This window comes from Erigeron canadensis, chromosome 9 (genome assembly GCF_010389155.1).
Source record: "Erigeron canadensis isolate Cc75 chromosome 9, C_canadensis_v1, whole genome shotgun sequence".
NCBI lineage: Eukaryota > Viridiplantae > Streptophyta > Magnoliopsida > Asterales > Asteraceae > Erigeron > Erigeron canadensis.
Genome location: NC_057769.1, coordinates 14,323,890 through 14,389,200, shown reverse-complemented (window position 1 = coordinate 14,389,200; position 65,311 = coordinate 14,323,890). Strand labels below are relative to the sequence as shown.

At 36.3% G+C, this 65,311-nt stretch overlaps 2 protein-coding genes across 2 annotated transcripts; both read left to right on the top strand.

Annotated features, from left to right (window-relative positions):
- Positions 1 to 21,433: 21,433 nt before the first annotated feature.
- On the top strand, positions 21,434 to 22,825 carry LOC122583258 (zinc finger BED domain-containing protein RICESLEEPER 2-like). Its single transcript, XM_043755681.1, has 4 exons — positions 21,434 to 21,441; positions 21,516 to 21,761; positions 21,849 to 21,942; positions 22,019 to 22,825. The coding sequence occupies exons 1-4, from the start codon at positions 21,434 to 21,436 to the stop codon at positions 22,823 to 22,825; spliced, it is 1,155 nt and encodes a 384-aa protein (XP_043611616.1).
- Positions 22,826 to 29,211: 6,386 nt separating this feature from the next.
- On the top strand, positions 29,212 to 39,045 carry LOC122583041. Its single transcript, XM_043755484.1, has 4 exons — positions 29,212 to 29,666; positions 33,316 to 33,378; positions 38,176 to 38,355; positions 38,740 to 39,045. Exons 1-3 carry the CDS (start codon positions 29,262 to 29,264, stop codon positions 38,353 to 38,355), a joined length of 648 nt encoding a protein of 215 aa, XP_043611419.1. The 5' UTR covers positions 29,212 to 29,261; the 3' UTR covers positions 38,740 to 39,045.
- The last annotated feature ends 26,266 nt before the right edge of the window (positions 39,046 to 65,311 follow it).

Sequence of the window (65,311 nt, the reverse complement as noted above, 5' to 3'; positions counted from 1 at the left end):
CATAATAAAGATTCAGATTCGTTTGCTTTCAATAATAAGCAAACAGACTCCTCTGGATTATCAACACCTAACAAAAGGCCATAGATGTCTCTCTTCCTAGGAGCTTTTAGCAGGATCCGGTCTTCAGGAATAACATATCCTGGTTTCAATATAAGTGCTTCTTTCTCATTAAAATGGACAGTGTTACCCTTGTCACAAATCTGAGAAACACTTAATAAATTATGTGATAACTGTTCCACATAATTGACTTTCTCCAGTGTAATCTTCTCATTGACAACATCACCTTGGCCCGAGATGTTGCCGTCCTTGGGACCAGTGAAACTAACATACGAACCATTTACATCTTCATAATTCGACAAAACATTCTTGTCCCCTGTTATGTGTCGAGAGCATCCACTGTCAACATACCAAAGACTGATAGGCTTCCTTGGTTCTCCCTGCACATCAGATAATAAGATGGTTAGTTTCTGAAGGAAACCCAAACCTTTTGAGGTTTAGGTTTGCCGAATTCATCTCTAATGATCAATTCGGTCCAATATCCATCGCTCTGTAATGGAGCCTTGGATGAAGATGGTGTCACAGACTGTTTCTTAGGTGAAGTGAAACGAGTCTTAGGAGGTGAATTCCTTGGTGAGTGAGTACCAAATCTAGGTTGACTCCCTAATCGATCATAGAATTTAGACGAACTATTAATTCTAACAGGAGGAGATTGATTTTGTTGAGTCATCTTCCTAGGTGAATTACTCCTTTGAGGTGTATGAGAACGACTCGAACTTACACTACTAGAAGTAGTATTCTGTGAAGGTCCTTGTCGTTTCGGAGTCTTAGATCTATTGACATTAATCCTTTGATCTGCAACAGTAGACTCTCCATTTGACACATTTCTAAGTAACTTAACATAATTCTGTGTATTTTTATTATCAGGATGTCTTTTTGCATACTCCTCATAATAATCCCTTTTATATGCACTCATAAATTTTGGTGAAGCTACTTGTTCAACTAGTTTACCCTTCCCATTAGGAATATCATTAACATCCTTTGACTTGACTTGACTGTCATTCTTAGGATTCTTGACCTTCCTATTTGGACATTGAATAGCTATATGGCCTTTCTCACGACAAGTATAGCACTTCTTTACTTGTTGTTTTCTAGATTGACCATTCTCTATTTCAGGGATTGGTATACCATACTCCTTCATTTCATTTATGGTATCAAGCGTCTGTATTGCTTCTTCCATAGTTTTTACTGGTTTAAAAGGAGCATAATGTCTATCCTTATATGGAATTTGTTCAGCTAACCATTCTTCTTTATTTTCCACACACCAAACTTTATCAATTCTTGATTTAGGTTCAATCCTATTTATAGATACCTCCTTATCATAGAAAACTGTATCACAGTCTTTCAATGTGTAGTATACTACTTCATCTGGATTAAAACTTAATTCAGTTTGTTGGTGATCTCTTTGTAGAAATAAATCAGAATCTTTAGACACGTTACTTTCCTTCTTAAGAATAACATTTTCAGCAGTTAAACTAGTTAAATTTTCTTTTAGTTTCAATATTTCTAATTTTAAATCTGACACCATTTTACACACGTCAATTATAGAAGATAAAGAACAAGATACCTTCTGATCTGCAGCTTTGCAATCTGCCATGTATGCAACAAAGTCTTCAGTTGTCATACCTTCAGGTATCACGAAGTTCTTCATCTGTTCTTCAATGCTCTTCATGGAAATGTCATCAACATGACTTGATGACTCTTCCTTTTCTTCAGATGCTTTTACTGCTGTCATTTGTTCACTCTCAAATCTTACGGTCTCAGAAACATTACATATATTCTTCTGAACTATCTCAGATGCACTTTCTTCACTTGAGTACACAGAATAATCAATCGTTGCAGCTACCTCATCATATAATTCTACCATGTAGGCATGATTCAAGGTATCATCAGATTGTGTATCCCATTGATAAGTACCATCTGGATTTTGAACAACAACAGCCTTTGACTCCGAAAATGGTGACGAAACTGGCTGTTGTGGAGTAGCAGGATATGTAATCATTGCTTGTGTCTTATGATTACTCGGAGTAATACCGCCTTGATTGTAATTTTGACGACCAGCAACGGTATTATCAATCCTCTTAGGTCGTTGACACTCTCTTGCAAAGTGACCAAATCCATCGCAGTTATAACATTTCACCTTGGATTTGTCAAAGCCTTTAGTGCCATTACCTATAGGTCTCCCAGTTCTCTGAGTGAATCTTCTGACCTTAATAGTGAGCATAGCTAGCTGCCATTGTAGATCCATTTCTTCCAAATCATCAGGATCTATCTGATTGTAATCCTCATCAATTACTGCAGGATCAGTGATCTTTCCTCCGATAAATGCTTCATAAGCATTACAAAAGGCTGAGTAAACACTCATTTTTCCTTCTGCAGAACTCATACTCATTGGCATAGAATGAAAAGATTGTACATTTCTCTTGACATTCGTATGTGTATTGTCATAAGCAACATATCCAGCAATACCTTCAACATCTACTATTGGTGTAGCTTCTGCACCACTTAGAAATGCATTGTTTCCTGAGCTGGAACTTGCTAAATGAACAAACTTAGCATGATATAAAGATGGATCTTGTGTAAAATCTGAGTATCTTTAATCCTTCTCTTCATGTCTCTGTTCTTCAGCTTGGAGACTACCTTTTCAAAGTCCCATGTACTGTATTCTTGATCATCTTGAAGTTGATGAACATAATCAGTCCATGTCTTAGGCAGTGAATCCAAAAACTTATCAACTAGCTCAGTTTGAGGATAAACAACTTTAAAATACGACAACTCAGTGGTCAAATGACTGAATCGAATAATAATCTCGTCAAGAGATTCTCCTTTCAGTCCATTAAAGGCTTCATACTGGCGCTTCAGAAGCTTGATACGATTCTTCTTCAAAGTTACATCGCCCTCACAATATCTTTCAAGAGCATCCCATAAATCCTTTGAAGTAGTATACTTTTTAAACAAATGTACATTATCTTGAGGTAAGGCCATAGTAAGAGTGGACAATGCCTTTCCCTCAACAGCGTATCTTTTACGTTATTCAATAGGCATATCAGCATAAGTGTACCTACCGATCACTCCGTTCTTCTCATATGAAGGCCAATCAAAACCTTGAGTTATCACAAGCCACATTTCCAATCAAAACCTTGAGTCTTCAAAACGTGTCTTCCACATCCAATAATTTTCCATAGGGATAAGCTTTGGAGGTGTATTACCCCGACCAACCTCATGATCGTGCATGATCATCTGGCTGATAAGTAGGGCATTGGGTGAGTTTGCGGCAGCTGGTAAAGTCGTCATTTCGAATATTTTGAATTCAAGTAAAACGAAATACTACTTAGTTGTGTGGCACAAAGTACAAAGTCACGTGGCACGACGTACAAAGTCACGTGGCACGAAGTACGAAGTCACGTGGCACGAAGTACGAAGTCACATGGCACGAAGTACGAAGTCACGTGGCACGAAGCTATATGACTTCCACGAAGTACACGTCGCACGAAGTACGAAGTATACGAAACACTAGTCACGACCTAAGTCACGAAGAGTGGTTCGCGCTGACGTGGCACAAAGTTAAAATGAAGTTAACTGATGACGTGAACACGAATACAAAGTTCACTTCGTGCTGACGTATGCACGAAGTAACACGAAGAAGAGCACGAATTTTCAAATTAACACGAACTTCGAACGAAAATTGCAATCAATAGCTAATCAAACGATCTTAAACCTTCTGGTAATCAACCTTAGGGCTCTGATACCACTTGTAAGGTGCCCTATTGTTGCGTGGATCGTAATAAGACGCGATTCGTTATGTCAAGAGTGCGAAATCCTCTTGAGATAACTAGATTGCTATTGCCTTTTGTTAATTAATAAGTAATTAATCAACCCAAGGAGATGCACAAGGCTTGTGGTTTGTGTAGAAGAACACACGAAGGAACAATTAACCTTAGCTCATAAATTCGTGAATAATTAACAAGGATTCGAAAAACGATTAACCAATTCCGTAGATTAGGTCTTGTATTTATACTAGTTAATATTGGGTTGTGTGGACTTCGGCCTTAATCACGTAATTAAGCCCGAATTAACAATTAGTCAATTCACCTCGTGCTGACGTCAGCACGAGGGTAATCCTTCATGCTGATGACGTCAGCACGAGGGACGTGCCTTTGACTCTTTGTTTGACTTCGTTTGGCTTGTACATAATATCCAATTATCGTTTAAGTGTTCTACGACACTTATAAACCTTGATTCTATGTTCTTGTACCTGCAAAACAATATATAACACACAAACACAATACAAAACATAAACAGATATAATATCGAAGTTCAAACGTAATCATTAAATATCAACACAAGTTCTTATTTAAATGATTACACACAAGTTCCTAAAAACATAAACGATAATCAAATCTATGTTGCGATTATCACAACGAATCTGCAGCTACATGGTTCCATCATTCTCATATTCACTTCATTCGGATCAACACAGACACAGTCTTACAAACACACACATGTCGTGATACATTTACAATTACGTTCGCAACCGGAATTGTAACTATATCCTTTCATACGTGTGCCCGGTAACCCTTCTATGCGTCACCTACTTATAATCCTTTAAGTATCCAGCATCAACTCTACTCTTCAAACTTCAATTCCATGTCTTTTAAACTAGTAGACTCAACAACATTGACTACCAATCACTTCATTTAACTTCATTTAACTGTATGTGCATCATAATCATCATAAACATTTAATCCGGCTATCAATTTCCACCAACTTTCACACATTCCCACACACTTGCAGCATCAACATCACTAAAGTTATAACACGGTGTTTACCCTTGACAAACAGGGGTACAATACATAAAAATCTCTCCAACTTCATTACTTTGTGCACCGATCAACACAAGCATGGCCATACAAACACACTCGCGTCGTGATATGCTTACAACTATGTTCCAGACCATAATTGTAATTGTATCCTTTCACATGCGTGTTCGTTCCCACATTTGCGTATCACCCTCTTTTCATCAATTCCTTTCACACGATTTCCAGCACACTAACATGTCATTTTCTTTGTGGTCCTTGTCACTAACCCCAGTGGCTAGACAACATTGATGGAATACCATTTCACCTAATTCCCCACTTCCATTAACCTCATTTACTTCACACATAAGTTATATCACACGGTTATTAATTTCAGTTAGGGAAATGACTTATTACCTCTGGGACCGTCTATCGTAGCAATAAGATAGTTTAGCGACGGAGAAGCGAGAAACGAGATAACAAAGGGTAAAGTACACATTCACATATCAATAAACAATCATCACATAGCCTTAGTCCTACACTCTCACTCATCCTAAATCCGTCCTAAGGCATTTCATCTCAAAGGCTAAGCATACCTACTTAGGCCTAACTTGATCTCTATCAGTTTAAGTCCAATTCCTATGGCAAACCTATAGTCCTTGGTTCACTTAAACCATTTCTCTGATACCAACTTGTAACACCCGTCGTTTAAAAATATGGATTTCCAAAAACTTTCGCCTAACGACGTCAAAAGAAAGCGGAAGTCAACTTTAAAAGTTCAAACCAGCAAAATCTGTTAGGTTTATTCATTAAATGGTTTTACTAGCTAATTGTACACCAGACCGCGACTAGGTTAAGGAAGATGGACGATGGGTGTTTTGTGGTTATTCGTTGGCAATTTCCCGAAGGTAGGGTTCTAGCCTCTTTATGCCAATCGAATAGGATGATGATCTAGGTCTAATCGGGCGTGAAATGTGGTGTATAGTTGTGCGTGATATGCGGCCATATCATGCTTTTTATAGAGGAGTCGTCTGCCCTTATCCTAGGGTTCTTTTCCCCTCTTTACGGGCACCAACTACTTCCCATATTTAGCCGCCCCTATTAAGTGGAACCGAATCTCTTATTAATAAGGAATTGATTTTGTGATTTAATTCCGTTTAGAGCTTTTGTTACGAACAACCCTTCAGGTCATAGGGTGGATACACCATTAACCCCCAGTCCGAGGGGGCGGGTTTTGCAAAATACCCGTTCCCTTGGACTTTTCTTGCCATTTTATATTTGTGAGAGGGAGTTATTTGAAAAATGTCATAATATGTAATTAATTCTGAGAGATATTTAGTTTGTGGTAGATGTGTGCATATCCCGGTGTGTTGGATCGACGGTTTATGTTTTTTCTTCTGATACTATAAAAGGTGCCTCGTGTTGCTCCAATTTTCATTTATTTTCTTTATCACAGGCAAGTTTCTTCCTTTATTCCTCTTTTTTTACCACTGTCGCCAGTTACTGTTCGCCTTTCTGAATTTGTCTGTCTTCTTTTTTCTTCCTTTTTTTTGTTTCAAATTTGCCATGTCTTCAAAGAGGAAGGTCGCTGATATCGGTCCTTCTGGCTCTCCTTTCGACGTTGTTTCTATTGACGTTGCTGTGAAGAAGGGTAAGGGTTTTGATGTGCCTCCTGTTTCCTTTTCTGGTACCACTGCTTGAAAGTTTATGGAGGAAGAGCTGTTATCAAGGAATCTTGGTGACCGAGAAAATCTCTTGATCAACGGCTTGTGTCGGGAGTATGAGTATTCTCAAGATATGTTGAAGGAGTCACAGTGTGTTGTAGAGAATCTGTTTGACAGGATATCGGATATGGAAAAGCGTTTGTCGAAGCAGGATGTGGTGGTTAGGGCTTTACGTAGCGGCCTGGCTAAACGTCATGATCAGTTGCTTCAGAGAGATCTGGAGAATGAGGATCTTTTAAAAAAGGTGGATGGTTTGGTGAATCGAGTGATTCCATATGTTTGTGAGACACTTGTGACAGGTTCTAAGGCGGTGAATTTGGTTGATTTAGTGGTGAATACATCGAAGAAAAAGGGTATGCTATCTGCTACTCATTCTGAGTATGATCCTGGGTACGTGAAGGTGAAGGAGTCTTTTGATCAGGCTATCAAGAATCTTGCCTCTTACCAGAGTAATTTTATTTATGATGTCACCCACTTGTCTCACCCAGATGTTTGTGATTTCTTGTCTGTGAAACCTTGTTTGGATTAGACTTCTTTGTGAATGTACTTTTGAAGACTTATACATGTTTGTTTTTGTTTTTGTTCTTCTCTTTCTCTTTTTATTTTTATTATTGTGTGCATGTTTGTGTGTTGCATGTATTTGCTATATCAGGGGAAATGGGGTGCGTTCCTTTGGGTGGTTGTGCCAGGCGTCCCTATCAGCTTGTTCCCTTTTGGTCGCTAGGTCGTACTGAGGTTGCGACCCTCCAATGTCCTTCGTGGGACTTTAAAAGACAATGAGCCCTTTATATATATATGTATATATATGTAGTCCCTTGGGATGTCATGCTCTTTTGTGAGTTCCTTGTTTTATTAGATGACTTTTGGATGTCATTACATTGCGAAAAATAGAAAGGAAAAAAGAGTTTTAACAATAGAACATATGTAGGTTTGTGTTGTTCCATGTCCTATCAACTGGAGCCCCTTCAGGTGTTTCTAGTTTATACGCACCATTTCCGTAAACCATGAGTACACGATAGGGACCTTCCCATGTCAGACCTAGCTTCCCTATGTATTCTTTTTCACTTGCGCTATTCAACCTTAGCACATAGTCTCCCACTTTGAAGGCTGTTGGGTTGACTCTTTTGTTATAGTAATTTTCTATTTTCTTTTTGTATGCGGCCTCTCCGATGGCTGCAATTTCTCTCTGTTCTTCGAGTAATTCTAGGTCGACCCATAGTTCTTCAGAGTTTCTTTCGGTGTCTAGCATCCTATAAGTTGATACCTGGAATTCGGTAGGGGCCACGGCTTCAGTACCGAAGGCTAGGCTGAATGGGGTTTCGCCGTTGCTTCGTTTTGGAGTTGTCCTGTTTGCCCAAAGGACTAAAGTTAATCGTCAACCCATCCTTTGTGGCTTCATCCAACCTTTTTTCTATTCCTTTGATGATTTCTCTATTAGTCACTTCTACTTGTCCGTTTCCTTGTGGGTGATACACGGATGCTAACGACTGCTTTATTTGGAGTTGCTTGCAGAACTCAGGAAAAATCCCTTTAGCAAATTGGGGTCCATTATCAGATACTATTGTTTGCAGAATCCCGAACCTGCATATTATATGTTCCCATACGAATTTTTTCATTTGGTCTCCATTAGTTGAAGCGTGAGGCTTAGCTTCTATCCACTTGGTGAAGTAATCATGGCCACTACCAAGAATCTCTTTTTATTTGCTGCCTCGGGTAGGGGTCCCACTAAATCGATCCCCCATTGCATGAAGGGCCACGCCGAAATTACCGAGATCATGTCATTCTTAGGTTGTCTAGGTGCATTAGCTCGTAGTTGGCACGCTTCGCAGTTCTTTAGTAACGCAGCGGTATCTTGGTGCATCGTAGGCCAGAAATATCCTAACCGCATGGCTTTCGTGGCAACAGATCTGGCTCCCAAGTGGGATCCGCAGATTCCCTTATGTATTTCCCGAATGATCATTTCTGCTTGTTTGGGTCCTGCGCATCTTAACCATGGCGTCACAAACCCTTTCTTATACAACTTTTTGTCCATGATCTTGTACTATGGCACCTTGATCCTGACCTTTCGCGCTTCGTTTCCATTTCCTGGGAGTATCCCACTAAGCAGGTATTCATAAATGGGGGTCATCCAATTTTTTTCTTCCTCTTCGACCAGATCCAGTACTTGTTTTTCTTCAATTGGCCTTTCTTTCAAAACTTCCACCAACACCTTTTTCCCTAGATGATCGAATGTTAGGGAGGCCAGTTTACTCAATGCGTCTGCTTTCTTGTTTTGGCTCCTTCGAATGTGTTATAACTCGAATCGGCTGAAACATTCCCTTAATTCGTGTACCTTCTGCAGGTACTGCTGTGTAGTTTCTTGCTTTGCTTCGTATTCTCCTTTTACTTGTCGTGCGACCAGTTAAGAGTCGATGTATACCTGGATGTTTCGGATCTTCATGTCTCTTGCCATCCGAATCCATGCCAATAGAGCTTCGTATTCAGCCTCATTGTTTGTTACCACAAATTCGAACTTCAGCGCGTAGGTAAATTCCTTTTCTTCTGGGTTGACAAGCATTAGCCCAGCCCCACAACCATCAGAGCTGGCTGCCCCATCAGTGTATAGCTTCCATGTGTCTTGTTCGACGGTCCCTATTACTTCAAGGGATGCGGAGTGTGTTACCGAGTCCTTGGACTCTTGCACTTCAGTAATGAAATCTGCTAAGACCAGTCCTTTCACCGCGTGTTGGGCTTGGAACTCTCTTTCATGTTCCCCTAACTCAATAGCCCATTTTATGACTCTACCTGATTTCTCCGGCTTTATCAGTATCTGTTTTATTGGTTTATCTGACAGCACAACGATGGGGTGTGCCTGGAAGTAGCGCCTCAACCTTCGTGCTACATGGACCAGAGCTAGCACAAGTTTCTCCAGCTCCGGGTAGTTGGGTTCGGCGCCTTGTAACACCCTGCTCACAAAGTAGATTGGTATTTGCTTTTGGTTTCTTTCGGCTACTAATACAGCACTGACGCATTCAGAGGACGCTTCCAGATATACGAAAAGTGTTTCCTTCGGTTTTGGTGTTGTGAGGGTTGGCAAGTCCGCAATTTATTCCTTCATCTGTTCCAGAGCTTTGTTCGCTTCTTCCGTCCATGCGAAGTTCTTTTGCTTGACGCACCCTTTCAAGGTTTTGAAGAAGGGGAGTTGCCTGTCGGCCCCCCGTGAGAAGAACCGGTTAAGCGCGGCGATCTTTCCATTCAAACTCTGCACCTCCTTGATGGTCTTAGGTGGAGAGACTTGCTTTAACTTGTTTACTTTGGAGGGGTTTGCGTGGATGCCTTTGTTGCTGATGTAGTACCCGAGGAACTTCCCTTCCTCCACCCCGAAGGAGCATTTTTTTGGGTTGAGTTTCATATTTATCCTCCGAAGGTTACTGAAGGTTTCCTGGATGTCTTCTAAGAGTCCTTCTTCACTCATGCTCTTTATAACCATGTCGTCAACATATGCTTCTAAATTCCTTCCTATCTACGAGGCGAAAGCTCTGTCGATTAACCTTTGATATGTAGCTCCAGCATTCTTTAAGCCGAATGGCATCTTCCTGTAGCAGTACGTCCCCTTGCTTGTATAGAATGCAGTCTTAACTTTGTCTTCTTCTGCCATCTGTATCTAGTGGTAGCCCTCGTAGGCGTCCAGGAAACACTTGAATTTGTGCTCTGCAAGCGATTCCACTTTCCAGTCGATCTCGGGTAGGGGATAGCAATCTTTGGGACATGCTTTATTGATGTTCGTGAAGTCAACACACATCCTCCACCCCCCGTCTCCTTTCTTCACCATTACGGGGTTTGCGATCCATATGGGGTAAGTGGATTCTCTAATTATTCCTGCCTTTAGTAGTTCATCTACTTCCTTATGGGCGGCTTCGTCTCTATCGGCTGAAAGGCTACGCTTTTTCTGGTGGACAGGCTCTACATGTTTTTGTTCATTTAGGTGATGTTCCGTTACGAAGGGTTTGCCATCTATGACTAGGTTTCTTGGGACCCCCGTCATGTCTCCGTATTCCCATGCGAAGATATCCATATTGGACTGCAACAGTTTCCTAAGTTTGTATTTGCATGTTTCCGAGAGTCGGGTTCCTATGGAGACCGACTGATCCGGGAACGAAGGGTTGACCACCACTTTCGTTTCGTCCGCCTGTTCCTTGGGTTCCTTCGCGACAGAGGTTCCTTCACCTTTTGGTCTTTTCACGTCAAGGATTTGCTTCATACGTTCGTATGACGAGCGGATCGTGCCTATTCCCGCTTCATACGGAGGGAACCATTTCGAATTGCTGCATCGCCATTCTCCCTGAGAGGATGTTATAAGGTGATGGAGACCGTACGATGGTGAGGTCCAATGTCTCAGTTCTTTCGCGATCCCCATCTCTGATGCAAACGTCGAGATCGATTTCCCCTATAGGCCAGGAATGTTCTCCCGAGAACCCGACTAAAGGACCGCGAGGATCTGACCTCCGGGCCCTTATAGCGTCTAGCAGTTTAAGGAAACAATGCTTGTATATGACGTCACATTCACTTCTGCTATCTATATAGACTCGTCGTACTTCAATATCGAAGATCATGGCCTGGATAATTACAGGGTCATTGGAGGCTTCTCCTTCCAGAGGTGGAAAGTAGTAACCCTCCTGTTCTTTTTTGGTTGATTTTGAAGTGCCAGCCGTCGCTTGACTGATTGCTAAGACTGACCTTCTATTTTTTAGGGTTTCAGGTTTGTTTTTCTTAACCATTGCACGCAGCAAAGATGCACAAAAATGTTTTCTTTTTAAAGATCTAAGAGACCCGTGTAATGTCGAGTCCCACGGATGGCGCCAAATGATTGTACACCAGACCGCAACTAGGTTAAAGAAGATTGGCGATGGGTGTTTTGTGGTTATTCGTTGGCAATTCCCCGAAGGTAGGGTTCTAGCCTCTTTACGCCAATCGAATAGGATGAAGATCTAGGTCTAATCGGGCGTGAAAGTGGTGTATAGTTGTGTGTAATATGCGGCCGTATCATGCTTTTTATAGAGGAGTTGTCTGCCCTCATCCTAGGGTTCTTTTCCCCTCTTTACAGGCTCCAACTACTTCTTCCCATATTTAGCAGCCCCTATTAAGTGGAACCGAATCTCTTATTAATAGGGAATTGATTTTGTGATTTAATTCCGTTTAGAGCTTTTGTTACGAACAACCCTTGAGGTCACAGGGTGGATACACCATTACTAGCCATATCATCAAAATAAGTTCAAATGGAAATCCATCGGTTGCCTAACATTAAACAACCGACCACATTATCAATGCAAGTCATTATTATCTAAACATAAAGCAAAAGTCTAAAGCGAGCAGCCACTATGGGTAAACCATAGCCAGCTTCAAGATCATCTAACCATGCCTCACATCTTCTCACATCAACCTGCTTACTAATGTTGGACCTGAGGAAACAACATATTTCAAAAGAGCAAGTGTTAGCTAACGAAATAGCTAAGTAAGATAACAGACAGCTAATAAAACGTTTGTCCATTTAAAACATTATATAAAAGTCATATTAAGTCGTTAAGGCACATATCATCAAACATATCATGTCACATACATATCATAGCATCAACATCTTTCATATTAGGATAGGTCATCCTAAATGTGCCTAGTCATCTTTTGCATCTCCACATATCACATTTAAATATCTTTATAGTTGTGACATAAGTCACGCAATTCATATAACATGTGCATCTTTATAAGTGTGACATAAGTCACACCCGACTAGATGGACAAACCTTAAGGCTGTACATCATTTTCGTTAAGGAATGGCAAGCCAATTCCGGAGTAATCCCTATCTTCAAGACAAGTGGGGCAGGTTAGACCTTCCGTATTACTCTTCACATCTTTGACCATGTTACAAGGAGCCACCCAAGCAACCACATCTACGCACTTAGCCAGGCAAGGGAAAGTACGGTTTAAGCTTAACACTGTAAGTCCCAACTATTACTAGATGAGTACTGAAGACACCTCTAAGTCGATGGTGAGTTTACTTTGCAACACGTTCACTGTATCTGGACGTGACCAGTTGTAGTGAACAGTGTACCAGGTTAACTGGAGTTATACTTATTAAGGTGACAAAAGTAAATAGTAAATACAATGCAATAAGTAAAGTACAAGTAATGTAAATTGGTGAGACAATATGTAATTTTCAAGTGTATTTTATTTATTGATTGTTAAATAAAATACAAGGTTGTTGCGGAACCAAGATAATACACGAATGTAAATATCCTAACAACCTATGAAATACACTTGATCTAAACTTGGAAATTCTCTTCTACAATCAAAACACTTAAAGTTGTGAAATGTTCCTTTTAGCGATTGAGAGAATATTGCACAAGTTCACCAAAGATATTGCAAGTATGAGTGTTTGCAAAGTTGTTTTAATGCTTGTGCAAGGACCTCTATTTATAGTCGAAGATTGAGCATTGGGATCTCAACTTCGACGTACAAATATGGTTGACAGCACACAAAAGTATTAGTAAACAATTAATTGTGTGTGTGCTAAATAAAGTAAGACAAAAGGTTACTTTATTCAACCATTCTACATCTTTGCACTTTTATCCACAGACAAGATTAATATCTGGGTAAAAGGATGTAGTGTAAAAGGTCCTCCTCGTAATCAGTGTAAAGCTTTGTAAGAGCATTTACACTAAAGGTCTCCAGTTTGTATATCTGATTAGAGTGTCAACTGGGCTTCGCTGGCATTGCCATTCTCTATCTTCCACTTGTTGTCTTCGACTTCAACTGGAATGTCTTCAGATGTTATTCATCAGATCTCAACTGGAGGAAGTCATCAGTTGCATAAACTGTACATTATGACTGGACTTCAAATATTCCGGACAATTCTTCAGTTCTTCATATGCAACTGGAAAGCTCTAGTTTTCAGCGAAACTGGACCTAACAAACACTTTCATCTAAAATTACGAGCTCGATTTCACATCTCATATAGTTTAGGTGTTCATATTACCTAAACATTATCACATGTACATCTTAACGTTTGGACCCTTAAACGTGCACGTGTCATGGCAACTTAATAAGTCTAGTGAACTAGATGAACAAGTCATGTAGTCATGCACATTTTAGATATCATCAACCTATAACACATTTAAGTTCATCTCAAGACGTTACATAACATTTCATAGCATATCATTACATCGCATACATTGTTACATCACGTACATCATCATATATATCATTGCATATCGTATATCATTAGAACATTGCATATCATTTATCATCTTAGATCGTACATCATTTCATATCATCTTTCGTATCATATTATATATATATATCACTTCATATCATCTATCATCTCATGTTATATATCGTTGCAAATCATCTATTATCTCATATCATTTATCTTTTCATATCATATCATCTATTAAGCATACATAGCATCTCATATCAGTACGAATCATTGGGGTAGCATTTCAGGCTTTCATATGCATCTACATAGCCCATATCACCTCCCATATAATCCCAAATACCCATAAGCAAACAAGATACCATTTGGGAATTTATATGAAAACTATGTTTTTGTTGAACCCTAAGTGTGTGAAAGTAGTGTATCTTACCTTGGTACAGCTTACCAATGAGTTAAAGTATCTTATGGTGCTTGCTAAGTGCTCCTGACTACCTATAATGAGTATAAGATCGACATATAAGCTAAACGAAGTGTTTTGTGTAAACTGGGAATCAGGTGCGTCGCACCTCCCAAGTGGTGCATCGCACCAATCATACAGAAAACTCAGATCAGGTATAGGTGCGTCGCACTTGCACTTGGTGCGTCACATATCGGGCTCCCTTCGAAAATGAAAATTCCCAATCTGGGCAGTGGTGCGTCTCACCTTCCACTTGGTGCGTCGCACTTGGGGTGCCGACCAACAAACTCAATTTCAAACTTGCTCTAAACGATTCCCATTCAGTCTCAAACCCTTAGCCCGACCCGGAGACATAAAATTGACCTCTTTGACAACACTTTTGATGACTTTAATCCATCAATCAATCCTTTAATCCTTTACAGCATAAATCAATCATTGAATCGCCCAAATAACATGAAATCGGTAACCGTTTAATCAATTAACCCCACCCTCACCCCATGGCCTGTGTTGAATACTCATCTATGACTCTAGTCATCAGATTTCAAAGAGGAGTGTACCTATATTACCTGTAGATGACTTAGGGGATCCAATATGCTGACAAAACTTGATAAAAACGGCACTAAATGATGAGAGCTTGAAGGAAACTTGCAAGAAGAGGAAGGAAGGAATGGCTGGGGGGTATTTCTCACGTATGACCTGATGTTGTGACAATTAGGGATACCTAATTGCACCTTAACCCCCGACCATCAACTCCTAATCTTACACTTAGGGCCCTTTGTTAGGTCCAGTTTAAGCTATAAACTGGAGCTCTCCAGCGACATCTGGAGAGCATGCAGAATTGTCCGAAATATTAGAAGTCCAGTTGCATTGTACAGTTTTAGTAACTGATGACTTCCTCCAGTTGAGATCTGAAGACTAGAATCTGAAGACCTTCCAGTTGAAGTCAAAGACAACAAATGGAAGACAGAGATTGACAATGGCAGCGAAGCCCAGTTGACAATCTACCAGATCAATCAACTAGAGAATCCTCCAGTGTAAATGCTCTTACAAAGCTTCACACTGATTACGAGGAGGACCTTTTACACTACATCCTTTTAACCGGACAATAATATTGGCTCTGGATAAAAGTGCAAAGATGTAGAGTGGTTGAATAAAGTAACCTTTTGTCTTACTTTATTTAGCACACACAAAGGATTATTTAACAATACTTTTGTGTGTTGTCAACCATATTTGTACGTCGAAGTTGAGATCCCTATGCTCAATCTTCGACTATAAATAGAGGTCCTTGCACAAGCATTTTTCACAACTTTGCAAATACATATATTCTGCAATATTGGTGAACTTGTGCAATATTCTCTCAATCGCAAAAAGGAACATTTCACAACTTTAAGTGTTTCGATTGTTTAGGAGAATTTCCAAGTTTAGATCAATTGTATTTCATGGGTTGTTAGGATATTTACATTCTTGTATTATCTTGGTTCCGTAACAACCTTGTATTTTATTTAAACAATCAATAAATAAAATACACTTGAAAATTACATATTGTCTCACCAATTTATATACTTGTCACTTATATTATTGCATTGTATTAACTTACACATTCTGTCACCTTAATACTTTAACTCCAGTTAACCTGGTACACAATCATTCTAAACTGGTCATATCCAGATTAATTGATTGTGTTGCAAAGTTCACTCACCATCGACATAGAGGTGTCTTCAGCACCCATCTAGTAATAGTTGGGACTAATACCCTTCAACTTCCAAACTTGACTTTCTTAGCTTAATTCATCTACCGAGAGACTTAACGATCTAACAAGCACTTAACTTTCAAAATGTTTCTTTAATTACTTTAATTATACATTATATTGATCGTTTCACATAAAACACATAAGCATGTAATCACATAATCACATATAGGGCATATAAACTTAATGAACCTAACGTTGACTAACGGTCAAGTCAATAAGTCAAACTCGAAAAGTTTGGGATGTTACACTAAAGAAGAAACATATGAAAATTAATTCCATATAAATATTGATTCCAACTTACCTTTTTTTTCAACTTTAGTTAAATAAAAAGAGAAACAAAAAGTGTAGAGTATATAATTTCAAAAATACATACCAATTCATCAACAAAGACCATCTCGAACGTTTTAATTTTCTTCTTTTTGGCCGTAGGTTTTTTCTTAGGGTTGAGAATAATATGTGAGGGTTTAAGAAGTCATAATTAACCTATAATGGACAACAAATTAAATTAAAAGAGATAATAATAACAATAACAATAACATAAAAATTCAATGTTAAATAATAATAATGATGATTAAATATGAACAAAGTATATAAATAAAAAACCTTTTTCATAGTTGATCGGAGTTTCTTTTTTTTTTTTTTTTGGCCGTAGGTTTTTTCTTAAGGTTGAGAACATGTGAGAGTTTTTTTTCTAGGTGGTATAGATAATAATAATAAAGATTTTTTATAAGATTTGTTTTATAAGATTTGTTTTTAACAAATATTAAAAAAAATAGAGGATTAATAAGGAAAGAGTATTAGGCTAAATGAGGGTGATTAGGGGTGCCAACTGTACCCCCAGCCCCCTCTTTTAGTTATATCATAGATAAACCAAAATACACGACAAGAAAAAAGTGGTTATAGCGTCAATTTTTTGATTTGAATGCACTTATAGTGAGAGTTGAAAAATTTTTTACACAAGAAAAAAATGCATTTATAGCGATATATAGAACACAAAATTCAGATAAACACTTAATATATAACAACAAAAACAATAAATTTTTTTACAAGTATTTTTTTTAAATTAAGTTAATTAATTAGTTTTTTAGTTTATGTTTTTTTTCTCAAGAATAACAAGAAATAGAACTTTTTTTACTCAAATTATAACGTCTTTGCAATGTTCAAGAATAGGTAATGTTTCTAAAAGCTTATTTTTAATAGTATTAATTTATTTTTGAAATATTCAAACTCCCACCAAAACAGAAAATCTTGGTCTAACCATAACCATATTCATATCTCACCTAAATACACACAAAAAATCCTGAGATAATTTCTTCCTTTCCTTCGTATTATTAAGAGTTAATCGCAGGATTCGTTCTTGTGGTTTACTCGTTTTCGTGAATTACATCGCTGTTAAAATTTTATAAATAAATGCGTCCAAATATCAAAATTAGTTCCACGTTTCATCCATGTGATTGATGACGTTAAGTTTTTCCCGTTAATTTTAATCACGTACCTTGCATGTGAGACCTATTTCTATAGATATAAATTGGTGAAAGACCTAAATAGGTAAAATATTAAAATTTTGTTTATTGTTAAGTTATATGTTCATTATTTAATTTGGATTTTTTTTTTATATAATTTTTATATATGTATGTAGATGTGTGTATGTGTGTTTGTATAAATTAATAAAGAGAAAATTACATTTTTGGTCCTTAAAGTTGGCAGAATTTTTAGTTATTGTCTTTAAGTGAATTAATTACAGATAATACCCTAAAGTTGTCAAAATAAATTTTTCATTTTTCACTCTGTGACTAACAACCGTCTATTAGGTCCATTAAGTGAGAGGTAGATTCGTCATTTCACCATGATCCCTTATTCTTTTTCTTCCAAACTCAAACACAAACCCAGATTTTAAAAATATCACGGCAGCCAGAAACAAAATGTCAACTGAAAACATACACCAAGGAAACACACACAAACACACACATCTCAGATCAGAAACAAGGGCTTTTGGATTCAGAATTGCTTGGATCGGGATCGGTTTTGGCTAGATTTGGTTGGATTCGATGTACAATTGTTTTGATTTGTCTTTCTTCTCGATTCAAACAAGTTTTTCCGGCGAAGTCTAGATCGGATTTATTTTGGCTAGGGCTCGTGCGCGATTGATTTCTAAGTTTATTGCAACATGTTTCGTGTTCTGATTCGAAGAAACAAGAGATAAATCTAAATTTTAATTTTTCCGACGTGATTTTCAAATTTCAGGTCGTCATGATTCAGTTGACATTTCGTTTTCTACAAAAACCTGACAAATCTGGGTTTGTGTTTTAGTTAGGAAGATTAAGAAGAAAGAATCATAGTGAAATGACGAATCTACCACTCACTTAACGGACCTAATATACGGCTGTTAGTCACAGAGTGAAAAGTGAAAAAATTGACCAACTTCAGGGTTTTTGTAACATCCCAAACATTTTATGTTTGACGATTTGACTTTCCGTTAGTTAACGTTAGGTCCGTTATGTTTATGTGCCCTATAAGGGATTATGTGAATAAATGCATTTGTGTTTATTATGATATGATCAATGTGATGATTAATGAAAGTAATTGAAGTAAAGTTAAATAATTAAGTGCTTGTTAGAATGTTAAGACTCCTGGTAAGAAAGTTAAGCTATGAAAGTAACGTTTATAAGTCGAGGGACCTAAAATAGAATTTTAGGAGTTGATGGCCAGGGGTTAAGTGGCAATTAGGCATCCCTAATTGTCATTCATCTGCACCATTACGTGATTGAGACCCCATAGTCGCCCCCTTCCCTCTTCCATATCAATCCTTCATCGAATTCTTCCGTTTCGTGGTGTTTTGAGCATATTTTGTTAAGATCTTGAATTCCCTAAGTCATCTACAAGTAATATAGGTAATCTTGCCTTTGAAATCTGATCTTATGACTCATATATGAGTATTCAATTCAGGCCATGGGGTTTGGGTTGGGTTAATTGATTAAAGGTTTACCGATTTCATGTTTTTCGGGTGATCAAACGATTGCTATATGTTAGCCAATGATTAAAGGATCAATTTATTGATTTGAGTCATCAAAAATATAATTAAAAAGGTCAATTTTATGTCCCCAGGTCGGGCTAAGGGTTTGAGATCGAATGGAAAACGTTTAGAGCAAGTTTAAAAATTGAGTTGCTGGTCGGCACCCCAGGTGCGATGCACCAAATGGGTGGTGCGACGCACCACAGCCCAGGATGGGAAAAGGGATTTTCAATCGATGCCCGATATGCGACGCACCACTAGGAAGGTGCGACACACCTTTATCTGATCTGAGTATTTTTAGTTGATTGGTGCGTCGCACCACTAGGGAGGTGCGACGCACCTGATACCCAGATTGCACAAAATGCTTCGTTTAGCTTATATGTCGATCCTGTACTCATTCTAGGTAGTCAGGAGCACTTAGCAAGCACTGTAAGTTACTCATAACTGGTTGGTAAGCTGTTATGATGCACCGAAACTTCAAAGAAGTAGCTGTACCCGTTTCGGAAGCTCCATGGAAACGTTTCCACGTACAAAACACGTATGAAACTTTCTTTCAATTTTCAATAGATACCGAAAAGTTTTTTTAAAGTTTTTATACTGTCTATTTAAATTCAGGGTTTTAATTAGGGATGTAAACGAGTCAAGCCTGCTCGATACCTATTCGAATTTGATTCGTAAAAAGCTCGTTTCGAGCCGAGCCTAAACGAGTTCGAGTCGAACTCGAGCTTAATTTTTGACTCGTTTACTAATCGAGCTTGAGCTCGAACTTTATATGTATAATTCGATTAAGCTCGCGAGCCTAAACGAGCTTATATAATATATACTATATATATATAGATTAACAATAATAAATGTGTCCCTTTTTTTTAGACAGTCCGTTTAATTTCCATTTAATGGTTAATATGCTTACAAACCTTTCAATTCCCATTTGCATTTCCCATTTGCACTCCTTTAAGCATTTCCCAGATTTCAATTTAAAATGAGCGGTAGAAAGCTCATTTCTTCCCACATAAATATACAATACCACCCATTTTGTCTTCTCCTCTTCTATTACTTTTATTCCGTCTCCGCCTATTCCTTGAACAAAGTAGCAACTAGCAAAGTACAGGTATGTTTCTTCTCTCTTTTTTTTTATGCTTATATTGATCTATTTCTTTCATGTTGTTAAACTATAATGGAATTGGAAGGATCTCTATTTTCTTCATGCTTGTAAGAATTAAGATTTATAATAGGTTTTCATCCCTATCATATCTGATCGAGAAATCCCTATCATAAAAAAAAGACTACGCTTAAACATAAAAAATGTATTGTCACTATGTTCAGTAGGCACTTGATGTGATTCCTTTTTTGTTTCGAACTCTTGCCCTAAACAAAGTAATAATGCAAAAGCTGGTTGATAACAGTATTATTAATCCAATGTAGGAATCTAAATCAAACCCAATGCAACAACAATCTGTCAATGGCTCGAATAATCATTCATCTCAATCTGCATATATTAATCTTGAGAGCGAGGAGATACCGCAGAGTGATAATGCACCGGATAATACTAGTGAACATGCAGACTTACAAGAGGAAAATGTTGAAACTGGTGACAATGAAGATCGAGTGACATTAAAGCGTAAACGTTCACAAACCTCATCAGTTTGGACCGAATTTGAAAAAGTGACTCTTAGAAATGGTGACCAAAAAGTTGAGTGTAAACACTGCCATAAAATGCTTGCTGTCTCTAAAAGCGGTACTACAACATCATTTAAGCGACACTTGAAGTGTTGCTTAAAACACAAAGAATACCAAAGAACCCAGCAGTTGCTAAACTTTCAACGAGTTGCACCTGATGTAAACATAGAATCTAACAAGTCACGTCTCTTGATTAGACCCGATGCAAAGTATGATGATAACAAGATGAGAGAAGCAGTTACTCTTTGGGTAATGGGTACAGAGCAACCGTTTTCTACTGTGGAAGATGAATTGTTTGTTTTCATGATGCAGACTGCTAATCCTTTGTATGATAAGGTAACTAGGGTAACAACTAGATCAGATTGTTTCAAGGTGTATGAGTATGAAAAGATACAGTTGAAAGACCTTATTGATGTTGCCTCGGCAATCAGTTTGACAACTGATTGTTGGAGATCATCTCATCAGAAAATTGAGTATATGGCCATCACGGGGCACTTCATTGACCATAATTGGAGGTTTGATTTTATATATATATTTAACTCTAATGTTAATGATACTGATCTATTTAATAGTTATCATCATTGGCATGACCCCGATTTCTCTTTTATTCATCTATGCTTGTTTTCACAGATTGCACAAACGTGTGCTAAGTTTTGTTCATGTACCTCCTCCACGTACTGGGCGTGACATTGCAGATGGTATTTACAAATGCTTAAAGGAGTGGAAAATCGATGATAAGGTCTTCTCAATCTCTGTGGATAATGCCGCATATAATGACAAGGTTGTGGATACATTGAAAACCAATATCTCTAGAGTAAGAAAACTTGTATGTGATGGTAAGTTGTTTCACGTTAGATGTTGTGCGCATATTCTTAATCTTGTTGTTAAAGACGGGCTTTCGGAAATTGCTTCCGTTATTGGAGAAGTCCGAGAAGCTGTAAAATATATCAACCATTCAGAGGCAAGACGTCAGTCATTTTCGGAAGTTGCGGATAAACAAAATGTGAAGGATAGAAGATTATTGATCGATTGTCCAACTAGGTGGAACTCCACGTATAAAATGTTGTCCCTTGCTCTTAAGTTTAAAGATGTTATTCCAGAGTACGTTTCTATTTTGATTATATATTGTTTTTTAACTATTGTTTTATATGAGGGTGTACCATAATTAACTGTTGGCTGTTTTCTAAGATATGCTCTCGATGAGACTCACTTCAAGCATGTGCCTAGATATCAAGATTGGGAAAACGTAGAGAAAGTTTGTAAAATTCTGAAAGTTTTTAAGGTATGCACCTCTTATTGTACATTCATCTATATCATTCTCTAGTAATAAAACTTTGATAACTATTTTATATTCTTAGATGTGCACCAATATCATATCAGGAAGTCATTATCCTACTGCTAATTTGTACCTAATAGAGGTGTATAAAGTCAAGGAAACATTAGATGAAGCTTCAGAGTCTGAAGATGATTTTATTCGTAAAATGGTGAAAAAAATGAAAGAAAAATTCGACAAGTATTGGGGTGAGTGTCATCTGCTTATGGCAATAGCTTCTGTCCTCGATCCTAGGTTCAAAAAATGGTTGATTGGACAAGCTTATCCAATATTATATACACCAGTCGAAGCTGCCAACAACATTAAGTCAGTGGAGGACGCACTTGATCGTATATATAAAGAGTATTTGGAGGCACATGATGCATTAGTTAGGGAAGCTGCAACACGAGGAAGTGAATTTTCTGGAGGGGGCACAACTACAAAGTCCAATGAAAACACCTCACATGGATCGGGATGGGATGCGTATATGCAGTTTGTTAAAAATGTGGACATGGAAAAACCACGTGAGTCTGAGCTTAAGATGTACTACCATGAAGGTATATACAAAGTGCAAGGAGGAATGGAGACATTTAGTGCATTGGATTGGTGGAACGTTCACAAGTTTAAGTATCCTGTTTTGTCGAAGATGGCTACCGATGTTCTTGCTGTACCAGTTTCTACAGTTGCATCTGAGGCAACATTTAGTGCCGGAGGCAGAGTTATTGACCCTTATCGGTCTAATTTGGCTCCTGAAACAGTAGAGATGCTTATTTGTGGAGGCGATTGGATTAGGCAACATTACGGATTAAAAAGTAAAACGAAGGTATGCTTTGAGAACTTGAAAAATCTGTGATTTAATTTTCTGTTTCTTCTAACTATTTTTTTTCTTTTATGTAGAAAGAGGACATGCCCATTGAGGTCTTACTACCTACTATGCAACAAGCAAACTAAATGTATGTTTTCCATTGGTAGTTATAATTGCATTATAATTTATACACACCTAAATATGTGTTCTAATATAAATGTACATGTATGCAAATATGGAATGCAGGATACTTATCTGAACTGATGTACTGGTGCATTGCAAGTGAGAGATAATTGTCTACATGGAAATTGAAAGAATGTACTAGCAAGTTTGTATTTGATGTTTAATTTTTACTCATGGAGTTATCAGTTCAAAGATTTTTAGCAGCACCTATTTTTGCCTTTTCTTGTTAAATATATGATTAACGAGCTTTTTTCACGAGCTTTTGATCATCAAGCTTAGATTTAACCACTTAACGAGCTCGAATTCGAGCTAAGCTCGAGTAAAATATTGAACCATATAGTTTATTTTGACATACGAGTCGAGCTCGAGTCGAGCCCGAGCTTTTTTAATACATCACGAGCCGAACTCGATTTTAAATAGTAAGGTTCGACACGAGCTCGAGCTCGAGTTTGAGCACCTCAAATTTGAACGAGTCGAGCTCGAACACTACGAAGCTCGGGCTCGGCTCGGCTCGGCTCGTTTACACCCCTAGTTTTAATGGAGTTTTTTTTAACTCCAAAACCGACTGCCATCTTAGTGATTATACATATTCTCAAACCCAAACATGTTATATTATATACAATTTGATCAACATTAAATTTTTTCTATTCCAAAACCAAGTATTAAACACTAAACATTCAATTTCGATGAGTGATTACTGATCAAGGATATATTATACAATTATACATATACAATAATACATAATCTCTCAAGTCTCTCTCTACAAAATATCAATATAACTAATATTTTTGTATTTTTTATTGCCATACCCGTTTCTTGAATTTTTTAGTTTTGTCGTTCCCCGTTCCCGTATTGTTCCTGTACCCTTTTGTCGTACCCGTTTTGGTGCTACATAGGTAAGCTGTACCGAGGTAAGATAACATCTTTAGTCACCTGACGTACAACAAAACATGTTTTCATAAGTTAAACCTTCCAATTGGATACGTATGTACGTCTTATGTTTATGGGTGATTATGGGAGGTTGCTAAGAGATATAATACTTACCATTTATGATGTATGACATACTTATGCAGGTTGCAAAGGTGTGAGGTAAGTATATATGTTATGAAATGATGAAATGTTTATGTTATGTGACCATGAAAAGATGAAGTGATAATGCTATATGTTTGTATACATGGCTTGAACACCTAGTCACTAGACTTATGACAGGATTGCCATGTCACATGCACGTTAAGGGCCCTAGAGTAAAAGATGATATGTGATTAGCTTAGGTGAAAGTGTAACTTAAACTAATATAAATATTAAAGTTTTGAGCAATATGTAAAGTCTTGTGTTAAGCTTAACCCGTGCTAACTCCTTGGAGTTGGTGCGCACGTGGTCACGTGGTATGGGAATCATGATACCTCCTGTGGCATAGTTATGTTTGAGTATTCAGGGTGGAGTAACTAACCACCATTGCATAAAGGCATAAACGGTTTATTCAGTTGGATTGACTTTGTCATTCCTTAACGACGCCGATGGACCACCTTATGGTTTACCCATCATGTCAGGTGTGAGGACTCCATGTACGGTTTATGACCGCCTACACACAGCCCCACATCCCTATGTAAGTGGCGTAAGTCACTTAGCCTACGTCTTGGCAAAGAAATAAAGAAAGAAAGATAAAAAGAAAAGAAAGTGTAGGCACATTTTAGGACATGATGAACCTAAAGTGTATGTTATGTTGTTATGTATGTATGTGATATTAACTTAAAAGCAGATTTTGTTAATATATTTAATTGGCAAATGTTTTCAAATCTATGTTATCTTACTTAGCTAAATTTATTAGCTAACACTTGTTCTTTAAAAATGTTGTGCCTTCAAGATTGAGCTAGGCGAAGGTTAGCTTGGTGAGACTTGGGTAGAAAGAATAAAGAAGCTTAGCAAAGACCTTTAAGGCATAGACTTCTTTATAGCCTTATGTTTTCGGCTATTTTGATTATGTTTAAGACTTGTAATAATGGACATTTATGTTGGTTCCATACTTGGATTTACTTTTATTGTTTTGATGATGCTTAATAGTAACACCAATTTTAAAGGTATCATCCGTTACGGATGGGGCAAATTTCAAAAGTGATCTTTTCCGCTTATTTTAAACGCCGTTTGACAAAATTTTTCAAATCCAAGTTTTTAAACGACGGGTGTTATAATTTTTTCTGTAATTAATTCATTTAAGGGCAATATATATGGTCAAAAATCATTCAAAGTCTCATCTAGCCAGGGTACACACACATATATCTTTTGATTTGATTTCGATTATTTAGTTTGGATAGCTAGTAGTTTGGTCGAAATTCAAAAATGGTATAATTTATATATGGTGACCTCTCTTATCCCCTTGTATTTAAGTCTGTTAATCTTTTAACTAATCTTTAGTTGATCATAATTATTTAATTTTTAAATTTTACAGAAACTATACACAGATGTAGCACTTCAAAAGGCTGTTTGGCAAGGAGACAAGTTGAGAAAAGTTGTGACGATTCAAGCATCTATAAATTATCCAACTTGTCGATTGGCCGGAATTCTAACTTATATATTACTCCGTATAAAATATATATATTTTTATATGAAAGTATTTGGATCTTTAGTGTAATTTTTATTATGTGTTTTTGTGTAAACCTTGATGTTTAAGAGATTAGGAAGCATGTATGCAAGTCTATTTTCCAGAATAATGATATGTCGTGCAGATTGAGTATACATTTGGTTTTGTTTAATCTCATGTTTATCTAGTATAAATCATCAGATATATAATAATAATAATAATAATAATATATGGAGCTGAATTTATTAAAATGTAGAAATAAATAAATATATAATAAAATGAAACAGTTTACATACTGAAATTTACAACCGTTCCAAAGTGAATCACATATTGACTTTTCCAAACAAATCTGGAACGGTTTATTAGCTAACCGTTACGAAAAGTCCATTATTTTTGAAACCGTTACACGAACCATATTATTTTTTGGAACGCCATTTTAAGGAACGGTTCAAAAAGCGTTTCATAAAACCAAAAAAACCGTTCCAAAACAACTATTTTTGTAGTACGGAATAACTGAAAATCCTGTCAACTTGAGGGACAAAAATGTAATTTTCTCATTAATAAAAGAAAAACTTTAAGTGACAATGAATGATGAGGTCAATTGATGTCTCACATGATTGGAAGTTCTTTTATAAGTTTTGATATGTAACTATTGTGAAATATATAATTACGTGATTTTTTTTAAGAACGACAATATATTAAAATAAACAACGCATCAAGCAAAATACTTGATACGAGAAAATAGTACAATTACAATTACAATATCTAGGAATAATGACAAAATGGCTACGAAAACCTAGATACATCTTGGAACTTGAATTGCGAGGCTAGCAAAAAGGATGAAAAAAGTCATGCCAATTACGACAAACGAGACATGAGAAAAATTCTCACCGATAGAGGCCGAGCCACCGGTTTTCACTCTGAGGTGTTTTTGATGCTAGCCCATATACGTCCCAAGGAACCAACGAAAAAACTATAAAAAAATAAGTGGACTTTTAAACCACTCGTCACGAGACAACCCAAGCTTACGACACCGATTAGTAACCCAAACGTGCGACTGAGACACAATGAAGTCGAATAAAATATCCGAACGTTTTTTACCCGGATCAAAAACCTCCCCATTCCGATATTTCCAAATAGCCCAAGCCGCGCAACACACTATGGCCTCGATAACAACCTTTTTTTTGTTAGTAGTATGCAAATTATCTATCTGATGAAGAATATCTCCAAAATTAGTCAAAGAAAAAGGTGCAATAGAAATCCATTTAGAAATGGACTTCCACACCTTGTCAGCTATGGTTCAAGCCGAGAAAACATGTTGAGCATCCTCAATATAATTCGAGCATAAAGGACACAACAAGGATGAAATGTCGATTCCTTTATCAGAAAGATTCGAACGGGTGGGTAAACGATCAATAAGAATTCTCCAAACAAGAATATTTACCTTTCGCGGCACCAAATTACACCATCTAGTAGAACATGGACTAACCGGAAGAATATAATTGTCAATATGATGCCGAACTTCTTTCACAATGAAACCAAACGAATTTCCAAGATTCCAATTCCATTTATCAACAGTTTCAGTGAGACAAATGTCGTTAAGTACCACAGCGAGCTCATCCCATTCTGAACTTTCCACACCACCTCTTAACGGGCGTCTCCAACTCAAAACAAAACTGCTACCGTTCCATCTATCGGCAAAAAGACAATGGTTGTTGGTTTCTAATCTGAAAAGCCTTGGAAACCGAACACATAAAGGGACTTGACCAGCCCACACGTCGTGCCAAAAAATACATTTAGAACCATTACCAATAGAGAGAGCCAACGAATGAAGTGGGACAACATTTATTTGATCTAACTCACAAGCCACTTTAGAAATAGAAGCCCAAATGCCCGAATTAAATCTGTTATTCGAAGTCCACGACCAAAAAGATATCGGTCTATGAAGATTATTCAAGATCTTGACCCAAAAAGCATCAGGCGAAGTCACGAATCTCCACCTCCATTTAAGGAGGCCTTTGTTGAGAGCATCTAGCGAACCGATCCCAAGTCCTCCATTTTGTTTGCTTGCAATAACACAATCCCATTTAACCCAATGAATCTTTTTTAAGTCGGCATGACTACCCCAAAAAATTTTGCTCGTAATGACTCAAGCCTTTTCCTAACCATGACAGGCATACGAAATAAAGACATATAATATGAGCCCAATGATCCTAGAACCGAAGAAAGAAGCACTTGGCGACCACCGATAGAAAGAAGACTCGCTTTCCATTTAGATAGTCCTTTAGAAAATTTCTGAAAAATAGGATTCCAAGACTCCATTTTGGCCATATTCGCCCCAACAGGAATACCCAAATACGTAAAAGGAAGAGCATCACAAGAACAATTGGCAATGTTGGCAAAATTCTGTATCTCAGTACCATTAACACCAATGCCATAGAGTTTGGATTTGTTAAGGTTGATCTTAAGGCCCGATACCATGTGAAAGCAAGAGAACGCCGCCATAATATTACGAACATTAGTTTCATCCCATTCACCTAGAAAAAGAACATCGTCAGCATAAATTAAATGAGACAAAGAAATATCACCAACCTGTAACCCCCGAATCGAACCAGACGCTTTCAATTTCTCCAGAGCAACGTGAAGGCCTTCCATAGCAAGGATAAACAAAAAAGGAGCCATGGGGTCACCTTGCCGTAAACCTCTCTCGGCAGAAAATTCGGAAGTTGTGTTAAAAATTCCAACGTGATTAGCATTTTGGTGGTTCACAACTTGTGGTTTTTGAATAAATATTTTCTATGCAATAGGGTTGTGTTAAAAAATTATTTGTGTAGTCTTTTCTTGTAACACTATTTAGTTAAGCTGGGTTTGATTACATGATCTTTGGAAGATGATTGTTAACGCTGATTTAGGTGAGAAATATTTTTAATTAGTAACTTTATTGGTAGAGACAGATAAGAGCGAGTTAGGATCAATTTTTTTTATTCATTAAGTGCTGAATGTATTAAGTGGTTGATTGTATCAAAAATGTCATTATGTATTAAATATAAAATAAGTTATTGACGGTTACTTTTGTTTATTAAGTAAAAAAAAAACATAAAATTTGACTGAATGCATTAAGTTCTTAATTATTAAATATATTAAATAAATAAATAAAAAAACATATTGTTAGTCATAAATTTTATTGACACACAATGTTGCGATCCCCCTTTACTGAATGTAGAAAGAAATTAACATGAGATTTATAAATGTACAAGGATTTTTCTCTGTTGTCAAAATAAATTGGTGAGCAAGAAAACATTTTCATAGATAATAAAAATTAAAATTTAAATATTAATACACTTGCAATTTAGAGGAGATATTATAATATTTTCTACTTAATATACCTATAATATTTTTAATAAATTAATTTAGAACATAAATCTTTTAACTTATACAATAAATACATTACCCTCTTTTTAAATAAAAAAAAAATTTACATTGATAATCACCCAACAATCATATACATCATCTAGTTTACAACTAAAAATAATATCAGTTGTTTTTTATTTTTTTTTATTTTAAGGTTACATACATAAAAAGGAAATAAGAAATTCCATCTTTTCTTTTGTTATTCTTTCATTTCCATTTTTACTTTACTTTATGACTAGTATACTTTACTTTTTAACTTTTTTGCCATAATAACTTCTGAGATACGACAGTGCTAGCATACAAACCACCGCCATGGCAATCGGAACCCCAAAACCCTCACCATTACACGTCACATTCCTAACTCTAATCCTACTCACAACCCCATCACCCTCTTCTTCTTTCATCATCCCACCACCACATTCATTCCACACTCTGTTTTATCTATCCCACTCTCTACTCACGCGCGTTGCCAACTTACGCGCCACCCGTGGCGACATTTCTGGGTCAGCCCGTGTCAAAACATTAGCTAATAAAATAGATTTTGGATTTGAAATGTTTCAAGTTGTGTCTGATATTAATGAGTTGATGAAAGGTTTGATTGAGTTGAGTCGTTTGGAATCACGAGCTGACCTGGTTGAATGGGTTCGTCGGAATTATAGGAGTTTGCTTAAGGGTTTTATGTCCTTGTCTCGCTTGCTTAAAGTTTTCCCTCATTCGGTATGCTTTTTATTTTTATTATTGTTTTCTTTTTGTTTAAATAAGCTTAAGTTTTATTATGATATATATATCCATGTAACTAAAATAGAATTGTAGCTTTATTTGATCTAGCATTTGTTCACCGACATATGTTCCTTTAAATTTATTAATAGGAAATTGGTCGGTAATGTAGATTTGTTAAGAAAATCTTCCATGTACCACCGAAACGGGTATGACAAAAGGGTACGGGAACAATACGGGAAAAGGGAGCAAAACTAAAAAATTCAAAAAACGGGTACGATAATAAAAAATACAAAAATATTAGTTATATTAATATTTTGTAGAGAGAGACTTGAGAGATTATGTATTATTGTATATGTATAATTGTATAATATATGCTTGATCAGTGATCACTCATCGAAATCGAATGTTTAGTATTTAATACTTGGTTTTGGAATAGAAAAAATTTAATGTTGATCAAATTGTATATAATATAACATGTTTGGGTTTGAGAATATGTATAATCACTAAAATGGCAGTCGGTTTTGGAGTTAAAAAAAACTCCATTAAAACCCTGAATTTAATTAGACAGTATAAAAACTTTAAAAAAACGTTTCGGTATCTATTGAAAATTAAAAGAAAGTTTCATACGTGTTTTGTATGTACGTGGAAACGTTTCCATGGAGTTTCTGAAACGGATACAGCTACTTCTTTGAAGTTTCGATGCATCATAGAATGTACATACTGAATCCCTAGTACAATATGGATGATATCCCCATTTTTGTCATCGACCATAAAATTTTAATCCAAAAATACATTCACCTATTATTGGAGTTGTCGAATGACTTTTTATATGAGTACATTTTGAGCATAATTTTTTAAAAATTTGTAGGATATATCATTTTTCTTTTTTATATAGTGAGATGAGTCTAAAGTTGCATCTATTCATAAGCTAGCCATATACTTGAATCTTTATGTGGTTTAGATAGAAGTTTTCATAATTTTTGTTTTACTCATTTATTCAAGCTGGCTTCTAAATTTTAAAGAGTTACAGTAATATATTAATCTATCTATTAAAACTAAAATAGAATTAAAACACTTTCTATCCGATTCATAATTCTTTATTTGAACGATATTTCAACCCAAACAAATTAGAATTTTTCATCTATAGTTACCTTATAGTTATTATAAAATAACTAGCTAATCAACCCGGGTTAACTTATAAACGCTTTACAAATAAATGAATTCTATCCGGGTAACTTTAAAATATGTTATCATGTTAAAATGTATAATAACAACGTTAATATATTGAAAAGTTGTGGCAAGTTATTATGTAAATGACGAAACTAAATGGAAACTAAACTTGTATAGATGTGGACACATGGTTAAAACACATACTAGTGGTAAAAACAAAAGAGTAAAACATATCACAAAAGACAACATAGTTTTCGCCCTATTATAACAAAAAATTAATGTGATTAAAATGTTACATATATAATAGTGTGAGTATTTAATAAAAATTTATATTAATGAGATATATTTAAAAATGGAAGGATATTTTAAATATTAAATCAATAAAATATGATGATGTCATTTTTAATTAAAAGGATGCATGAGAGTACACAATTTTAAAAAACTCATATGTCATCACAATTTTCTTTTACCAGAGCATGTTAATTAAAATTTTAAAATTATAAAATATATTAAAAAAAATATATATGATGTTTGTTATTAAAACATTATAACTTGATATAAATCTAATAATTCAACTAACATAATAGTTTATAGTTAATAAATCAACTAACACTATAAAATTTTTATAAAAAATTGACTACTGCATTAAGTAAATAAAAAAAAAAATTATTTGTAATATTAGCTAATCAACCTGGGTTTAACCCGGGACGTTTAATTAAAAATTTAAAACCAAAAAATATATCGAAATATATATGTATGTAATTTGTTGTCAATACATTATAATTTGATACGAAGATAGCAACATACTTGTAAAGATGAACATTAATATATAAACTGATTAGGGTGATGAAAATTTAATAAGTAACTATCATAAATTAATGGTAGATATGAAACTAAAATTAAAGAGTTAGGATACAGTCGATTAAATTTTCATATTATTTAAAAAAATAATATGAAAGAAAATGATATATTGCCTAATATACAAAATAGTTTTTGAAAGAAAAGAAAATCTATAATGACATCATATCTTTTTAAAAATAGTTTAGGAAAAAATGGTGGCATGCCACATAGGTAAAAAGCTTCTAGAAACAATCTTGTTTTATTTATATAAGAGATTATATAAGAGAGATTTTTTTTATTTAAATAAATGATTAATACTTTTATTAAAAATGTAAATGGCTATTTCTATTTTATTTATATATGACATCATCTATTTCTATTATTATATAAATAAAACAAAGTTTTGATGACATATTTATTTTCCAAAAATATCTTACATGACAACCTCACAATTTTTTTTTGATAATTATCTTTTTTTATTTAATTGTTTTATGACATCATCTTCTAACTTTTTATTTATAATCCTTTTACTATGAAGTTTTTCTAAAACCTAACCAAACCTAATGTAAAACATTTTTTTTATCCAACCATATGTCATAGTTTATCAATGACGTCTCACTAATTCTATTATCATTTTCTTTTTAACTTACTCATTACCTGTTACAATTTAAGTATGATTTCAAGAGAACCATTGGTACATTATTGATAGTCAAATGCCTTAACCGTACAGGCTCCGCCCTCGGATTTAAAAATTCGTAGAAAGTATATCGAATGACATCTCTAATGAAAGAGCATGAAATTTTAAGAACACCCATATAATTTTTATAATTTATCGATATATAGTTTTTTGAGATAAAAGATTTTGATTGAATTAGAGGAATAAAATGATTTATGGATGAGAGAGAAAAAAAATGAGTGGTTGAGATTTGAGGAGAGGGAAAAAAATGAGTGGTTGAGATTTAAGGTTATTATAGGTATCTTAGGTAGAGATGTTTAAATTAGTGAATAAAGAATAGGGGTATTTTAGGTAGTTCAAATCATCTTTTCTTAAAAAAAAAGGCAAAATGCTTTATAAAATATTATTAGATATCCAATTTACTTTTGCTTTCATAATTGTGTTTCGTTATTATCATTTATTAGTATGAGTTCAGTAATACAGTTAGACTGTGTATAGTAAACGAAATAATATGTAGAATCACCATCAATCTGGTCAACATTTTTACGTTTTTGTATAAATACAATCGTATGGTTCTTTATTTTTATCGTCACTTTTTATAAAGATGTAAGTAGTGTTGTTTTTTATGTTTATCTTTTTGTGTTTCATACCCTTAATATCTTTAATATGCCCGGGTATCACCCGGGTTTATAAGCTAGTAATTAATAAAAAAAAATATTTAAGGTGAAATATGGATTTGCCACAGCAAAAACTTTCTAAAAATACTTAAAGGAAACAATCTTGTTTTATTATATATTGAGATAGATGTCATTTAATATTTTATTTAATAAATTATGATAAAATAAACTTTAGAAGTACCCATAGTAGGTTGATACATGCAGAGATATGTATTTAATAGTTTATAACATTCTATTATTGAAGTTTGAAGTTTTTAATTCAATGTGTTTGTAATGGTTACAGGTGGACAAATACATGAAAGTGATAAGGTATAATCTAGAGTTTATTCAAGAAATTCAAAATAAGGTAAAAATTCTCTTTCATCATTGTGTATTATTTCTTTTACTTTATGTATCATATTCAAAACTTTTTAACACTTTCTTATTTTTTACTTTAATGGCATTTAATCATAAAACTTAATAATAGGAAAGTATATATAATCATACTCTATATCGTGTATATATATATATAATTGTGTGTGTATGTATGTATTAAATCCATACATCGTATATACATTAATATTAGTATAAGTCATAAAATATGATACATGGATAGTTTAATTTAATTGAATTGTTCATATATTTTTACGGGGATGGGATAAGACTTCAAGATCGAGAATGTATTCAACTTTAGTCTAAAGTCTACTGTATATATCTAATCTCGAATATTTTGTACCGTGTCTATATAATTCTAAAAAAACTTATTGTTAGAATTACATAGTACTACTCCAAACGTGACAACCTAAGATGCTATATGACATCTATCTATACTCCTTTATAAAAATAAAAATTATCACACCCCCCATTTTTAGAAATAGTTACATAATAGTTACATACGAAATTACTAAATTACCCTTAATAAACACCCACTGTGGAAAGAGTTTTTATGAAATATTAAATTTGTCCTTACACTCTAAACCTTTATTTTAATAATTAATACTTTAAGACCTTATCATCCAAAACTTTCCATTATCACAATTACATCAACCTACACCACTTGACACCGCCACTACCATCACCAACACCATTAGACCGTCTTCACCACCGTTGACGCATTGCTGAAAGGACACGACTCGATAAACCGAAAATACAAGAAATTATTTTTTTCTTTTTATATATCCCACTGCGCCGCAGTGGGTCGAGGACTCCCCACTGCGCCGCAGTGGATATCCTCGGCCAGAACTTGAACATGCCCCACTGCGCCGTAGTAGGTTCGACACATCTCCAACTGCGCCGCAGTGGGAAGAACCAAAATTGTTTTCGTGGAATTCCACTGCACCGCAGTGGGCAAAGTCACCCCCACTGCGCCGCAGTGGACCACCTGACAACAACCCTAAAACTCATTTCGACTATGAACAACTTGCAACCTTCACAAATCAACATGAACTTCATAAAACACTTTTCAAAGATGACCAAGAACATTATAGACTCAATTTGAACAAATTTACATCATTAACTAGTTTCACAACCCATGAACACCATCAATGGGTCATTTACCCATTTTGACGCCATTTTCGCCCAACATTCAAAATTACAATTTTTCAAAAGCTTTACACCTGAACTTTTGCAGAATTACAACCAAAACATCACCATAAAACCAAAATGTACCAAGAGCCAAAGGAGGGGGACAACTAGGCATCTACACCAAAATATCGTCATTCATCCAAGAATGACCTAAATACCTTCAAGAGCTTCCAAAGTTACTTCAAGCTCTAATTCAACTTCCTTCAAATAACAACACTAGTTCCTTCTTCCGGAACTACCTATAAAAGTGTAAACAACTAAAATATAAGCAAAGGCTTAGTGAATATACTTGCATACATTTACGAATACGAAGGAGGGCATAGTACAAGGACTTTCACATGTAACCTATGGCATCGTCATGTCACATTTACATATTCACCTTGCACATAAACAACACATATATGGATCCATATAAGCTAAACAATCATGTCTATTGGGATTCTTAGGCCCCGGAGGTTCTTAGGCCTCATATCACATCAACTATCGGGATTCTTAGGCCCCGAAGGTTCTTAGGCCTCATAAACAATGTTCCACATGGGCTTCACGCCAAATCAATTACCATGCTTGGAACATTCACATCTCATGGTAATTGACCCAACGTAGACATAAGGGTATGCAAATATACTCACCTCCTCCGCAACAAAAATAATAACACTAAATGAACAAGCACAAGCAATCTTCAACCTATGATCATATCGTAAAAATGCATAAGCTTACATTCACAACTTGACTAGCTCAATCTAGTCATACTCAATCACTAGCCTTCCTAAACCCAAAACCCAACCCATTTGTCATTGAGCTACTTTCATCTTTAACAACATGGGGTAGTTCAACCTACCATTTTCATCCATATTTCAATACATAGTAAAATTCATCTTTTCTCATTAACTAAGATTTTCACATGAACTCATTAATTTCATAATCAAACACATCACATTGCTCAATGACAACTAGGTTAACTAAGGAATTGAGAAAAATTAACCATAATTCATATTCTTGCAAAAACCCTCAATTTGGTTCATCCATGAACCCTAATTCCAAAAGAAAGACAAAAACTAATTTAAGGGAATTCAATACCTCAAGATTCAATGAGCTAATTCAAGACTTAGATTGAAAATCCTCTTTTCCCTTTTCTTCTTTGAAATTTTCGGCCACCACCACACAAAACCCACAAACCCTAGCTTTTAAATCTCTTGAATGAAGATTATATGATGGTGATGATTATTATGAATGTTCTTGTCCTTCAATTTGAAGGATCTTAGCTTGATTTTGAAAAGAAAGAGAGAAATTGCATGAAAGAAATGATAGAGGAAGAAAGAAATAAGGTGGAAGCATGAATCATAATCAAAAGGGGTAGCTGGCAATTCCTGAAGATGCCACGACCCATCTCTCCAAAAGTGGGTATTTTACCCGCTATCCGCTAAAGTTCCAATTAAATTAACCCCACATCTAAGAATAAAATACCAGGAAATTAATTTAATGTCAAAACTATGAAAATGGTTAATTTCTTTTACCTTAAAATCTTGGGATGTTACAATTGCGCGGGTACCATGCTTGTACTCCTAAATAAAAAATTATCACACCCCTTCCCCCCACCCCCACCCCCACCCCATTTTTTAGAAATAGTTACACAATAGTTACATACGAAATTACTAAATTACCCTTAATAAACACCCACTATGGAAAAAGTTTTTATAAAATACCCAATTTTTACTTAATAAATTAATTTACACTCTAGACCAATATTTATATAATTAACACTTTAAGCCCTTATTTTTCAAAAATTTCCACTATCACAGTTATATCAACGTAGACCACTTGACACCGTCACCACCACCAATAGTACCATCACCGACACCACTAGACCGTCTTCCCCACCACCGCCGCCGCATTGCACAGATACTATGCTCGTCTTCTAAAAATAAATTTAAGCAAAAATGTTATCCAATACATAAAATAAGTAAAAAATTTTGTTTGTGATCAGGTAAATAGCTCTACAAAAAATTAATAGTTGGCATACAATAGAAATATTTAAGTTGGATACATATAATAGACTTAAACTAATGTTATTTACAATTTTAGGCACTTAACCCTTATTTCTTTGTATAACATTCTAGTTAACCTATAAACTATGTTCGTCAACCAAGTTTGTTCCGTGGTCGTAACGTAATTAGTTAGTGGGGAAAAAGCAGGCTAGGACTCAAAAGAATTAGGTGAAGTTTCTGTTCCTGAACGACGGAAGTGGAAAGACACTAAGGGAGAGGGATATACTCCTTTATTTTTGTAATCGCCGAATTTGTACGACAAACCCTCTTGTTCCAAGCGTACTGCCATGATACGTTTTGGTTAAATTACGACGGTTCGCCAGGGCCTCTTTCCTCCTTCCTTTTCTGCTCACTCGTAGGGGTCCGGACCCCACAAAGGGGGAGGGAGTCGACTGAATATCTCAGCCATTGGCAGGAATTTTGCCCGCATCCAATCCCCAATTCTTGTTCACCCCGGATGATCGTGTTGTCTTTTGCTGTTAGTTTAATTGTTCATATTTGTTTTTATGTATAAAATTATGTTCTCTCAATCTAGAGGTCACAAGTTATATGCACAACTACAAATTTGAATAGACGTCATTACATGAAATGTAATACCACAATTACAAATTACATAACAAATACATAAGGAAACTATAAACATAAATAGCTTGATGCAGGATAATAGACTTCAAACCATTCTTTGATATAAAACTCCATGTCCTCAAGATGAAATCCCAAAGCGTATTCCAAAGGAGTTAAGGACTAGTAGCAAAAACATACAGTGAAGAATGCTAATACACCAATGCAATACAGAAGGAGCCCAAAAGTAATTCTAGACCTTAATAGCAAAAAACATGTTTTGACATAATAGGAAAATCAGACATCTTTCAAGAAAAGAAAAAATCTTCACAAAGCATACTAGTAGAAATTCTTAATGCAAAGGATCCATCATATTGATAAAAACACTAGAGAACATGCAAAAACCAAACTATTAGCTAAAAGGAAGTTTTTGTTTTATATATAAAGGGTAGGACGAATGCCTTAAAGACGGGTTACTGCCATCTCCTTTCCTTATATTTTGGGCGTAATGCAGATGGTTTTGGTATGGTTAAACATATCCCTTGTAGTACTTTCTGTGAATAATATATTTGCGGGCACTTAACATCGAGAGTAGTGAGTTCAAGTTCTAGACAGATAATTATGTGTTATTTGATACAGTATAATAATAATCTTGAATTAAGGAATAACTGATGTAGAAGATCTTAAGAAGCATCAAGAAGGTATGGTTTTGTGTCCTTCTGGGATATGAAGAGATTCAGAGAATTAATATTTATTCTAGGGTTAGTAGGTCAACTAACTTTCTATGTATTTCTACTTTTGTTGGACCGCCAAAAATAAAGTTGATTTAGTTATTAATTTGTGACTAGGTTCTCATTTACAGTTAAAGTCAAAGAATGACTGATTGTTTGTTTCCTTACAAAAAGAAAAGTAGTTAGTTTAAATAAGACATTGTTGCTTTCTGTCCCCTTAAAAGTGGCGTCTTGCAAATGCAGGGTGTGTTGCAAATTCAGGGTCCATTGAAGGATGTTGTTGCATTGGTACGAGCTGAAATTGTCTATGGTGGGCTGCTGGAGGACTGTCTTGAGTTGGGTAGCAGTGATATAAAGGGTGTGATTCAGATACTAATAGATGTTGCTCTGCAATACACTTCTAATGGCAAGAGCGAGTTATGAGTAAGTATCACGACTTCTCTGTAAATTGAAGTCACAGCTTCCCATAGTGACAGTGGAATTTTGTTGTGCTTTTATCTTTTTTTTCTTTCATATATAATAATCATCAGTAATTGTGTAAATTTTGGTATGACTAGTAAAAGTGAATATCACCAAACGTCAAAGCGTTACTGACTTGCTACACTAACATATGTATTCACTAGTCATCCTTTCTCATATTATATGAATCCATATATGTGAAGTTATTGTAAGATAGTACAAGGAAATGACATGGGAAATCATGTTATAGGCCTTATACTAATTTGTGTTTAAGTGATGACTAGATTATAAATTATATGCATATGTATTCACCTTTGCTTACCCGTTTAGTTGTTTCCTTTCTTTTAGATGAAACAAGCTCTCGAGATAAAGGTCGTGTTGAAATGGAGCTCCTTGTATTCTTGAAGATCTATGGAGGTAGAATCTAGTCAATGTAGTATGTTACTATGTTTCGAGGTTTAAACGTCCCTTTTATTCTTGGCTCAATACCTTGCCCTCTCTTGTAAGTGTTGGGTCATGTAATTGGTTAGTCATGAGATTGTCTTTTGTTGAAGTAACTCGTAAATCTATGATGTATATATCTTCTTGAATGACATCTAGGAATCATGTATTGCTTAAATGCTATGTCAATGGAAACTTAAGTTTTCAAATGTTTATAAGTCGTGTTTTGGGTTATTCACTCGTTTGACTATTTTGTGATTAGGGGTGGGTTAGATTAGGGATTCCTTAAATTAGGGATCACTAAGGATATGTAACTTACATGTGTGTAAGTCGTGGTGGCGTGGTCGCCGTCGTCGGAGGATCACGGTGGTGGTCGGAGATGATGGTGGTGGTGGTTGTATAACTTACACATGTGTAAGTCGTGGTGACGGTGGTCGTCGTCGCCCGCCGGAGGATCATGATGGTGGTCGGAGATGGTGAAAAATGAATGATTGAGAAGTGTCCTTAATGGTCCCTAAAATAAGGATTCCCTAATTTTATTTTTCTCTTTGTGATTAAGCTTTAAGTAAACAGGTTCAATAGGATCACTATAGTGTAAATTTCGAAATCTGCAGTTTTAATTAGAAGATAATATCGATGTTATTGGAATTTGGAAAGTCCCAAATGAAATTGAAGATTTGATAAATCAGGTGCAATATCCATGTTATTGTCTTATTGCACCGTTCAGTCCACGAAGTGTACTGTGCGTCTGTACGTGATGTTTATTACTTTATTTGGAGGAAAATCTCAAGTTAGGAAACAACTTAAAAGAGGGGTAAGATTAGAAACATCTTAGCCCAGCATTAAAATCAAAGGTTAAACTATTTTTAATTTTACCTTTCAAGTTGAATAACTTAAAAGGGATCTCCATCCTTTTTATTTTTTACTGCCTATATCATATATTGTGTCCACATCTTTATTCGGCTCATTACAATTGTAGATTTCATATATTTGTTAAGTCAATGTCCATGTTTTTAAATATGGACCAGACTGGGCGGGTCTACTGGTTCAATCCTATTAAAAACCTAAACAATCATGCCAGAAAGAGAAATTTGAACATGTTACGTGCAACAACTATGAAAGAACTCTTCCGGCCAGTGTTATGCCCGTGTTAAATTTACTTTCACTTTAAATATATATACTCGTAGTATATACTAATAACTACCTATTCAAGACACTACTTATTGCCCCTCAAAAAACTCGATAATCGCTAGCAACCAAAAGACTTGCGTATGCTTATATGGTATATGTCATCATCATAACTAGCGATCCGTTAGTGAGGATCGTTAAATACCCGTGTGCTCCTCACGTGAAGGGGTCTTATTGTCTATTTGATACAAGAGAAATGTAATTAGAGGAAAAGAGAGAGAATTTGATGAAATGTATATTACTTCATGTATATATACAACGGCTATATCGAGTAACCGCTTCCAACAACCCCACTTTCATTTGTACAGTTTACACCCTCCGACTTTCATTATTTACAACTTCCCCCCTTTATTCATTATTATTGTTATTATTATACAAATTCAGTGTATGATGAGCAGATTTGTTAACTAATGTCCTAACAAGTTTTAAATTTATTTTACAAGGTTAACTTCTTTACTACACTCACTCACGGGCAATGGACCCGTTCGTTTATAGTATAGCAACTTGGTAAGACCAGGATCGTTCTCAGGGACTATGTTCTAAGAATGCAGCTAGGTGTAATTCTAATATTTGTTGGGGGGTTTTGTCACTACTTAATTAACTAAAACTAAAAGCAAAAGTTTCCAACCGCTTGGTCTAGCGAGGAAACACTGAATGATTTGATTTGTAAAACAAAGATAATAATAATAATGGAAAGGATACATCCACTTGGAAACAGTTCACATGCCACATATATCATCTACCAAAATACTTATAACTTTTGAACGACTAATCACGACCAAGTTTCCTATCAAGTCCCTCGGTCTATGTGGTCAAGATTCCTATCAAGTCACCTAACCCTTTAATTAAGTTTCCTATCAATTCTCTTAATTAAGATTATGAGCTAAGCCTGTTTTTATGACCTAACCTTTATAGTTTAACGGATTCCTGTCAAGTCACCTAAGCAGTTTGGATTCCGATCAAAGTCCCCAACCTACTTTAACTATAATTTCATATTCATTCAAGTAATTAAACCTAAACAATTATGGATCAACGGTCAAGCATAAAACAATTCAACAATTATATATAATTAATATCACTATAAAGACATGATCACATTATCCAAGCAAATGCATAATTATTTAGCTACTCATGACAAGACAAATAAACCTAACAATCATAAATAAATCCATAGGAATAACTGTCAAACAATAGTCTTGCAATTGTAACCCTAATAACAATAATAATCAAAGAGTAAAGAAAGATCAAACTAATAATATGGTGAAGTTGGCGGTCCGTAACGTTCTTGGTTGCTCCTTCTATTCAACACCCCTCGAATCCTCCTATTATTTGTTTGATGCTCTGCTGCTCCTTGAATTATTTATGATTGATTTATGAATTGTTGTTGTTATGGATTGATGTTTGATTATCGGATAATTTGGAGGTGTTAGGAGGGTTTAGATCTGGTGAAAATACCCTAGAAACGACCTACAAGTCGCCTGGAGGAAGTGTGTTACGGCCCTAGGGTTTTAGAGGGGTTTTTATAGGTTTTTGGGAAAACCCTAGCTTAACCGACCTTGGGAGCGGCGCTGGTAGAAGTCCCAGCGGCGCTGGTATGCTTCAGGACAACTCCAGCGGCGCTGGTGAGACTCCAGCGGCCGCTAGTGAGCTTCAGGATGAATTCCAGCGGCTCTAGAGAGAAATGAGCGGTGCTGGAGGCTTCAGGTCCAACATGAAAGTTTTAGATCTTTCTCTTGTCTTTCCGTGGATAGCTTAATCGTCAGAAACGGAGTCCGTATGAAGAAGTTATGCCCAAAATACTAACAGGTGGTCGTATGCTTCATGTTGGCCTCGAATTCTTCATCTTCCACTTGCTAGTCTTCGTCCAAAAGTCTTGTGGCTTCGTGTTAAACTGAGTAAAGATGTTTGCCTTCACTTGCATGCCTTGTGAACCTATAATAATATGTCATCCCATTAAATACCAAAGTTCACATTTCTTAACTCATTTAGACATCAAAACACGACCTAAAGATATAGGAAATAATCACAAAATGGACGCTAGTCAGTGTATCAATACTTGAGCCCCCCCCCCCCTTTATAAGGTTTTTTGTCGTAATAAAAGACACAATGAAAAGTGGTAGTTCCCGGAGAGACTGCAGTGCAGGATCAAATCTTGAAATCTGGAAACTTCTACCGTAAATCCTCCATAGATTCCCATGAAGCTTTAGAAATTGGCAGACCTTCCCAATGAACCAAAAGCTTGACCTAAGCTTTGTTTCCTTTCCTGACGAGTTGCCTATCTATAATTGCTATTGGTTGTAGACTGAATCTTGGACCGTGTGGCAAAGGTAAAGTCTCAACCATAGCACCTTCTGCTTTCTTAAGTAAAGAAACATGGAAAGTGTGATGAATTTGAGCATCAGAAGCTAAATCCAACTTGTAAGCCACCTTCCCTACTGGCTGCAACACTTTATAGGGTCCAAAATATTTTGGGGAAAGCTTCCTATTGTGATGTGTCTTCAAGGATTGCTGAGCAAAAGGGTGGAGCTTAACATAAACCCAATCACCACTCTGGAAGGACCTGTCATACCTATGAAGATCAGCATGTTGCTTCATTCTATTTATGGCCACCTCCAAATTTGCTTTCAACTTCTTAATCATGCTTTCTTTATCCGTATGCAACTCTTCTACTGCCATAACCTCAGTAATATAAGGGATGTGTAAATTTGGTTTAATTCCGAATAATGCTTCATTAGGTGACATTTGAATGCTAGAGTGCCAAGTGGTGTTGTACCACCATTAGGCTAGAGGCACCCACTTAACCCACTGTAGAGGAGCATCCATACACATGCTCCTCAAATAGGCTTCAACACATCTATTCAATACTTAAGTTTAACATCCGTGAGTTGACCATGAAAGATTTTTAGTCAAATTACAATTTTAAACTTAAAAATACGACCTCGTAAAGTTAGTCGGCATCGTAATTGTAAAACGACCTCGTATTCGTGTATCGAACTCGTATTTTGTATCAGCGTTGTATTTTTGATTTGGCATCGTATTTGGGTCTGTTATCGTACTTTTGTGTCTGACATCGTATTCTTGAGTTATCATGGCAAGCACCTCTATTTTACCCTACATATAAATACTCATTTTCTTTCACAAACTCTCATTACATCAACTTAGCCTCCAAGAAAAAAACACACACAAGCCCTTACTACCTCACTTTTGTTACCCCAATTTACTACCTCATTTTACTATCCTATTTTTACTACCTTACCATTACTACCCCATTTTACATCAAGTTTTGTGAAAATCAAACCTTTTTTTGTTTAGATTTAGCTTCAATAAGAGTGTTTTTACGTCCTAAACATCATCACAAACATCTATTTTAGTCAGATTTGAAGTAAGAATCAAAACCCACTTTATGTTCTTCTTTTTGGAATTTTTGGTTTTTCTTATAATACACACACTACACACGCCAAGTATCAAACCTTATACGTCCAAAACGTTTAGAAACATATACTACAACTTTTGTCAAAGTTTCGTGTGATTTCGTTAACAAAATCTTGAGATATAAGAATTTTTGTACACTTTTTATAAACTTTGTCCAAATGGGTTTTCGGGTTTAAGTCCGTTTTAGAGTTACCGACTTTAGTATTGTTTTTCTATCATATTTGTGGGTCTAAAAGTACAATCTGATGTTAAAAACACCTTTCAGATCGAAAGAAACGATTAGGGTTTTCTAGAATGAATTTTGGGGGAAAATAATCCAGTTTGCGACCTCGTCGATTTGAGACCTCGCATTTCCATTTGCGACCTCGCATTTTATCTGTGACCTCGTATTTCAAATGTCACCTCGTGTTTCAAATGTGACCTCGCATTTCAATTTGTGACCTCGTAACCTCGTATTTCAAATGTGACCTCATATTTCCAATTGAGACTCCAGATTTACTAGCCTCTCAATTGTAGCCTCTCAAATCTAGCCTCTCAATTTAAGTTTTGTCTTTTAGTGAAATACTACCTCGAGTTCAATTTAAGATCTCAACTTTCAATTGAGACCTCGGATTTCAATTACTACCTCAATTTAGTCAACTTTGGTCGGTTTAGTCAACTTTGGTCAATTTAGTCAACTTTGATCAACTTTAGTCGATTTGATCAACTTAGTCAAACTCGTAATTTGGTCAACTTTGGTCAAACTTGTAGAATGTGGTCAAAGTCAAACTAGTACGCTTTTGGACAACTTAGTCAACACTTGGCGACACGTTATGAGCATGTTTACCTATATTGAATGAATACTTGATTGCGATAACTTGTAACAGATTGATTGCATACCGGTTACTTACTTTTTGATATCTTGTGTAGCTTGATCTTGTTGCTAGCAGACAGGTGAGTGTCGTTGCCCCTCTACCCGTGCCGTTGTGTCTATAATCATTTATGGCTATTTAACTGTACTGTATGATGTGCACTATGAGATTCTTGATACTTGATACTTGTGGTGGAGTTAGAGTGACTAGATACTTGATTCTTGATACTTGGAGTTGGAGATACTAGATACTTGATTCTTGATACTTAGATACTTATGGTGGAGTTGGAAGCACCAGATACTTGATACTTGATACTTATGGTGGAGTTGGAGGCACCAGATAGTTGATACTTGTTACTTATGGTGGAGTTGGAGGCACCAGATACTTGATACTTGTACCTTAGGCCTAGTATACCGTAAGTGCTGGTGGCATATAGATATTTGATTCTTGCTATCGTAAGTAAGTTGATAGCCATATTGCGGTGTGGATCTTGATGATATTTCGACCTACCACATAACCTGATACTTGTTTACAAAACCTACGAACTAACCAACCATTGTGTCGACGCTTTTGAGTTGTTTACAAAACCTACGAACTAACCAACCATTGTGTCGACACTTTTGAGTATCCTTTCAGGTGAGCATGTAAATCGTATTAGAGGTGGCTAAGGAGCATAGCATGGTGACCTGTAGCAAACCAGACTAGGGTTTTGGAGTTGCATTGTCTTATGTTTTGTTATGTTCTGTGTTATCCCCCTGCGTGGGAGTTTATCTATGTTCTATTTGAACCTTGACTCTATGTTGGATGTTTATGTTTGAATTTTATGAAATGCGTGTTATTTACATATTCATGTAGCTACTCTACGTACATCCATGACGCGTCCCAATAATCAAGTATCTGTCGCATCCCGAGTTTTCCGCCTTAGTCGGGGTGTGACATTGAGTTTGTCCATCAGATTGTGGGTGGTAAGCTATAGAGAAATTCAACTCAACCCCTTTCAACTTCATGAATTCCGTCCAAAATGCACTCAGAAAAATGGGATCCCTGTCAGACAATTGTAGCAGGGCATCCATGTAATTTGAAAACCTCATCTAAAAAAACTTTAGCAACTCAAGCAGCAGTGTATGGGTGTCCCAATAACAAGAAATGACCATACTTGGTTAACCTATCAACCACCACCAAAATAGTGTCTTTTCCCTGCACTTTAGGTAAACCTGAAATGAAATCGATTGAAATATCACTGAAAATAGTTTGAGGGACTGGAAATGGCTGCAGTAATCTATGAGAAGCCACCCTCTCATACTTGGCTCTTTGCCAAGTGGAACATTCCTTAATAAATTTCTGCACATCTTTTGAACAACCCCTCCAGTAAAATAAATCTTTAATTTTCTGCAGAGTTGGAGCTATACCAGAATGACCACTAATGGGGGAATCATGAAAATTTGCAATAATATCCTTTCTCAACTGTGGATCTTTTGCAATATACACCTTATTTTTCCTTCTGAGAATGTGACCATCCCAAGTTTTATTTGTAACAAGCTGACCTTGTTCTAATTTCTGGATGATCATCCGGCAGTCTTTATCTTGCTGCCATGCATCCTTAATTCTGCTCCAAAGTAGTCCATAAAAAGAACTAATGCTCATTTCTAATAATTCCAAACTCTGGACTCTGGATAGTGCATCTGCAGCCACATTTTCCATGCCTTGCTTTTAAGAAATCTCATAGTCATACCCCAAAAGTTTTGCTAGCCATTTTTCTAAAGTGGAGTAACTATTTGTTGGTCCAGCAAATACTTAAGACTTTGATGGTCATTTTGGATTATGAAATGGTGGTTTGCCAAATAATGGTGCCAATGCTTCACAGCTAGCAATATTGCTAAGAGTTCCTTCTCATAAATAGAGTTGCATCAATACTGCACCCAGTCCTTTAGAAGAAGCATCGGTTTCAATGGTAAATGGTTTGGTAAAATCTGGTAAACACAAGACTAGAGGAGTGCTTAGAGCCTGTTTCAAGTGTTCAAAAGCAATCTCTGCTGCAAGTGACCATTTGAAAGCATCATTTTTCAATAAGTCAGTCAGAGGTCTTGCAATTTCCCCAAAGTTCTTGGTTCATCTCCTATAATACCCTGCAAGACCTAAAAAACCTCTTAACAGTTGTAGGAATGGGCCAGTTTTTGATAGTCTCTATTTTAGATGGATCAGTAGAAACTTCCTCTTTGGTAATAATATGCCCCAAATACTCTACCTTATTTCTTGCAAATGTACACTTAGACCTTTTGCCTCTTAAACTATTTTCCCTCATAAACTGTAAAACTGATTGCAAATCCAAAAGATGTTGGTTCATATCTCCACTATATACTAAATTATCATCAAAAAAGACATGTGCACATCTCCTAAGCACTGACTGAAAGGTGGAATTCATGAGAGACTGGAAAGTGGCAAGGGCATTAGTTAGCCCAAAAGGAAGCACTAGAAATTCATAGTGTCTCTGGTGTGTTTTGAAGGCAGTTTTATGAATGTCTGGCTCAAACATTCTCACCTGATGATAACCTAACCTAAAATCTAGTTTATGATACACCTCTTTTCCTTGTAATTCATCTAATAAGTCTTCAATCAGTGGTATAGGAAAAACATCCTTCACTGTAGCATCATTCAATCGTCTATAATCAAAACACATACGCCACAAACCATCCTTTATCTTTACAAGAACCACAGGTGTTGGAAAAACACTAGTACTATGCCTAATTACCCCTGTATCCAACAACTCCTTTGTCATTTGCTCAATAATGTCATTTTGAGCTTTTGGATACCTATATGGCTTCAAATTCAAATTAAATTTCTCATCCTTCAAAACTATTTTATGATCTATGGCTCTAGAAGGAGGCAAACCAATTGGCACTTCAAAAATGTCTAAAAAAGTGTCCAACAGAGCATGTAACTCGTTACTCTCAGTTAAGTCATTAATAGTTGGATGATACATCCCATATTGCCCTCCTGCAGGTTGTATTATAAACAATTGTGCCTGCATAACTTGGCTCTCATTCTGAAGAATTGCAGTCATTTTTCGATAGTACAACTAGCCAATTCCTGTCTCCTATTTCCCTTGAGCTCAATATTATTTCCTCCCACGGAAAATTGCATGGTCAGCTCCTTAAAATTCCACACAATAATACCTAGAGTTTCCAACCACTGAACCCCTAAAATAATATCATAATTTGTCAATTTAATAACCAGCATATCAGCTTCAAAATTGTTACCCTGCATCATCTAATCAAACTTCCTACAGAAACTCATACACCCCATATTATTTCCATCAGCCACTTCCACCTTGACATGTGGAATTTGATGAATATAACAAGTCACTTAGATAGTGGCAGATTCACTCATTAAATTGTGAGAAGAACCGCTATCCACTAATATGTGTAACGTTTTGGTGCCCACAAAACCAATGACTTGCATTGTAGATTAGGAAGGAATTCCCATCATAGCATTTAAAGAGATTTTTGGTTCTCCATGTATCAATTGCTATGTATCTACAATTTCCTTCACCATAAGCTCACTTCCTTCTTCTACACTATCATCTATCTCCACCAAAAACAATTGCTTCTTTCCCTTACAATCATCTATCTCCACAAAAAACAATTGCTTCTTTCCCTTACAAACTTTTTGATGTCCAGCCACAAATTTTTCATCACAATAAAAACATTCTCCCTTGGCTCTTTTGTCTTCCAAAAATTTATTGTTAACCTTCCTAGGCACAATTGGGTTTATAGGTATAGAATTTGCAGGAGATGGTAATAGAGGTTGTTTACTAATTCCAGGATACACATAATTCCTATTGGGAGGGAATTTAGATGCTTGCGGTCACAGTTCACACTCCTAAGGTTTTATTTGCCTGATTTTGCATTCTGGCCAATGAATATGCCCCTTTCAAGGTTTTTGGCTTAAACAGTCTAATTGGACATCTAATTTCAGGCTTCAGTCCTTCTATATATTAACTTATAGTATATTCCTCCACTAGAGTCACTTTTGTCAATAATAGGTCAAATGGATCATTATAGTCATCTAATTCCCCTGTTTGAGTCAATGCCTTAAGAGATCCCATAACATCTTCTATTAAATTTTGAGCAAAGCTAGCAGAAATGGCTCTCATATACCCATTCCAACCAATATTCATCATTTTCTAACCACTAGATTGCACATAATTCAAATGCCATGATAAAGCCATACCTTTTAAGTTTAGAGCATCATACCTGGCCTTGTAATTATCTAGTTTTTCATCAAAGGAGAAGTAGTGCTCATACTTATATAGCCATCCTTCTAATATTACAATTCCGGCTAGATTGACCACCATGATTATCACCGCCTGTCACAATCGCCACTCTTTGATTCGCTAACTACTCACATTTGTCTTCCCATTATTTTTGCATATCGATGAACATTTTTTTAAGATCTAGAAGTCCGGTGTGAGTTGTGGATTAAAACTGATCTACCCGAGATAGATCCTTTAGGAGTTTCTCCATTTTCTTGATTTCTCGTCGTCATCTTCTTCGATCTGTACGTTACTATCGCCGTCGGCAATAATGACAGAAATCGTTCGTTGTAAGATGGAGAATTCTGCGAAAAATCGTCGGAATCTATGATTCCAATTGTCGCCGGTGATGAATTAGGTCACAGGAGATAGAGAGTTGGCCACCAGGAGTGTTGCCGGAGAAGAAGGCCGATGGTTGGCTCTGATACCAATGATATAAGAGAAATGTAATTGGAGGAAAAGATAGAGAATTTGATTAATATCTGAAGTTATATTCCAAAATGTATATTACATCATGTATATATACACTGGCTCCCAACAATCCCATTTTCATTTGTACAGTTTACACCCTCCGACTTCCATTCTTTACAACTTTCCCCCTTTATTCATTATTATTGTTATTAGAGAAAAATCCATAAGAAGGTAACCTATTTACACAAATTTTCTATTAAAGGTAACCTATTTTGTTTTCGTCTATTTAAAGGACCCTATTTCCAAATATTTCCTAATAAAGGGTATCTCGTTACTTTTTGACAGATGACGTTCATTAAGTGCCATGTCACCGATGCTACGTCATCAGTTTTGCTGACGTGGCAATTGACTTTACTATACATATTTATCGGTTTTGGGTATAAAACACACAAAACCCCTTATTGTCGGATCCAAATGGGATTTCTTTGAATAGCAAAATACAAAGATTAATCAAAGAAAGAACTCCAGCCATTGAGGGATTTGTTGAAACAACTATTTATGAGCTGACATCTGATCGATCGTAACCACCACCGTCTAAGTCATTGAGTCGCTAGCGCCGGCGAGAGTCGCCGGTAAAAATGGTTAATTGACCACCAACGACTAATTGTCTATATTTGGTAACTACCACCGTCGATGACGAATCATCGGAAAAAATGGATGTTGCGATATATATTGTTTGTTCTTGCAAAAGGTATTTAACTATGTAATAAATTCTGGGTTTTAGGACTGCTTTTACAGCCTACAAGCTATCGTAATACATAAAATAAAAGAAAGGATGGAGGAGTTCTTGTAAATACAATAATTATATACACTCGTGGAATGAATTCTGCTTATTATTATTAGGTTTGCTTTGTTTAATTATTACTGAACGCCTGAACCACCAAGCAAACTTTTAATTTTTTTCAATTATGCTTGAGTTTGAGATAAATGTGACAGGGTCATAGAGAGCTTTGGTGGGAGGGTGAGTGGTAAGTATTTGTTTATTTGTATGTGAAAAGAAAAAGAAAGAGTTTATACTATTGGTGTGTAAGTCAAAGTCAACTGCCACGTCAGCAAATCTGATGATGTGGTATCGGTGACGTGAAACTTAACTGGCGTCGTCTGTCAAAAACTAACGAGATACCCTTTATTAAGAAAATTTGGCAAATAGGGTCCTTTAAATAGACGAAAACAAAATAGGTTACCTTTAATAGGAAATTTATGTAAATGTATTACCTTTTTATGAATTTTTTCCTTGTTATTATTATACAAATTCAGTGTATCACTATTTACCCCCATCATGCTCAATCTGTATTCATCTAAAGTGTCAACATCATCATCACCCTAATATATATAAATCTAAAACCAAATTTAAAATCAAAAATCAAAACCATTAACAAATTCCATGTTTGGTCTCTGTGTTATCATATGATTTACAAGTATGGTCCAACTTATTACAAAGTGATGATTTTGATTTGGTTTTCATGTTTTGGTGGTAATCTCAATCCAAGTTAATGATTTCGTGAACTATTATCCATTAAAGCATCCATGTGCCTCCTATATGAGGAGCAAACTAGTCTTTGCTCCACTCTTTCTTTTTTCTTTCACCAAGTAAAGAACCCACCTCTTTATCTAAACCATCTCTTTCTTTCTTTCTAACCCAAATCACTTTGCCTTAAATGATTTGCACATTATCTCAACCCAATAACCCATCTCAAAACAAACTCAATCTATATTATAATCTTTTGTTTTTTTATATTTTTCTTCTTTTAAATCCCTCTTCCATTCAGCCTAGATCTATGTTATTCCAAGCAAAAAGATTTTTGTGCATCTAACGAGCATAAACATGTTGATTAAGTGTTGAATTTGTGACCTTGGCTCTTATCAACACCATTGACTGATTTTTCACTCCGCACAAGAGGATTTAAAACACCACTAGATATCTTCGCGACAACTAGTTTGTGTAACCCACTCCGGTGATTTCTCTTTGAGGAGTACTCTCTTCTTGAACGACAACCAGCTTCTGTAACCCACGAAAAATATTTGTTACTCACCACTTCATAATTATCGAAACAAGAAGGTGATAGATATATATCGCTATGATTTCCAAGATACTTCTCCTTCCCATCGTTCTCATCGGTTTCCTAAACTTTTAACCACCTCCTTCTTCAAGATGCTCCTCTTCCCAATGATCCCACTTCAATTGACATCCTTTTGGTCAGTTTCCCGAATCTTGGAAATCGATTACGATTCCATCGCTGCCTATGTTGGCGATTCGGCGAGTAAAAACGTTATTCTCATCACATTGAACCCTTTAAATTAATCAAATATATGATTCCAAATGATACGGTTACATAGGTAGGAGTACATTATGGCAGGATCAGTCACCCGGGAAAACCATCCCTCCTCGAAGAAGAATTGTGCTATGCCCCCTGATCCCTATGTAATGTAAAATATGAAATAAAGTTTAAAAACAGATAAACTTAAAATAGATAAACTAAAAAACTTGAATATATGTTCGATCTCCTATTTTGATTGTTCGGGATAAAATATTGCCCATAAAACCCTCTGCCGCCATACATCTACCTTCGGCTGCTGTCCAAACTCAGGCCGACCAAGGGGAGGTGATCGACCCACGAAACAACTAAAACAGGGGACCCGCCCCTATCCCTGTGATTCTTGGGAAAAAGTTTTAGATGATGTTAAACAAAAGTGAGCCGGTTTCAAGACCAAGTATAACTTCAAGATCATTAAACCTTTTCACATGCTTTACATGGATTTCTTTTTGTCTAATAAACTTTCATACTCGAGCTAGAAAAAGGTACACCTTTGTTATAGTTGATGAATTATATAGAGAATATTGAATATATAGTTGTAGATACCTAAGCTTAGATATATTACATCTCACATACTAATATTTATTGTATAACTAATAAATGATTAAATCCTATGTTTTTTATGGATTAATATAATAAATGAAAAGGGTTCTATACTAAAACCTATGTATCTAACACATAAACTTTATCCTTTATATAATGTATGTATTAATATATATATATATATATATGAGAGAGATCAAATAAGAAGGTGTGTTAAGGAGAGAAGGGAGAGAAGGTTATATTCACCAATCAGAGTGTGACACGTCGTTTTTAAAAAAAATTTGCGCGGTGGCATTTTTGTAAATAAATCAAACTTCTGGTCAGCCTGGGTTTTGGGTCAGCTTGGGTTCTGGGTTAGCTTGGGTGGTCAGCTTGGGTGGTCAGCTTGGTTGGTCAGCTTGGGTTAGTTTGGTCAGCCCAGGTTCTAGGTTAGCTTGGTTGGTCAGCTTGGTCAACCCCAAACTAACCCAACCCGACCCCAAGCTGACCCAACGCAACCCTAACCTGACCCAGAACCCAAGTTGATTCAACCTAACACAGACCCAAAGCTGACCCAAAACCCATAATCTACATTTGTGTAGATTATGTATAAATTGTGTCAAGCTAACCCAACCCCAAGCTGACCCAACCTGACCAGACCCCAAGCTGACCCAACTTGACCCAACCTGACACAGTTACTAAGCTGATGCAACTTGACACAGAACCAAAGTTGGCTCAACGTGACCCAAGCTGACTTAAAACCCATAATCTACATTTGTGTAGATTATGTGTAAATTGTGCCAAGCTAACCCAACCCCAAGCTGACCCAACCTGACCAGACCCCAAGCTGACCCAACCCAGAACCTAACTGACCCAAAATCCATAATCTACATTTGTGTAGAGTATGTGTAAATTGTGTCAAGCTAACCTAACCCCAAGCTGACCCAAGCTGACCAGACCCTAAGCTAACCCAACCTGATCCAACCCAGAACCCAAGCTGACCCAACCCAGAACCCAAGCTGATCCAAAACCTATAATCTATATTTGTGTAGATTGTGTGTCAAGCTGACCCAACCCTGACCCATACCCCAAACTGACCCAACCCCAAGTTGACCCAAACTGACCTAACCTGACCTGACCCCAAGCTGACCCAAACTGACCCAGACCCAACCCCAAGTTGACCCAAGCTGACCTAACCTCACCAGACCCCAAGCTGACCCAAACACACCCAGACCATAAGCTGACCCAACCTGATCAAGCTAACCCAAACTAAGCTGATCCAACTCAGGCTGACCTAACCCAAGCTGACCCAACCCACCGAGAGTTGAAGCTGACCAAGCTTCACAAAACTTTAAATTATTTACGAAATTGCCACCGCGCTTTTTTTTTTTTAATTTAGACACATGTTGCGTTCTGATCGGTCAATAGGACCTTCTCTCCCTTCTCTCCTTAACACCCCTTCTTCCAGGATCCTCGCCCTATAATATATATATATATTATTGGGTTAGTTTCTCAGGTAACTAACTCACTTAGGTGTTGAAATTGTGAGGATATTATAATATATCTATACGACCATTTATCTATGAACCTTTTGGGTCGCACACGAACAATATAGAGGGTTTAGTTGAACTTCATATATATAGATAACAAAAGAGCCATTAGAAATGAAAATAACAAAAAGTTCCCAAAAATAGATTTGAAAATGATGAAAGGGTCAAGCCGGGTCAAATCGGGTCGGGCACCATTGCACCATGGGTCGACCCATTCGCACATGGGGGTCGAAAGTACGACCCATGGAGGGCCTAGGTAGGGCAGTCGAAGAAGGGGGGGGGGGGTAGGGATAAGATTCAGAAAATTTCTTCTCATCCCACATTGGAAAAGGAATAAAACCTCAAAGGGTATTCCACCCTTATAAATAGAGGTTATTTGAGCATGAAAATGAGGAGCTCAATCACAAAGAGGGCTTAACCACGAAAATCATTAAGATCTCCTACTAAGTAGTGCAAACCTCTTGGCGAATCTAAGGTGTAAGATGATTTTCCCATAGAGATGTATCGATCTATGGAGGATATGGATGTAATACGATTTTGATATAATGATTGATTGATGATGAATGTTGATGAATATGAATGTATTGCTGCTGCTGTATATTCTCTGCAGTTGCAGAGAATATTATAAATGTGCGTGTGAATGAGAGAATGTGTATGAATGTCCCTGACAACAAAATGATTAGGAGTATTTATAGGCAGCCAAATTAGGGTTTTCTCGTATTTTGGGGCCTGTTAGTAATGGACCCTGGCCCAGTACAATACTAGGTATAGAATGTCCTAGAATAAGTGATGTGTATTAGAATGTGTAGTAATACTAGTTCACATAAATATGTCTAGCTTGGATGATTTCTAAGGTTAGACAGCCATATCAAATATATAAGTGAAGGTTAGATCTTCATAAACTTGGTCTCTGTCACTTTGGTCAGTTCTAATCTCTACTTTCTCTTTTATATTCTTTTACTTATGCCAATGTCAAATTAATTCCGGCCCGGCTTGTTTCCTAGGATCCTACATTGACTCTCTCTCTCTCTCCAACTTCCTTTCTAGGATCATCTAGAGAGAGAGAGATCTTTTGCGCTCGCCTTTCCTGATCCTATAGGATCCGATTTCCTCTATTTCCATATACATATATACGTACATATGTATCAATTAGGCTCTCATTCCTTTCCTTAGGTTCCGATCTTCCTTTCTCTAGGATCCGATCTCCTTTTCTTTCCTATTCCTCCTCTTCATAACTTTGAGTCCGAAATCTTCTGCCTAGGCTTAAGAGGTCGATTTTCTCTCCTAACCTTAGACTTCGATCTAAGTTTCAATTCCCTTTCTCTAAACTCTGACCTCGGGTCCTTTCCTTCTAAGTTTCGACTGTGGGTTTCTGAAACATATATATATAGATAATATATATTGAAGATTATATAGTATGTATAGGATCCGATATCAGTTCTAGCCTTCTTAAATATATATATACACGTATGTATATATATATATATATATCAGTTTAGCCTTCAAGATCCGACGCCTAGCCTCTGAGGTCTGATTTAATCTTATTTTTAGGATCTGCCCTTTTTGAATCCGATTTCCTCTCCTTATCAAGCCTTCCAAATTCTTGTCAATTCTCGATTGGGATCAATTCTTTTTCCAAGTTAGGGTTTGATTTGGTGAAATCTCACCGTAACCTATCAAAGGCTTAAATTCCTTTTTCCAAGTATCCCTCTCTTCTTTCTCTTAAGTAGGGATGTGCACGGGTTATGAACCGGCCCGAACCATGTAGACCTGAAACCTGACATTACACAAAAGAAGGAACCGAAACCCGACTCATTGAGCTCCTGGTCGAGTCGGGTCCGGTTTTTGACGGGTCGGGCTCGGTTTTCATGTGATGACCCGTTGGACTTTACTCAACCTTCACTTTGGATCCTTTGTTTAATTCTGCTAGGCAAGAAACATGTTGGTTGAATTATAACAGAAGCCATCCTCTATTTCCATGTAGAATTTTACAACAATTTAGAACAAAAGCATGCAAATACATATTAATACATTTACATGTATACAGAAGATTGAAATAGACACCGATGTTGGTCTCCGCATAATGAAAACCTAATTTTTTTTATGGATAGAAGATTGAAAGATAGAGAAGTTAGACTCATATTATTATGACAATAAAATGTTCCTTCCTTTCAAAAAGAAGATGGGAGAAAGTGGTAAAAAAAATAGCACACCGTTTTCATTGTTGGTTAATGGTTTTGGAATAAAATAATGTACAGCTGGACTCCACTTGCCACCAATTTGATGACTATATAATATGTTAAATTAAATATATATATACGTAGTACATAGCAACATAAAAAGATAAAAGTTAAATGTTTATTTATTCTGTCTCTTTCTAAAACCCCATCTTCCATCTTTCATTTTAAAACTCCAAAAACATACATATTGAGCAGCAGCCAACATGAAACAAGTTCATTGATTTTCTTTAGATTTTATATTTACTTTCTTGGAGTCAACCTACCACATGAAGACACCAACTACTCCTATTGTTTTAGTTTCTTTTTTTTTCTTTTAATAATATATTCGGGAGCTCATCCATTTATCTACTTGAATATGGAGACAATGTTTGGGGTTCTCTTATTTTGTTGATGTATTAATTGAAAGATGAGATACAGTAGATGAACTAATGTTTGCTTATTCATCTCCTTCTTCCTCATACATATTAGAGATTATATGAAATATAGTATATTTTTGGGTCTACCGGGTCTACCCGTGAAATTTTGAGTTTTGACCCGGCTCAAACCAAACCCGGGAAACCATTGAAATTGGGAACCGAGAACCAACCCGTTTAGGCTTCGGTAGGGTCGGTACGGGTCGGTTCCGGGTGAGGCACGGGTTTACGGGTTTTTTGCTCATCCCTACTCTTAAGGCTTGGTCGAAATCCACCCCCTTTGGTGGAGAGTTTCGTCAATAACCTTTCTAGTTTTTTTTATATTTGGTGGGTATTTTGCTATAACGTTGGAGTTATTTGTAACACCCCACCGTTGGGGGAAACATGAGGTGTCATAAAAAGTACAGCACGACATGATTTACATAGATACTGCTAAATGAAATAGAATATAATAAAATATATATTCCCAAAACGTGAGTTCAAAGTCAGAACGACGCTAGAAAATCTTATTACAACTACGTCCATAACAATAAATAAGCCAAGGCATGCAGACTTAAAGTCTGACAAATTAAAGGAACATTAATCTCCGAAGTCCAGTCCTAACATGCAAGTCATTATTCCTAAGAAGCTTGAGTACCTAAAAAGTATACTAAAACGTGTCAACATAAAGGTTGGTGAGTTTGTAGGTTTTATGTCCAAAAGTCTAGTCAAAGAAATAAGCCTTTTGTCGATTCTTTTAAGTCAAAATAAGTATTTCTTCAACAGTCTCAAGTCTCAAAGTCACAAGTCTCAAAGTCAGAAGTCTCAATGTCACAAGTCTTAAAGTCACGAGACCAAAAGTCTCAAAGTCCGGTCTTACAGTACCTGCCTTAGTCCAAGTCTCAAGTCTTAAGTCCAAGTCTCAACTCATACAATAAGCACGTCCATAGCACATCAAACAAACACATAATCACACACCATACAAACAAGATCAAAGCATGTCAAATGGCATAAGTAACTCTATACGTACATGCTCAATATTGAACATAAACAGAAATCGACAAAACTGTTTGAAAAATAAGTATACTTTCCACCGCAAAACTTGTAAAAAGAGGGGCTACAAAACTCACCTGAAAGCAACATAAGTATAAATATCCTAGATGAAAGAACACGAACAGTCAAGTACACCTGAAACACGAACAATATCTGTCCAAATGTCCTACACTGTGCACAAGTCACCCAGTAAGTACTTACTTAATAGCACACGTCCAAATCCTATACTAGTGTCTTAGGAAATGCCATTATGTCTTGTGTAATGTCGTATTATATATGTATATAATAGATTTGTTGGACTTGTAAACACTTGAAATGTCAATGACTTAAAGTTTTGTCTTTGACCACTGAAACAAGAACTTATACATACGTATATATATCGGAGAGTTTAACTTCTAACGAGTTTAGTCGAAAAAGTTTAAGTTTTAGAGAGTTTAGTTTTTCATAGTATTTAGTAAACTTCAGAGAACTTAATTACAGAGTTTAATTTAGAGAGTTTATAAGTTCTTCGTTAATTAAATATGACACGGAGTTTATATATTTCAAGGAACTTAATCTTTCAAAGAATTTACTCCAAAGAACTTTTTTGAAGAGTTTATTTAAAGAACTTGTTCAGAGAAGTTATTTTGAAGGACTTAGGCAGAGATCTTATTTTGAAGAACTAAATTTCTAGAGAGTTTATCTAGAGAGTTTATCCACATAACTTATCAACTTATCCGCAGACCTTATTCAGAGAGATTATAAATTTGGGGATTTCACAGACTTTAAAGAATTTAATCTAGAGAGTTTGTAAACTTGAGACACATAACTTTTTAAATTCTTCAAAAATCACCTAGAGTTTGTTAAATTCATTAACATAAGTTCTTTAAAAACAAAGAGTTTATAAATTCTATAGTTCCACAGACTTTACCAATATCCAGAGAATTTGCCAAGAACCCTAAATGTCGACTGAAACAATAAAGGAAGAAGAAAAAGAGAACTTTGAATGATTTCCAACCTTAATAACAAGTAAAACTGGATAGATATTTAACAAAATAACACAAATGAATGATTTCTCTGATCAAAAATCAGTTTATATATATATATATAAATACATATATATGAACAGCAATGTATATATATACACATACATATTACGGCTATATATATAATCTACCATCGATTTGCTTGAAAAATAGACAATTACATATTTAAATCTAATGATTACTTACCAAAACTTGAAGAACAAAGATAGATTGATTGATTTGATGATGATGATGATCGAAGTTTTTGAAGAAAAATGGTGGCATTCCAACGCTTGCATGATAGCTGTTATAATAAGTGAATTCAATCAATTTCAAGTGTTCATGCCATGCTCCACCATATTCTAAAACACAAGCTCTTAATATGTCTTCCAATGTTTGTATAGTCCTCTCGCTTTGCCCATCAGTTTGGGGATGATAGGTGGTGCTTAAGTTAACTCTAGTACCCAACTCTCGCTGAAGACCCCTTCAAAAGCTAGACACAACCTTGTGTCTCGATCGGAAACAATGGATAAAGGAACACCATGCTTCTTTGAAACGATCTCATTTACATAAATCTTTGCCATCTTGGTTAGTGGTACATCTAGTCATGTTGCCAAGAAATGAGCACTCTTCGTCAACCTATCCACAATAACCCATACCATGTCATTTCCCTTTGGTGTTCTTGGTAGCTTGGTCACAAAATCCATGGTGATATGATCCCATTTCCATTCCGGAATCTCCAACTGTTGTAACAAACCATATGGCTTTTTGTGATCAGCTTTCACACATGCACATGTCAAACATTTTTCAACAAAATGAGCAACTTATCCCTTTATATTTGGCCACCAATAGATAGACTTCAAATCTGCATACATCTTTGTAATACCGGGGTGAACCGAATATCTTGACCTATGGGCTTCTTCAAGGATCAACTCTCGGTTACCACCAAGCAATGGTACCCAAATTCGACCCTTATAGGTTTGCAATCCACGACTGTTCATTTCCATGACAAGGCGCTTCTTCTTCTAACTGATAGTTTCTTTGTCAACATTCTCTTTCAGAAGAGCCTTAGCCTGGGCTTTCTTGATGCGCTCAAGCAACCCAGACTTAGCTTGGACAACCATACTCATCAATTTGCAAGAAGAACTCTGCACCTTCCGACTTAATGCATCTGCAACAACATTAGCTTTACCAGGATGATATTTAATCTCACAATCATAATCTTTCAGAAGTTCCATCCATCTTCGTTGTCTTACATTCATATCCTTTTGAGTTAACACATATTGCAAACTTTTATGATAAGTGTACAATGTACACTTAGTGCCATATAAGTAATGCCTCCATAGCTTCAATGCAAACACCATAGCAGCTAACTCTAAATCATGTGTTGGGTAGTTCCTTTCATGAGGCTTCGACTGACGTGAAGCATATGCAATGACTTTGTCCCTTTGCATAAGAACACAACCCAAACCTGAAATAGAAGCATCACTATATACAACAAGATCATCAGTACCTTCTGGTAAGGCGAGGACAAGAGCTTCACATAACTTTGTCTTAAGCGTTTGAAAGGCCTTTTCTTGAGCTTCAGTCCACACATACTTCACTCCTTTCTTTGTCAATTCTGACATAGGTTTAGCTATACGAGAGAAAACTTATATGAACCTTCGATAATAGCCCGCTAAACCAAGAAAACTCTTGATTTCCGTGGGTGTCTTTGGCTGTTCCTATTTGGAGACAGCTTTAGTCTTTCGAGGATCAACTTTTTATACCTTCGAACGAGATGACAGGCCCGAGAAATTGCACTTCTCAGAGTTAGAATTCACACTTTGAGAACTTTACATATAACTTTTTCTCCCTGAGAACCTCAAGAATGGTTCGTAAGTGCTCACAATGCTCAACTTCAACTTAGAGTAAATAAGAATATTGTCATAAGGACAATCACATAATGATCTAGAAACAGATGACATACCCGATTCATAAGATTCATAAAAGCGGCAGGAGCATTTGTCAACCAAAACGGCATGACAAGAAACTGATAGTGCCCATAACGTGTACGAAAAGCTGTCTTGGCTACATCTTTTTCATCAATTTTTAATTGATGGTAGCCGGATCGTAAATCGACTTTTGAAAATTGAGAAGCGCCATGAAGTTGATCAAAGAGATCATGAATACGTGGGAGAGGATACTTATTCTTAACCGTTCGCTTATTTAGCTCACGGTGGTCTATGCACATACGCATAGAACCATCTTTCTTTTTGACAAAGAGAACCGGAGCTCCCTAAGGTGAGGAACTTGGACATATAAAACCTTTGTGAAGTAGCTGTTGGAGCTGAGACACAAGCTCTTTCCTTTCAGTAGGAGCTAAACGATAATGTGCCTTTGCAACAGGTGTAGCACTAGGCATAAGATCTATCTGAAATGTGACCTCACAGTCAGGAGGAATACCGGGGAGATCATTAGGAAATTCAGATACTACATCAACGTTAGAAGCATAAGGTTTCTCTTTTCTCTGACACCAACTTGTAACACCCGTCATTTAAAAACCTGGATTTTCAAAAACTTCCACCTAACGGCGTTTAATAATAGCGGAAAAGGATCTCATATAAATCTGCCCATCCGTAACCGGATGAAACATTTGAAAACATTTGGTGTTACAATAAGCATCATCGAAATAATAAAAGAAAATCCAAGTATTGGCACCAACATAAATGTCAAGCATTATTACATAGTCTTTAATCCTAATATCGTAAATGAAGTATCCAAACAAAAGGCTAAGGGTATCTTAAGCATCAAGAACATAAATGCTATCGTCTTTAATGGCTCTACCCAACCTCACCAAGCTATCCTTTCTTTAGCTCCAAACTCATCTAATCTGATGGCACAACATTTTCAAAGAGCAAGTGTTAGCAAATAAATTAGCTAAGTAAGAATAACATATTTGAAAACATTTGCCAATTAGATATATTAACAAAAGCATATCATCGTTATACGTTAATATCACATTAGCATCATAAACATCATAAACATAAGAAACACCACGAACATCATAAGCATCATATAGCATAACACATCAGGAATTCATCGTAGTCCTAAATGTACCTATCATCATAAAGCTTTACTTTTCATCTTTCTTTACTTTCTTTATTTCTTTACTTTTCTTTTCCCTAGATGTAGGCTATGTGACATAAGCCACACATACTTAGGGATGTGGGGTTGTGTGTAGGCGGTCATAGACCATACAGGGAGTCCTCACACCCGACATGATGGGTAACCAATAAGGGGCCATCGGTGTCGTTAAGGAAAGACAAAGTCATTTCCAACTGAATATACCGTTTATGCCTTTAGGCATTGGTGGTTAGTTATCCACCCGGAACAAACAAACATAACTATGCCACAAGAAGCAACTCAAGTGACCACATACGCACTAGCTTTACAACTAGCACGGGTTAACCTTAACACAACTTTAAATATGCTCGAGACTTCTTTATTACATTAGTTTAGGCTACACTTTCACCTAAACTAATCAGTTTTATCTTTACTTTATATTAACATAGGCTACAATTTCACCTAAGTTAATCGCATATCATCTTTACTTTAGGGCCCTTAACGTGCACGTGAACATGACAGTCCTAATCAAAGGACTAGTGACTTAGTGATCAAGCTACACATATAATCATATCATAAACATGTTACCATTACGTGTTCACATATCAAAAGCATAACATTATATCGTGATCATTTAGCTTAAGCATAACATCGTATCATGTTCACAAAACATAAACATGGCATCATATCCTATTCACATTTCATAAGCATATCATCATTCCATAATATAGGAACCTACCTTATGCCTTTGCGACCTGCATATACATGTCACTCATTATAGAATGGTAAGCATCATATCCAATATCAACCTCCCATAATCCCCTTTACTTTACTTTTAGTCATACATAAACATTTGGAAGGTTTTACTTATGAAAACATATTTTGTTGTACCACCAGGTGACAAAAGATGTTATCTTACCTCGGTACAACTTACCAACCAGTTATGAGTATCTTACAGTGCTTGCTAAGTGCTCCTGACTACCTAGAATGAGTACAAGATCGACATATAAGCTAAACAAAGTGTTTTGTGCAAACTGGGCATCAGGTGCGTCGCACCCCCTAACTGGTGCGTCGCACCAGTCAACTAAAAACTCAGATCAGATACAGGTGCGTCGCACCAGCCCTTGGTGCATCGCATATCGGGCTCCATCGAAAATCCAAAATCCCAATTTGGGTCGCACCACCCATTTGGTGTGTCGCACCTGGGGTGCTGACCAGCAACTCAATTTTTAAACTTGCTCTAAAGGATTCCCATTCTATCTCAAACCCTTAGCCCGACCTAGGGACACAAAATTGACCTTTTTAATGATACTTTTGATGACTCAAATCAATCTATTGATCCTTTAATCATTGGCTTACGTATAGTAATCGCTTGATCACCCGAAATCCTGAAATTGATGATCAATCAACTATTTAACCCAACCAAAACCCTATGGCTTGGATCGAAATCACTTGCATAACATATATGATCAGATTTCAAAGGGAATTTACCTGTATTAGCTGTAGATGACTTAGGGGATTCAAGATCTTAACAAAACTTGATCAATACGGCACGACACAATGAAATCTTAGAGGGAACTTTGTTTTGAAAAGGGAGGGAGGAAAGGCTGGAGGTTTTCTCACGTATGGGACTGAATTTTGTGACAATTAGGGATACCTAATTTCACCTTAACCCCTAGCCATCAACTCCTAATCTTGCACTTTGGGTCCCTCAACTTCTAAACTTGACTTTGTTAACTTAAACCTCTATCGGGAGTCTTAACATTCTAACAAGCACTTAATTACTTAACTTTACTTCAATTACTTTCATTAATCATCATATCGATCATTTCATATTAAGCACATAAGCATTTAATCACGTAATCCCATATAGGGCACATAAACATAACGGACCTAACGTTAACTAACGGAAAGTCAAATAGTCAAACATAAAAAGTTTGGGATGTTACAAAAAAGGAGGGGAATGTCACGGCCAGGAGAAAGAAAGAAAAGGGAAAAGAAGAGAGTTTAATTTTTGGACAAGTTAAGGGTTTTTATAGCCCCTCCAAGTCTTGACCTAAATTTTGACTTTTAAGAAAAACCTATTTGACCTGACAATTAAAGAAAATCCAAGTCTCATTAATTTACTTTGTCGGAAAATTATATGTAACTTTTAAATAGCTTTCAAACGACTATTAACACGACCATACTTGATAATTAAATCTTTTAACTGTTTTAAATTTAAGTGTTTCACTTAATTTGGCATTTCCACAAGACAACTAGTATTCCTCCTGTTCTCGAGTCCACGCACAGTTTTTTCAAAGTCTAAACGCTCATAAAGCCCGAATAAAACAAAAATCCATTTATTCCACGATAAAGCCTTAAGGTCTAACGACGTACATAGACGAAATGAACTAAAACGATCGGAAAAGTACTTCGGGAAAATACGCTTAGATGACGGTTGTCACAGCATTACCCCGTTAAAAGAATTTCGTCCCGAAATTCAACTCGAACTAGTCCCATTAAACAATTGGGGGTATTTTGCCTTGAAATGATCTTCTTGTTCCCAAGCATATTCAGGCCCTCATCTTGAATTCCATCGAACTTTAACAAGGGTATACTTAGTTTTCTTTATTTCCGCACCTTACGATCCACAATCTCCACAGGCTATTCAACAAAGTTCAACCAATCATCAATATGAATTTCGTCCATAGGCACATGACGTTCCTCTTCGGCTAGACATTTTTGAAGATGTGACACATCAAAATACATCATGAACACCCTTAAGCTCTTCTGAAAGTCTCCATCGATAAGCTACTTTACCAACTCTTTCTAGTACCTCAAATGGTCTGATAAATCATTGTCTGGGCTTTCCACTCTCAACAGATCTAACCACACCTTTCCATGGGGGAACTTTAAGAAGTACACGATCCCTAACACTGAACTCCAAAGGTCTACGTCTAACAATAAAATATTTCTTTTATCATTCTCTTGCTAGTCTAAGTCGCTCTTTAATCTAGATTATCAAGCTCAGGTCCAACCAACTGACTTTCACCAAAGTCGGCCCACGCAACAGGGGATCTACACTTCCGTCCATATAATGCCTTATAAGGAGCCATATTAATACTCGCGTGATAACTATTATTGTATGAGAATTCTATCAAGTATAGATGGTCATCCCAGTTACCACCAAAATCTAAGACACACGCTCTCCACGTGTCTTCTAAAGTCTAAATCGTACGCTCACTCTGACCATCTGTTTGAGAATGGTATGTCGTATACATGTCTATCCTAGTTCCAAAGGCCTTATGAAACCCTCGCCAAAAATGAGAATTGAAGCGAGTGTCTATCTCCGAAATAATCGAAACGGGTGCGCCATGTTTTGACACGACTTCTTTTACATACTTCTATACTAACTTCTTTGTGAAGTCTTTCTCATGAATGGCTAAGAAATGAGTAGACTTTGTCAGTCTATTAACGATCACCCAAATAATATCATGACTCTTCTTCATTCCTAGAAATTTTGTAATAAAATCCATAGTCACACACTCTCATTTCCATTCAGGATTTATGGTTGTTTGAGTAATCCAGACGTCTTCTGATGCTCTGCTTTCACTCATAAACACTTCATAAGTGGGGTTACAAACTAGGCAACATCCTTCTTCATGTCATGCCACCAACAAAAACTCACGCAAGTCATAGCACATCTTGTCAGCACCCGGTTGTACCGAATACATTGAATTATGAGCTTCATTCATAATCAATTTAGGAACCCATAGTCTGTTCACGAAATACAAGCCTCCATCTTCTCTTTCGTCCAAATGTTGTTCCATACCTCGTAGTTCCTTCTCAAGAAGTTCTTCATCGCCAACAACCCTTGTCTGTGCTTTTATGATCTGATCTCTAATACTTCTTTGCACTATAATTCTCATCACACGTACTCGTCTAGGCTTAACCCTTTCCTTACGGCTCAAAGAGTCAGCCACTATATTAGCTTTTCTCAGATGATCACGAATGTCACAATTGTGATCCCTAAGTAACTCAAGCCATGTCCTTTGCCTCATA

What these genes read in the sequence shown, in the direction of transcription:
- LOC122583258 (XM_043755681.1), top strand. An exon ending in TTTAAAGATGTTATTCCAGA is followed by an intron (nt 21,762 to 21,848) that starts GTACGTTTCTAT and finishes CTGTTTTCTAAG; the next exon opens with ATATGCTCTCGATGAGACTC. An exon ending in AAATTCTGAAAGTTTTTAAG is followed by an intron (nt 21,943 to 22,018) that starts GTATGCACCTCT and finishes TTATATTCTTAG; the next exon opens with ATGTGCACCAATATCATATC.
- LOC122583041 (XM_043755484.1), top strand. Translation starts at nt 29,262, where the DNA reads ATGGCAATCGGAACCCCAAAACCCTCACCATTACACGTCACATTCCTA. An exon ending in TTAAAGTTTTCCCTCATTCG is followed by an intron (nt 29,667 to 33,315) that starts GTATGCTTTTTA and finishes TAATGGTTACAG; the next exon opens with GTGGACAAATACATGAAAGT. An exon ending in TTCAAGAAATTCAAAATAAG is followed by an intron (nt 33,379 to 38,175) that starts GTAAAAATTCTC and finishes TTGCAAATGCAG; the next exon opens with GGTGTGTTGCAAATTCAGGG.